Raw genomic sequence first — 72,089 nt, 5'->3', positions numbered from 1 at the left:
TATAGAGAAAAAAAATAGAAAATGCCAAAATTGGATAAAGCAATATTATGAGTATCAACACTGCATACAAATATAATAAGAAAACACCAATTTTGGCATATTTATGCATCATACAAGACAATAATTAATGATCATATTTGCCACAACCACATGTCTATGAATAACCACCTAGCGAGAATCGAGCAAATTGACAAATTTACAATATCTACCTATTCATTATGGAGTAATAGTTGGTTTTTGTTCTTCAGATTGGGGATATATGACAATAAAATAAACCATGGTTGAGATGCAGTTTGGGCAAATGAGATGAAGTCTTCCTACAATGGTTTATCGGTTGAGTTTGAAAATCCCACCAGAAAGTTAAAAAATGAAGTGGTAAAGAAACAAAGTAAAGGTTCACCACAATCTATCTGAGAAAGTAAGCTGACAACTCAACTTCTTACTACGGAATTTCGAGGGAAGGAAATTCCCCCCTATTTGCAGTACAATATGAAAACAGCAAATGCAAAAGATATGCATTGCAAAGAATAGATGTTGATGTAAGAAGTAAAATCCATTGAGAACTTGTGCTTTACCTTGGCGCTCAGTTCCCGCCTATTATCCTGCTTAACCATTTCCATTAATGCTGTTTCAAGCTCATCTGCTCTGATAAAGAGGAAGAAATTTAAAGGCGTAAATGCTACATGCAAAAAGTGGGGGGGAAAACCTACGGTAATTTGAGTAAAAAAGGACAACAAGTATCAAAGACCAATGGACACTCTTGATTATAAAGGAGAATACATCAACCACATTAATCTTATTATGGATATACAGCATGATTGGTTAAGTGTGACCATTCACTGGACTTTCAAAAACAAATTCCTTAAAGAAACAAGACTACTACACCAATATTAGCCATGCCCAAGCTCTTCGAATGTAAAAAAACACAGAATTTGTATTACTAAAATTACAGATTTTAAATTCTCCCCTGACCATTAGATCAAAATTTGTGTTACATCAGTTAAGAGCAAAAGAGTCTGAGATTTGTCCATTCACCATTCTTTAGTCTGGAACCTCTCAGTTATGTTGTTTATTTTTAGGAATAAAAAGGAAAGAATAAGGCGATTATGGGATAGTTATTGAGTGGTTGGAGGAGGAGGAGAACAAGATCTCGAATTCTTGGAAGGGAGAGACCAAGACTCTCCAATTTCTTGAATAGGTATTACCTTGTAACAATAAACTATCTCTTTCCTTAGTTTACGTGTGAACTCTGCATTCTCTAGTGTGTATAATTTTGTTTCCGTCGGAAACATATTCAACTATCAAGAAAAGTCAGTTTCTACAATTAGATTGATTTTTGGTAACAGTTTCCATCGATGCACTGTATTTGGAGCTTGCTACTAGTTGTTCCCCTCTTAATAGTCATTTAAAAAAATCAATTTTTACCGAAGAGCCAATATCATCTTTAAATACCTGAGAATAGCTGATCTTTTCTCCTCTAATAATCTGCAAAGTTCAACTTTCAGCCATGCAATCTGCATAGTGAGAAACATAAGATCAATACTATAGCGTGGTTAGTTGCTTTCTTTTCTTTAGATTGATGATTGAGAAGGTTGGAATTCTGGTCAAGGCAATAAGAAAAATTTAATCAAGTGGGCATAGCTTTGACACCATGATCATTTTTACCAAAGATACAAATAAAACAAGGTAGAGAGTCGTTTATGGATTTTTGGAAGTATAATTGCATTGAGTGACTAATGCATTCAGTGTAATTTGTCCCCACTTATATACATATGTTCTCTTAACAGAGGTTAACATTTTTAAGATAAAAGCAATCATTGGTAATTTTCTGTCTTAGTAATTTGAGAATGTCATTAATTAACAACATGAGGAGAGTGGGAGAGAAGAAATGACTGAAGTAACCTGCTCTGGAAGATCTGGAGCTGAATCTATCTCACCCTCTCCAGTCAGACTGATCAAAATTTCATCTGCATTAGTAGAACCAGATTCTGAACGGGATAAATTCCCAAGTACTTGCACAGTCTTCGATTGCTCAAATAGCTTTGATGCCAGACCCTTAGCATCCCTCAAGGCTTTAAGCCCTTTTGATCTTTCTTCAATTGCAGCTATTACAGCTGGCCTATGTTTATTCCTCAGCTGCTGCAATCGAACTTCATTTATATTTTGGTAGCCCATGCAAGCTGTCAAGACAAGCTGACTGCTATCAAACGTGGAGCCTGCTAATGACTGAAGTAAAGTTACTGCATCTCCAGCATCCTTTGTCGTTACCAATGCTGGACCTACAGGACAAATTACAATTAAGTCTCATGAAGATATAGATAACTTAAGCCTCTAGTTTACTTTTTCCGATATACAACAAACATTTTCAGCCAGTACCATATAGCTCCATTAAAGCAACTGCAGTTCTAAATAGCATGACTCGGTTTCCTTCAAAAAGAAGCACATCCCACACTCGAAGAACTGAAGCACAAATAGTTTAAAATAAATCAGGAGGAAGCTTAGGATTTAGAATACATATGTCTCATATGAAATAAGTCTAAGCTACAACATTCAATAGATAAAACATAAAACCTGACCACTTTCCCAAGGAAGCATGTTCACAAAAATGGAAAGAAACCATGGTCCAGTAACCCATGCAACCTGCACTCCTAGATAATCCAGATGATTGGCTGCAAAGGAAGCACACGCAAGAATTAACAATTAAGGATGGTACTCTAGGAACAAACTTCACTTGGTGAGTTCAAAGACATGAAAATGACTAAGAACGTTATACACACCCAATTTGGGAAACCTCTCCCGCACCAACTCTTCAAAAACAAGTTGATCCACCTGATAAAATGAATATGTATTTGAATATACCAAAAATTCAAACAGTAGTTATTTGAGCATTACTTAATTTACTCAAATATCTTTACAAGAATAAATACCTGAGACTCTATCATATCCTCTGAAAAATAGCCATCAAAATAATCATCTAAAATGCCCATTAAGGTCCTGACAAAAAATTATAGTTAGCGATAAAACGCAAAATTAGTTCAAATTTGCAATATTGAAAAGATGATGCGTAAGTTTGGTGCCATTCTGATAGCTTCTTATTATGGGCAGTTATGGGTTATGTGTGTTTCTGTTAAAGAATAAATAGAGAAAGGAAAAAAAACAGATTATGGGATAGTTTTTGAATGATTTTGGGAGGGAGAGACCAAGCCTTCGAATTTCCTGGATAGGAATTGCTATATATTTATTCGATCATTGTCTCTCTAAATTATCCCTAATGTACTAGTGTGTTAATTCTATATTAATAATATAAACTGCTGTTTAAGACAAATTCTGCAGAGAATTGTTCTATCATTTCTATTTTCTTTTCTTTAATTTACTCCCTATAAATACCAGGTTTCTATCACATTCCTTCATGACAGCAAAGCTCAACAAATACAGGAACATTTAATATTATGAAGCTAAATTGAAGTGCAAATACTGAGTATATACTCTAGAAATCTAAGGAAGCTTTATCAAGACCTACCAAAAGGCATTTTCTTCAGGCATCAAAAGCAGCAATAAGCCAGCAAAAAAATTCATTGCCTGCAATTTGAATTATCCCAACATGTTAAGTCAGCGGATTATAGAATCGTGAACACATATTACAGTCCATGTGATAAGATATACAATAAATTCTGGCTTAAACTATTTCATTATCCATGTTGTGGTACAGATCATTAATATTCATGAATCAAAGATATGAAAGGTGTCGTGAGGCCTTAATTATGGCCCTTTGCACCTTCAGTCAGACATGCAGGAGTAAGACAGCATCTTAAGACACTGTAGCAATAAGAGAACATTTTAAGAAGATGCGGGAGTAAGACTGTATCTTAAATATATGAATCATTCCTATCATGCTTTGTACACATTTCAAGCTCAGCGGTCTCTCATATGAGAAGGTTGATATAGATTTTATAAACTATAAACAATTTATGTATAATGCCACAGTGGTACAGATCGTCTTCAACTAATTATAATACTACCTCAACAAAGATCGAAAATTTATTTTGTGCCCGTCAAATGATAAATGGTTAATGTTTACTTCACAAATAGAAAATTCAAGTCTGGAAGGCTTTTAAAACTCTTTTTATCAATGGTTTTTGGATTCCTTGGCCTATAATGTGAAGATAACAATATTTTGGCCCCCAATTTTTTAAAGAAAAAAATACTAAAACAAAGTAATGAGTGAACAAATTTTATGAGTGATCGGCTCACTTATATGTACATTTTTTAATCCAGACACCTTATTAAATTGTTTGACAGAAAGATCTTTCAAGCAAAATACATCAGAACCATATTGAAAAATACTAGGAAAACTTCTTTTATGAAATTATGAAATTATTTTCAGAATGAATGACCTGGCAGTAACCAACAGAGGGATTGTGTCGAGCATATGCAGTAAGTAATCGTCTCAAAGCATTTCTACCATCCTCATCCAAAGCAGGATGACCAGGAAATGTCCGCGGCAGATCCTGCACAAACAAGCAACAATTTGGCACATTAGACAAAATTTTATTCTATAGCATCGTAAAGATAATATCACAGCATCATAAGTAAGGAGGTGAAGTGTCAAAGGTAAGGACCTTCTCAATCTGTCCTTTCCATTTTTCTGGTACATGTATGAGTTCTGCATTTATTTTACCATCATTGTCATCTAATTGCAAGTTTTGATGATTACTTTTAATTTCAGAATCACCATTGGAGGCTAGTAGATTCTGATAATACTTGTCTACTCGTCTTGCTTTGACACCCACAAAAGCTTGCCAGAGCTGAAGCACAAGAACAAACAAGGGTAGCTCACCAAAAATAAAAACACTTCACAAGAAAGTGGATGGGATGTCTCGTGTATATATAGGTTACCTCTCCCCTAAGTGCCATTGGCACTCCCCCACGAACAAGAACTTCCAACTCTTCTATCCAAGGACACGGAACCTGCAGTGGTGCAGCATCAGCAGCAATCCCATTTGCAGAGGTACTCAAGCCATCAACACGAGGAGAATCTGGACTAGGATCGGACCTTTCAACATCATAGAACTCGTCCTCAGAGTCTTCCTCAAATGCTCCTTTTGGTGATTTAGCATCATCAGAATGAGATAGTGATTTCTCAGTTTCAGCGATCTTCTCGTCTTTTGAAACGCCATTCTTGTTTCTTTCATCTTTTACTGATGCAGTTTTCTTCTTTACACGGGCGCTCATCATATCCTCAATAATATGAAGAGATGACCTTATGGTTGACCATAACTGGACTCTATGAATCTTAGTCACTTCAGATGCTGGTAACTCCTCCTTTTGACTTCCATTTTCAATTGTACTATCTTCACTGCCAGGGACGTGGCCGCTTGTTTGATGTCCATCAACACCCTTCTCTAAACTCGCATCAACTTCTTCCCCGACAACCACGTCCCCAGAAACTTTCTCATCTTCTCCCACAGCTGAGGCCAATTCAGAAGACTCCGTCTCTGCCTGCCTATCTAAAAATGACTTCCACTTCTCTGACCTTTCCTCCTCTTCCTCCTGAAATCAAAATTGAGTAAGTTTTAAGCTCAAAACAACCGCCAGATTGAAAAAACCAACATTGCGTGAAATTTCCTTCCCATTATTCTCCTATACTTTCCTCTAAAACAAAAGAAAAATAAACCAAAAGCACTACAAGACCTTGTATATATTCGCATATTCACGGTATCTTTGCAGGTGCTGAGGTCTCACCGTAAACCCATAGGCATCCCTGTTCACACCAAAATACAAATCAATTTCCAAAAATAAAAGTTAAACCTCAACAAACAATTACCAAATGCAGATTAACACAGGAAAATCCATAACTAAATCAATTAAATCCATCAAAACAAAAACTAAAAACACTAAAACACACACACGGACTCATTCACTCAGCATTGACTCATTCTCAATAATTTGATTATCCAAACACTAAACCAAAAATGGAAAGTTGAATATCACATAGATTCAATAGCACAGATAAACTAAATCATCAACCCTAAAAAACCGATGTAGAATTAGAACTAGAATTGAACGGATCTAGTAGAGAATGAAGTGATTATACCTCTTGTGATCGAAAGTAATAACAGGATTTGAAGTTTTGTTAGTTTTCATTTCGTAGATTTGATTTGAATCAGAAGAGAAGAAATAGGGTTGAAAATACGAAGATCTCGTTTTACTTGATTTTCTGCAACTGTATTTTGTAAGCAGCAGCTAGTAAGAAGAAGAGTGAGAAAGTTGAAGAGAGAGAAAGAGAGAGAGCACATGCATAGAGAGAGAAAGAGCGAAAATGGCGTCACGTTATTAAAAACATGTGCTGCGTGATAATAGCTTCACGGAAATCCAAAAGTTGGTTTCGTTTTCTCAATTTCAACTTTTTCCCCTTTCTTTACCACTTCAGCAACCGTCAACATGCCATCATTTTTTTTATGATTTTTCTTTTTCGATTTTAATATTAAATCAAGTGATTTGTCTTTACTCTTAATTTAGTTATTTCGTTAATTATTTCTTTATTATATGTTATTTTTATTAAATTTATAAATTAATCTCTTTAGTTAATAAAAAAATAAACAAATTATAGTGATGAGTTAAATTTATGTAATTATTTTTTTAGACAAAATAAATGCTTGTAGTACACTTTGTTTGTGCCTTTTAGTAACCCAAAAGTGCGGTTGATTCAGATTCATGTGGGCCAGCCAATTACATTGTTACAACACCGACACTAAGTTATTTGTGATAAATTCTGTATATATTTCTGATTCTTGTATAGTTCATGAAATTTATTGATGGAAGATTGCAAGTGGATTTGAATTTGAGTCTTGTCGGTTTGGAAAATTTTGCTACTCGATAATACTTTTTCCATTGCTATATTTAAGTTGGTGAATTTAATGTAAAATTACTCTCTCCCGTTTTTTATATAAGCAACAACGAAAATTTGTTAGTCTCAAATATAAGTAAAAATTAGTTATAATTGTTATAATTAAATCCATCATTCTAATTTTATCCTTAAATTAGATAGGTGTAGTTTTCCAATTATTTTTAGACTTCTACTATAATAATGCCACCTTTTACACTTTCTAAAGGAGCATTTACTCTTAGTGTAGAGTTGCATTTTTTTTTGCATTTGATATCAGTGTCATTTGAAAAGCCATATTCCTACTATAAATGTTCCATATCTTCATATTTTGCCTACCATTAGTTTTGTTGTTTCATGTTTTTGTTGAGATATAATATAATCTAAGTTGTGTGTCCCAAATTCAAAATTAATTAGGGTTTATGATTTATTATTTAGTATACAAATTAGTTGTATATAAATAGACATATTTTATAATTCATTTTGTACAATTATAATTTTAATAATATAATTTTTATTTACCTTCTCTCTTTCTCTTCTCACTAAAAGTGTCTCACGCAATAATAAATTGGTGATTGTGTTTTCAAGAATCACACATTGGTGATCGTGTTTCCGGAATTGTGGGTTGTTAATCAATCGCTGGAAAGATGAATGATACGAATGGCATTCTGAATTCTCTTCCGATTCTTGACGGCAATAATTGGATCCGATGGATAGAACATATGCAACTTTGTTTGGCTTTTGCACAATCTGAATCAAATCAAATGTTTTGCATCCATTTTGCACAAGCTTCTGCAGAATCAAATCAGATCTAATATTTCCTTAAAATGTCTCAAATAAGTTGGAAACGAAACAAGAGTTCGTAAAATAAATCTTCTTGGACAGTCAGATATGATAGTCGAATATTCAGATAATCTTCAGATATCTCATAATAAAATAAGTCTTCAAAGAAGTAAAACAAAACCGGTAAAGATGTTTGATCAACATGTCACGACATTTTGCTCAACCTCTTATTGTGATACATGTTTTAACAAAACTGTTGACAATCATAAAAGCATAAAACTAACAAGTTTGTAGAATCATAATTTCAATAATATCAATTCTTATTTTCATTTTCTCTCTCTTTCTCTCTTCACGAAAAATACCTCACGCACTAACACCATTTTTATTCTATAAATATGGAAAAACCACATCAATTAATTAATGAATTTCCATCTTTTGATTTTAGCATTGAAGATTCTAAGAATTTATTTAATCTCATGATTGAAGACTCTCTAGAAGAAGATGGGGATAATGACATTGTTAAAGATGATGAGGTCACATTCAATGGATTTGATGTTCAAACTTTAGAAAGAACATGCGAGCATCATTTGGATTTGAACAAAGTTCCTGAAGAAATTCCAACTCCAACAAATGAAAGTGCAGAAAATCTCACTCCAAAGAATGAAAGCACCATTGTTGAATTAGATGAAAGTGAATTTGATCTGAACAAATTACCAGCATTGGACTTCGGTGTCAAGAAAAAAGAGGTTAAAGACATGATAAAAATGTATTTAGATTATTTGAACTAGGTATTCGTATTTGTATTTTTTGTGAGTTTTAATATTTAATGTTGTTTTATCATTATGTTGCAATTTCTAATTACTTGCAATTTGTGTTGTATTACCGTTAAAGACTTGTGTTTCTAAGGCTATGTGACTTTCTTGATTTGCTTCTACAAAAATATTGTAGCTAACATTCATACAGTACTAAGCAAATTGCATGCATATGAGTACTTTTTAAACGAAACATAGTCCTGCTAAGCAACTTGCATGCATACTTCCATCAACTAAGTTGTCTAACACATAACATAACAAGACAACCAAGCAACTCATCATAAAAAGAAAAAATAAAGTTGATTGTAATTAACTTGCATGCTTTATATTTCCTTCTCCATGCAAATTCCATGATCTATAACCAATCTCCTGAAATGAATAAATCAAATTTGACAAATTAGCATACACTATTTTAATGAAAAATTTATAGAGAATATGATATTATAAATCAACGAGTATATACCTTAATTATCATTGTTTAAATATTTAAAAGTATTTTCAACTAACTCTCGGTCACATTTTAGTCTAATGGGTAGTATGTCTCGAGCAAGCATAGTATCTTTCTTCATATGGGGAATTCAGTAAATATTAGATCCTTTAACTTTCATGATTTCAATCATACGAGGTTGGAGTGTGAGAAATTTTTTGTCTGATTGTTTGCTAGAAAAATTATCATATGAATTTTGCACAACTTCAATAAACTCATCAATGTTAAATGTATTTCAAGTAAATTAAGTGTTGTAAGTGGTTAATACAGGGTGTAATCAGTTATAGCAAAAAAGTGAAGATTTTGTAGTTGTAACCGGTTAACTTATGTTGTTAACTGGTTACCACTGAATGGCATTTTATTTCAATGTCAGCTGTAATCGGTTAACCAAATTGTGTAACCGGTTACGAGCCCGAATTTTGTACTTTTCTATGACTTGTCCAAATCATCATTTGACTTTGTGCTTTGTGCTTTGACCTTGGCTTTGAAGGAAAACCCTAATCCCTAACCTTGGGTATGCTTTAATCTTATGGATCTACATCATGATACCTCATGCACACCCAAACCCTAGTTTGTCTGGCCTTGGTCCTTGATTGGCCCATTTTGACCCAAGAACCCGTAGTTATGAGTGCTTATCGTTGGTGGTTCATATGATCTTTTCTTGAGCCTTAAAACCCTAGCTTATGAGGTTTTACCTTGGGTATGCTTTAATCTTATGGATCTACACCATGATACCTCATGCACACCTAAACCCTAGTTGTGCCCCTACATTTCCATGCATTTACTTGTTGTTTGAAACCATACTTCATGGAAATTGTACTTGATATTTTCATTATGCATTTGCCATAAATCATCTGCCTAAGTTCCTTTGCTTAATTTGTTTGATCTTGGTACATACAAGTTTGCTTGTGATCCATAATTTGTGATGTATTTCATTGGTCAATTCTTGTTGCTTTGGTTCATATCATATTTTTATTAATCCATTGGTCCACTTACATCCATTCAAGTTAATTTTATTCATAACCATATCATTTATACAAGAAAGTGCAAAAGATCAATTTTGGCCCAAAGTTGACTTTAGTCAACAATTGAATTTTTGGTCAACTTTGACTAAAGTCAACACATCCTTCTAAAAAATCATATTTTCAAATCAATCTTCATTCATACACTCATATTCGCTTTAAGTTCATTCTTATTCATAATCATATCATAGAAAATACAAAAAAAAAACTTTGCAAAAGATTGACTTTGGTCAACATTCGACTTTGGTCAACATTTGACTTTGACCAATAATTGACTTTGGTTCACAGTTGACTTTTTTGTCAACTTTGACCAAAGTCAACACACCTTTTCAAAGACCTAAACTTCATCCATTTCATACAAATATGCCATTTCATAACAAGACCAAGTAAAAAATGATTGAAATTTTGATTCAATTTGAATTAAGGTCTTTTCTAACAAGCATGAGCCTAGATTCATAAGCATAATGGTTTACATAAGTTTTGCACCATGAATTAATCCTAAACTACTTAAAATTACACTATGTGCATCACTTCTGAACCAGAGTGAGCAAAAGGCAAGAGCTCTCATGGCAGTCCATGTTACATGCTCTATCCACATTCATCTCCTCATGTTCCATGCTTTCATCTTTTGATCCATGGCCATATCATGCCAAAACAGCATCACCTGCATCCTTCCATCCACAACCACTTACATCAATTCCTTGCATTAATCCCTTTCATCCAGATCTTGCATTAACCACTGCCTTGAGTCACATGCAACAGGTATGCATCAAGACGACATCAGTCCTGCAAATGGCCCATTAAAATAACAAAGTCTGCAGCAAAATAACAACAAACAACCAAGAAACTGCAACGACCATTCAAATCCTGCAACAACTTCTTGCATCATCCAAGAAATAATAATAACATACCAGCTCATAACCAACATCCTACATCATTGACACAACAACAATTCACAACATTGAGCCAGTAACAACAACCTACATCACATCATGACATTGCACAAAATCAAGCAACATAAGTCATGACCATAAGTGGAAATTTAACCTATAAGAAATAGCTTACCATTACATCAACCATAACACAATGGACACCAAGGTACACTTGCAACATGCCAAAACCACAAGAAAAACCATATAAGTCCAAACACAAAAAGCTTGCAATTCCATGCACCATCACAAGAAAACATCCAATCCTTTGCATCAAAATCAAGCTGCAACACAACCATAACATAACTTGTAATTCATACTTGCAGTAAAGTATCATCAACATCATTTCATGCCCCAATTCAATTGCATCACACCAAACAATCCAAACTTGCAAATCCAACACAACCATGACACCAAATATAAGCTGCAACAACTATCATGCCCTTCACCAACCTACACACCATCAAACCAAATCTGCAGCAGTCCATGCCATTCCAAGCCACTCGAGGCAATCATCCAACAAGCAACATCATGACAATGAGCAAACAATATCATTCCACCAAGAACACACCCTACAAAACATCAACTCAATATAAGTAAAAAAATAATAATGATAATGAAATTGTTTCAAAAAAATAATTTGTTAAAATGACTTAAAAGATGTTGTTATGTCAAAAAATCATATTATTTTTAATGATAATAGTTGTTGTTGGGGATAAATCATTTTACCAGCAATAATGTGATATTTGAAAAAGGAAAAAAAATCATTACAATTATTTATATTAGTTGTAACATGTTTATTAATAAGTTGTATTATTTTCGGCAACAATGATTATTGTTGTAATAATTCACTTTTTTCAACGATAATAAGACTTTTCAGAAAAAATAACTTATTATAATAAATTAAATTAGTCTTGTTGTATGCATGTTGTCAACAAATTGAATGTCGCTTCAAAAAAGTCATTGCCAAATATCTTATATCTTATAGTGATTATTTATTTCCCAACCAATCATATATGCACGTGAGTCTAAATTATGTCGGACTATTATTTTAAACTAATCATGGGGTATTTTTCAGAAGCTGTGTACTATGGCACAAATCTACACGTTGGACTCGCATCCTACTTTGGGGGACCTAGGATGTTCAGGTAATACCTAAGTTATCAAACATTCCCAATGTCCATAGTCCTAGCATTTGATCACTCAAACTCTATATAATTTCCCGTTTTCCCCATAACCGAAATTTTTCATGATTTTTTTTGCACAGTCCTAGCTTGGAAAAAGCTATGAAAAAATGATCTTCTAAAACAAATAATACGAAAATAGATAAAGAACAAGAAAGCAAACATGAACATAAATATGCAAAAAAATAAAAACGAAAGAAAATTAAAGAAGTACCCCCCCCTCCCCCAAAAAACTTGAACCAAACATTTTCCTCAATGTTTTAGTGCAATCAAGGGGGAGTAGACTCACAAGAACCTCACTCGGGAGGTGAGACCGCAACATGAGTTGTTGCATCATCGCTTAGATATCATCCAAGACCACTATTTGCCTAGTTTGCTCAACCTTTATCCCATGAATTTCGGATTAAACCCACTCACATCTATCTTTATTTGCACTCGAAGCCCTAACTTTGTTTTAGGTAGAAAGTGTGGGTGGAGGAACAATGTCTTCTTCCATTGTGGTACATGTATGATGGTTAGTAATATCGGGCTCGCTCTCTTCCTCAGATGAGTTATCCAAAAAAGGGATGTCCACTTAGTAGAGCCAATTATTTAGAACATTAATTCTTACCTTTCTAGGATATGCATGTCGAGAATGGCCTTGTCACAGATTATCACTGTATATGTGTTACCGTTCATGCAAATCATACCTTAATGCGCTAGGTAATCCATATCAACCTTAATCCTCCCCTCAACAATACGATCTTCGGCCAAATTAAACTCAAAATCAAGGTACTCGGCAATTTAGATAATAATACCCCCCCACCGAAATGCCTCTAGTGGCCGCACGAGCAACCTTATCCAAATAGTTTCTCGCAAATGTGGGTTTAGAAGAGGGGACTCAATTATAAAGAGAACCGAATATTGAGTTAGTACCACATGCATATACATAAAGTCGTATAGTCGAGTTGCATTGCATAATGAGTTATATGCATAATTGTTGAGTTGTGATTGATTGATGAGTTTGGGTGTGAGATTTGTAATAAGATATACTGTGAATGAAATTGTATATATGATGTTGTGTTATTATACTACCTTGCAGTATATGCCTGTTATTTTTTTTTTGTGATTTCCCATCCCTTATGTTTGAATGTTGCCTTTACATGAGCATCATGCATTTACTCAAGAGTAGAGACGCTGCTGCGAGTGGAAGCTAGCTCCTGGAGCTATTTCCTTTTGTTTCGTTATTTTAATTTTGGTTATGCTATGATATGTAACACTGATGAACAATTTTCTTTGTTTTATGTTGATATTTTCTAAGAGACAATGTATGCTCTCTTATGTTTATGTTTTAGTGTGATGAGCATTTAGAGAAGACTTATGAGTCAATGCTTTTAATTATAATATGAAGTATTATTATGGGGTTTAAATTGGTGTGTGTTATTTATGACTCCGCTGCCATGATATTAGATGAGTTGGATATCGTGTAAACATCCCAAGTATATATCAGATGAATTGATGTCGTATACATATCCTAAGTGCAATTGTGTGCATTACAATATTGTGTTGCATGTTTATTTAAATTAAGTGTTACATGATCAACAAGCGTATGTGTGTGTTTTGAGAGGTGTAACATCATATGTGAAAATATTGTGAAAAATCTATGATTTAATTATAATCATGCGTTGGGGGATTAATGTGTTACATTAATGGTATCAGATTCGGTCGGTCGGTTCGACCAAGTTGTTATAATGTGTTTGTTCCCTTGTATGCGACATGTGTGTAAAAACAGTACAAGGTTGAACTTCAGTAAGGTTATTCAATATATGAAAATGTGCTTGAAGAACTACTTCTCGGGGAAATGTCTTAACATTTAAACCTTGAACACCTTTACCATCATAAAATTCATCATGACGAGACTTATGAATTCATATAAAGCAAGCTTATGACAAATAGTTTGTACAAAACTCAATAGCTTCTTCTGCGATGTACCTTTATACAATCGAAGCTTCCGGATGGTGATGATTCTTTATACACCCTTTAAAAATCTTCATGTAACGCTCTACCGGATACATCCACCATAAATAAACTAGACCATAAATTCTAATCTCCCTTAATAGATGAACAATTAAGTGAACCATAATGTCAAAGAATGGTGGAGGGAAAAACATCTCTAATTGGCACAAGATAACTGCAGCTTCGTGTTCCAAGTCATCTAAATTTCTAGGATCAATAACTTTACTATATATAGCATTGAAAAATAAATACAATATGGTTATAATTACCTTTACATTTCTTGATAAAATACCACAGATAGCCACTGATAGAAGTTGTTGCATCAAGACATGACAATCACGAGATTTCAAGCCAACTAATTTGTGATTGTTCTCTGTCACAAGTTTCTTCATATTTGATGAGTATCATTGGGAACTTTGATACCATGCAAACAATCGCAAAAACTTTTTTTCTTTTTTAGAAAGAGTGTGACATGCTAGGGGCAAATATGTTATATTTTCTAGTTCTTTTGGGGATAACACTTGTCGTATACCCATCGCAACCATATCTTCTCAGGATTTTTTAGTATCTTTTGTCTTGCCTTTAATATTGAGAAGTGTTCCAATCAGACTATCGCATACGTTTTTCTCCACATGCATCACATCAAGACAATGACTTACATCAAGACTATACTAATATGGAAGATCAAAGAATACCAACCTCTTTTTCCAAATATTTTTCTCCACAAACTTTTTTGTTTCTTTCTAAAGACAACCCTAACATGTTGTTATTTTCTATAAACTTCCATCCTATTTAATGGCTTTGGAGCAATATCAAACTCATGCTTTCCATTAAAAGCCTCCTGCAATCTACAATATGGATGCTTAGGTCTTAGAAAATTTTGATGCCCAAGATAAAATGTCCTTTTTACATTTTGTAATTGGTGGTGACATGTATCAACTTCACATGTATGACATTCTTTATGTCCCTTGACGTTGTATCCAGATAAATTACGTATGCAGAAAAGTCGTTGATTGTGCAAAACAACATGACATACAACTTAAAGTTATCACCTGTATACGCATCATCAACATCAACACCTTCCTCCCACAAAAATCTTAAATATTTAATTAATGACGTTAAATAAACATCAATGTCGTTCCCTGGTTGTTTTGGACCCGAAATCATCATCGATAACATCATATACTCGCGCTTCAAGCACAACCATAAAGATAAGTTGTAAAGTATGAGAATAACAAGCCATGATATGTGGTTAATACTCAAATTACCAAAAGGGTTCATTCCGCTGGTGACAAGTTGAAGCTTAAGGTTCCTCGGTTCAAGGGCAAAATCTGGATATAAGGAATCAATTTTCTTTCTTTGCAATGAATCAGCTACATGACAAATTTTTCCATCACACACTCTTTCATCTGCATGCCATCTAGTATTCTGTGTATCACTAACATTAGTAAATAATCACTTGAACCTTTGAATTATCGGTAGGTACCACATCATCTTGGCAGGAACATCCTTTCTAGTTACACCATCATTGTCATCAACATCATTGTCTTTCTTATTGTAGCGTGACTCTTCACACCTCAGGCACTCCTTTAAGTTTTCAAAATCTTTCATATATAATATGCAATAATTACGAAATGAATGTATTTTGACATAGTCCAAACCTATTGGACACAATATCTTATTGCCATCATAAGTACGATTCGGCAGCGTGTTACCATCGGGAAGTATTTCTTTTAACAATTGAAGCAATTCAGTGAAACTTTTATCCATTCACCCACTTCTTGCCTTAAGATTAAATAGTCTTAACACAACTGACAATCTTGTAAATTTTTTACATCCGGATACAACAAATCTTCCATGTCTCTTTGCAAAGTATCTACCATATTAGCATTTTTGAAAGCATCAACTCTAATATCACGAATGATGTCTTCTAGAGTATCATTCATAACTTCATCATCTTTAACTGTACGTGAGAAATGTCTTTTTTTGTCGTTTCACCATGCCATACCTATTTCGTGTAATTTTGAATAATTCCATCATAGCCACAATGATTAAATATAACATCCCATGATATTTTTTCGTATTAAAGCAGTTTTTACGAGGATAAAAATCTCATTATTGTCAGGAAGGTTTTTTCCTGTGAAATCAAGAAATTGTTTCACTCCATTTTCACACTCTTTACTTAATCTATTGGTTTTCATCCAACTACGATCAATAATCACATAAAGCCCTTGGGAAAAAAATAGTACACAACCAACAAAAATAAAGCTTCTCAACAACAAGAACAAGAACAATAGTAATGGAGAATAATAAGAACAACAATAATGGACCAAAGCAACAACAAGAACAACAATAACAATAATAACATACTAGAGAATAATGGTGAAAGAGTTTTTTCGTTTTCTATGGCTCCTTAGAGAATAAGTGTTCTTTCATTGGCTGAAGAAGACGTGTTCTTTCGCTAGGGCTCGAGAAGTGAATAAGGTAGACACTGAGGGAATAAAAAATATAAAGAGAATAAAAAGAACAACAATAATAGAGAATAACAAGAACAACACTAATGAACCAAAGCAACAATAAGAGCAACAACAATAATAACATACCAAAGAATAATGGTGAGATAGTTTTTTGGTTTGTTAGGGCTCATTGTAGAATAAGTGTTCTTTCGTTGGCTAGAGAAGAAGTGTTAGTTTGCTAGGGCTCGAGAAGTGAATGAGGTAGACACTAAGTGAATAAAAATATAAAGAGTATTTATCGCGGTTATACTGAAAACCGAGGTAACATATCCAATGTAAAATCTATAGAAAATAAAGGCGCATTTTTGGTTTCAAAAAGAATAAAAATTAAAGAGTATTTATCTCAGTTTTAATGAAAACTGAGGTAACATATCCGACGTAAAGTCTATAAAAATTAAAGGCGCCTTTTTGGTTCCATATAAAACATAAAACTATAGGAGTTGGAAATCAAATCTCAAACCCTGAGCATATACTTATGTCGGTTTTTCATAAAACCGAGGTAACAAATTGATTTTTTTAAAATAAAATAAGGCGCTCCCGTTACATACACCTTCAATTTTATATTATTCTTGGTGAAAGCTTCGTCATAAAAAGAGTTATTTGTTGTAGTGATAATATGAATTTTTATTATGGGATTTAAATTGGTGTGTGTTATTTATGATTCTGCTACCATGATATCAGATAAGTTGGATGCGTGTAAACATTCTAAGTACAAATCAAATGAATTGATATCGTGTAAACATCCTAAGTACAATTGTATGCATTAAAATATTATGTTGCATATTTATTTAAATTAAGTGTTACATGGTCAACATGTGTGTGTGTGTTTTGAAAGGTGTAACATCCTATGTGAAAATATTATGAAAAATCTCTGATATAATTATAATTATGCTTTGGGGAATTATGGTGTTACACCTATCTCCATCAGAAAATATTACAGAGAAAAGGTATTTTGTGATGTTTTGGATATGGATGTTTGTCATATTTTACTTAGTAGGCCTTGGATGTTTGATAATGATATCACTTATCGAGGGCGGGATAACGTGATGATGTATACATGGGGCACATATAAAATTGCTATGACTTCTATTTTGCACTTCGATAAGAATCCAGGAAGAAATAAGTCTAGTTTCTTAATGATGAAGCATAGTGAAAAGGAGTTTGACAAGTTTGTTAAAGAAACTGATCTTTTTTTTTCCAGTGGTGATTAAAGGGCCGATGAGTGATGTAAATGAGGAAACAACAATTTCAAAAGAAATGTTAGGGATCTTAAATGATTTCATGGAGTTGAGCACAAATGAACTACCAAACGATTTTCTTCCTATACAAGATAAATGTAGAAAAGTTAAAGTTTTCAATATGGGAGACCATGTGATGGTGTTTCTGCGTAAGGAGAGGTTTGCAGTTAGTACTTATAGCAAGCTGTAACCACAGAAGTATGAACCGTTCAAAATGACTCGAAACATCACTGATAATGCTTATATGGTAGGTCTCCCGAAATCCATGAATATATCCAATACTTTCAATGTTGTTGACATCCATGAGTATTAAGCAGATAAAACTCTTTATCAAGAAGAGGATCGAGGTTGAGTTCTTCAAAGAGGGGGGAGACTGATGCAGGAAAGCTAGTTGCGCGTATCGAAGAAGAAGTCGCGCATCAGAAAGGTTCAGCAAGAATGGTGCAAGTTTGACGTTCGATATCAGAATGACTATTATTATACATTGCATGCACGAATACAACATTTTAATATTTCCCCAATTTTCTATTTTATTTATGTGTTAGATTAAAAACCATTAGGATTTCTTTTTCAGCTTTATTTCTACCATGGATTAAAAGCTTATTAAGGTTTCCTTTTATTCATTTAAACACCTTAGAATGTGATCGACAAAGTTATCTTTGATCATAATAAAATTCAAGTATTCTTTTAGTGAATTTCAAAACTTTATCTGTCAGGTTTGTTGCTTGCAAACTTGTGTTTTTGTTCTAGGCTTAACACTTGTTAATTCTTCATGATTCTGACAACGTAAAAAACTTGCAATGTCCAGAACAAAATTTATCATAAGAGTTAAGAATATGTTGCATAGAACTAGTGTTAACGAGGATACTAATGATATTTTGTAACCAACTCCAAAGTTGCTAAGAAAAATGACACAATAAAAAAAGATGTAAAAATGATTTTATGCTAGTACCACAAAAATCACATGTAAAAACAATGATGCAATTTCTAGAGCATAAATTGCTATCAATTAATTTATGTATTAGTCTCAGAATAGTTATTGACTTAGATGGTAAAATATTCTTCTTATTTTTTTTAAAAAAAGAATAAAAAACAAAAATTACATCGATAAACAAAATTATAAAAAAAAGACTGATTTAAACATTTTATAAAAAATAATTTTCTAAAAAAAATAAGTTTACAGACATCTCTTTATTTCAAAAAAAGTTGTAGGATAAAAAAGTTATTTACCTTTAAAGCCCGTTGAAAGTTTTTGATAGAAAACAAGGGGAGAGATGAAATATTTTAAATAAAATAGTCTTTGGTTAAATTTTTAGAAGAGGAAGAAAGAGAAGTGAATCAGAATTTTTCAAAAAGTGATATTTATTCTCTTGAATTAGAGTTTTTTTTAGGAAGAGAAATAAATATTAAAATATAATTTATTATATTAACTAAATTAATTTTTATTTAAAAAATAATAATTTATCTCTAACAGAATGTAAAATTTTAGATTTTATATCCTATTGCTTTTCTTCTTTTCATGCGACAAAAATATTTGATTCTACGTGAAGTCTCTACCTCATATGATACGATCAATAATTACTTTTTTTTAAATCGATCACTTTTATTCTTAAATTCACACAATAATATTTTTATTATTATAACTATACTTTCTTTTGTTTATGTATTTTATTTTATTTTATTCCTATTGTTTTATTTTCTTAATTTTTGTATTATGATTCATTTTTTCATGTTTTTTAATTTGTTTTAATAATAAATATTTTATTTTTGATTATTTATATTATTTATATTTGATATTTTGTTTTCTCTTTGATAAAATGTGTTATATCAATATAAAATAATTTTATACTATTATCAATATAATTTTAATATTTAATTATATCATATTAATATTTAAAAATAAAAATGTAATATGGTAGAATATATATTTAGGGATGATTGACATAGTATATATTCCCTTTTCTCTTCATAAAATATACTCAAAACTATTATTACATATAATTACTCCTATTTAATAAAAAGATAAATTAATTTCAAAACCAAAGATATATATATATATATATATATATATATATATATATATATATATATATATATATATATATATATATATATATATATATATATATATATATATATATATATATATATATATATATTAACCAAACACATTTAAATTAATTACCTCTCTTTCCTTCGCGTCCCTTCCCCTTCCCTTGACTTCTGTTGAACCAAACATAGTATTCGAGAATAAGTGGTTGCTAAATTTCCATTTTCTTGTAGTTTCCGTGATAAAAAAATTGCAGAGAATTTAGAATAAACAATATGGTTTAATTGGTCTGATTTTTGTTATTAGTGATCGATGATGTCGGCTCTTAAACTCACCGCAACCGCTTCTATCTACGTCCGTTCACCATCAACCGCCGCCACCGCCGCCGTCAAACCCCTCTTCCTCTCATTCTCAAACTCCTTCACCTCCAGAAACTTCCACCAACACAAACGCTTCAGATACACCTCCTCCGCAACTAAATTCCCAATTTCCAATAAACCCCCCTCTTTCTCCGCCAATTTGGGGATTTCTGGAAAAACCCTAGTTTCTACCGTTCCACCACAGCCAGAACCAGAACAGGAACAAGAACAACCACAATCTTCCAAATTGCTCACTCTACCCACCATTCTCACTCTTGGCCGTGTCGCCGCCGTGCCGCTTCTTGTTGCCAGTAAGTGTTTCCCCTATTCCGCTCACTGCAACATTTTCATTTTCAATTTTATCTATTTTTGTACATAATTGTGTTCTGTGTAGCTTTCTATTTGGACGGTTGGCAAGGAACAGTAGCTACTACCACAATCTTCATTGCTGCTTCTGTTACAGATTGGCTTGATGGTTACATTGCTCGCAAGGTTATTCAGTTCATTTCAAACACCACTAACTAACCCTATATTTTTCTTGTGTCACTTTTTTCTTTTGCTAAATTTGTTTTTTTGCAATGCAGATGAATTTAAAATCTTCATTTGGTGCATTCTTAGATCCTGTAGCTGATAAGGTATTTCCTCCAATTCTTAACTTTTGATGCAATTGCAATTGCATACCGAAAGGCGCATGTTAAGGAATCTAAAAGTAGAAAATTTAATCTAAAAGTAGAAAATTTGTATTGAAACTAATCATGTTTAAACATGCATGTGTTCTACTCAATGCAGCTTATGGTTGCTGCCACATTGGTTTTATTATGTACTAGACCTTTGGATGTTGGTTTGTTTGCACAAGCACCCTGGTTACTACCGATACCTGCCATTGCCATCATTGGTAGAGAGGTAATGAATGCTTATCTGACTTCTAATGCATGCTTTACTAATAAGCTCTTCTTTACATCACTGGGAACTGTGTGAGGGTCCTTCTTCATGTATCACTAAATTCATGCATCTTAATTGTTTTGTATTATTATATTTCTATATTTTGTTCCATTTTTCATATTTTGTTCTTTGATGTTTTGTTTGTAATGTGTTTATGTGTACTAATGAATGAACTCTTACTACACCAACTTACCTTTACAATTAAACTGGTGTTCACTGTAACAGTCAAAGAATAAGAATTACTAATGATGTTATTTTTCACACTACTGAATGAACTGGGCCAAAGCCAAGGTGGGTTAGATAATCAGTTTGTGTGTGGGAATGGAGATTTTTCAAGCATTTGATGATCTATTGTTTTAATCTATGGTGCTCTGGGAGCGAAATCTCTGATAGTTTAATTAGGGGTGACATTTTGTTTCCATCTTGTGTATATACCTGTAATTGTATTTTGCTTTGGCATGTTGATGATGCATAATTAGTATATAATTACCCAAAAGTTTAATTCTCTGACTCACTGAGATCCATATTTATATGGTAAATTAGCCATACTCGTGTATTTTCCTTATGCTTTTGAGACATCATACTTTGCCCTGATTTACTGGTTTTGCATTAGTGACCAAATCAGATACCTTATAATTTTTTTTTCATGTTATAGATTACCATGTCTGCTGTCAGGGAATGGGCCGCTTCCCAGGATAGTAAGCTTTTAGAGGTTTGTTTCATCTTCTGTACACTTGAAATTGAATTAACTAGCTGGTATTAGCACAAAGTTATGAGCTTATATCATGAAACTTGGTATAATAGGCAGTTGCTGTTAATAACTTGGGGAAGTGGAAAACAGCCACACAGATGACTGCGTTAGCCATCCTCCTCGCCACCCGGGACTCGAGGTATAAGTTTAATTTGTATTAGATTAGAGATTCTATGAAAAGAAAAATTATGTGAAAAAACTCATTCCTCAAACACACGAGCTTATACTTCAGTTATCTTTTAGCTAATAACTTGCTCTAAACTACAAGTGCGTAATGCTTAGTCTTGTTTTCAGCTGTCATCGACTGATGGGATTTTCTGTATTTTCTCGATTTTTTTCCAGTCATGGAGGAACTGTCTTTGTAGTGGGATCTGGTGTTGCTTTGCTTTATACTTCAGCAGGGCTTGCTTTATGGTCATTGGTTGTATATATGAGGAAAATTTGGAAGGTGTTGTTGAGGTAGCATACTTCATGCTCCATGTATTTCACATATATATATCCAATTTTTTGCGGCTCCAATTCTCTTGTAGGTTACCATACTACCGATGTCTCGAAAGGGAGCTCCATTTTTGGGGGCATGTAAATGTAATATTTATTCTGTGCAATGTCTAACTAGACAGCACCATTTCTCCTATTCCTGAAAATCATCCGCACACATTTTTTGTCCTGTTATTCTAGTTCGTAAAATGAAAGAAAGAAAGAAGACAGCTGGATTTTGGAGTCTCTTAAACTTTGCACCTGAGAAAATTCAAAACAGGAATTATTATACGACCCTAGTTTACTTTTCAATTACCTTTCTTCTGTTATGTTATTTTTATTCATTATATACAAGTATAAGCACACTATCAGTTAATTTCAATGCATTTATGGTTAATATGTATGTCTGTTTTAGACGCGCTCTTGCAGCTACAGTGTGCATAGAGAAGTGTTGATCGATTGGGTAGATAAGTTTTATTTGAACAAACTATAACTCGAACACTTTCCGACATCAAGTATACTAGATAGTATGGATATCAGGAAGTTGAAGTTGTTTCTTTTCGGTTAGACTATATGTTTGGATAATCAGTTTGATCAAGTATTTACAACGTAAACACTTAAACACTTCTCACAAGTGTGTATGTGATAGAACTAGCAGAAAAAATATATGAAACAATTTAAAGGAGTGGTGAAATGGATTGTCTTTTTGTATAGAAGGAAAGGTAAATAGCTAAAGTGTATAACCAGAGCAAAGCTCGAGCTCCTCCAGAGAATACAATCTCCTAATACAAATGATAGTAATAATCATGCGTACTCTAACAAACACCACCCTCTCCCATATATCTCCCACTACTAACAACCTTTCTAAGAATCAGGGATTTCCTTTGTCACGTCACTAACATAATTGTTCCCCACTTTCTTACCCCTGCGAACATAGACTCTTCATATAGCAGGATTGGACCTTTCATTAGTAACATGCCCAATAGTAGTTGTTCTATCATTACCTTCCCCAGGAACAACAGCCTTATCCTCAAGGCTGAGAGAAGGGAATTGACTTTTTAAAACTGACTCATCCTCCCAAGTTGTGTCTTCTACAGCTCTTCCCTTCCAACGCACCAACCATTGTCGCACCCGCTGTCCATTTTTTGTAATTGGTCTTGAAGCCAACAATTCTTCCGGTTCTTCTAAGTGTTTTGGCTCTATCTCGAGCCCTTCCAGTAGTTGAGGTTCAGCAACATACTCCCCAATAGCCTTCTTAAGTTAAGATATATGAAACACCGCATGTACTCATCTTCCTTCAGGCAATTTCAACTTATATGACACTGCTCATATTTTTTTCTGGATAGGAAAAGGTCCGAAATACCGTGGAGCAAGTTTCTGATTAATCCTTCGAGAGATTGTTTGTTGCCTATGGGGTCGGAGCTTCAAGAATACCCATTCACCCACCTCAAATGAATAAGCCTTTCTTTTCTTGTCCGCGTATCTCTTCATCTGCTCTTGAGCCTGAGTCAAATGATACTTCAATTGACGTAGAACCTCATCCCAATCAACCAACTCAGCTGCCACTGCCTCTACCTTAGTTTCTCTCTGTAGAAATCTCACCACAGTAGGTGGTTTTCTTCCATACACCGCTTCAAATGGCGTCGTACCCGTAGACACATGGAATGTGGTATTATACCACAATTTGGCCCACGGAATCCATTGTGACAACTCCTTCGGTTGTTCTGATGCAAAACAACAAAAATATGCTTCTAGGCACCGATTTACAACCTCTGTTTGCCCATCCGTCTCCGGGTGATATGAAGAACTCATACTCAACATAGCCCCCTGCAAACGGAATAACTCTTTCCAGAATAAGCTAACAAATAAGGGGTCACGATCACTAACAATAGATTGTGGAACACCATGGAGACGCACCACCTCCATGGTAAAAATCTCAGCCACTTTTCTTGTTGTGTATGGATGCTTTAAGGGAATAAAATGTCCATACTTAGATAGTCTATCCACTACTACAAAAATAGCCTCATACCCCTGTGATTTCGGAAGACCAGTTATGAAATCCATTGAGATGTCCTCCCAAACTCTCTCCGGAATTGGCAGTGGCTGCAACAAACCCATGGGTGACGATGCTGAATACTTTTGACGTTGGCACACGTCACAACTCTGCACAAATGTTTGAACTGACTTCCTCATTCCTACATAATAGAGGTTACCAACTAATCTCCGATATGTACGCAAAAACCCCGAGTGCATTCTTGAAAGGGCATCAACAACTTTATTTTCTGGGAATGACGATGCTCCTGCATACATACTGGGAATGACATTATTCCTTTTAGTTCCACTTCTTCATGCATTCTTGAAAGGGCATCAACAACTTTATTTTCTGGCCCGGGTTTGTACACTACCTCAAAATGATAACCCAATAAATAAGGAATAAAAGGACGCCAATGTTGAACGGCCAGAAAATAAGGACGCCAATGTTGAACGGCCAACACCAATGCCATCAACTCCTTCTCATACGCCGACTTACTCCAATTATTCTTAGATAAGGCTTTGCTGAAGTAAGCCATGGGTTTCTTTTTCTGCATCAGTACCGCGCCTATTCCTCTCCCGGATGCATCACACTCAATCTCGAAGGGTTGTGCAAAATCCAGAAGGGTTAAAACTGGAGCTTGAATCATAACCCTTTTTAGATTCTCAAATGCCTTCAACTCTTCTGGTCCCCAATGAAACCCTTCCTTCTTGGTTAACTCCGTTAACGGTTTAGCTATCTTACCATAACCCACAATGAATTTCCGGTAATACCCTGTCAGCCCCAAAAAAAACCCTCACCCCTTTGACATTATGAGGAACTGGCCATTCCAAAATGCTATTAATTTTTGCTGGATCCACTGCCACCACTGTTTAGATATTACATGACCTAAATATTCAACCTTCCTGCTAGCAAAATTGCACTTCTTTTGGTTAACTACAAAACAATGGTGTTGCAAAATCTCTAATACTTGGGACAAGTGTGCTAAATGTTCCTTCCACCCCTTACTGTAGACTAGAATATCATCAAAGAAAACTAAGACAAACTTGCGAAGATATGGCTTAAAAATCTGATTCATGGTGGATTGGAAGGTAGCTGGAGCGTTTGTTAATCCAAAGGGGATTACTAGAAACTCATAGTGTCCTTCATGAGTCCGCAATGCCGTTTTTGCACGTCTTCTTCCTTCACTCTGATTTGGTGATAACCGGATTTCAAGTCAAGTTTGGAGAAATACTCGGTTCCATGCAACTCATCTAATAATTCATCCACCACCGGTATCGGGTAGCGATCTGTAACTGTAACTTTATTCAACTCCCTATAATCAATACACATCCTCCATGAGCTATCTTTTTTTATTACTAGAATGACAGGGCTTGAAAATGCGCTTGAACTGTTTCGAATGATACCTTGACTTAACATACTCCAAACTTATTTTTCGATCTCCTCTTTGTGGTGATGAGGGTAACGATACGGTCTTACGCTTACTGGTCCAACATCCTTTTGTAACTCAATGGCATGATTAATTTCTCGTTTAGGTGATAGCCCTATATTTTCTTCAAAAACTCCCTTGAATTTTCTCAATAATTCATTAAGCTCCTGCTTTTGCACCTCTGACAGTTCCTGTACTTCATTTGTTGGTACCACTTCTTCTTCTAACAAACTGTGCAAGGAGTTCATCGATGCATGAGATATGTTGTTGGTTGACACCTCTTTGGTAATGAAGAATTGACCATGTAATTCCACCCTTTTTCCTTCCCATAGAAAACTAATGGTCATCTTCTCCCAGTCAAAAGTTACTTTTCCAAACCGTTGCAACCAAGCCACCCCCAATATCATATCTAGGTCACCCAATTTGAGGACATAAGCATCAACACTGGTGGTAAAGTCATTCAAACACACCTCCAATTTTCTACATCTTCCTCTTGTCGATACTCTGTGACCATCACCCAACTTCACTCCCATTGATCTTCCTTGCTCAACATTTAGCCCTAAAGCAGCGGCCACATGAGGTGAGACAAAATTGTGACTGACACCGCTGTCAATTAAAATCATAATTGAGACCCCCTTCAAGCTTCCTTGGAGGCGCAAAGTGGTAGGAGGGGTATTGTTCGACTTAATGTTTGTTTCAGTAATACCAAATAACCCTATAGAGTTGCAATCTAGCACCTCTTCCTCATCTTCCTTAACTTCGATGGCTATCACCTCACCTTCCTCATTAATAGTTTCATCATCTTCCAAAATCACCAACCTGAGTTGTTTCTCAGCACACTGATGAAGAGGATGATACTTTTCTCCACATCGGAAACACAACCCTTGTGCTCTTCGCTCCATCATCTCAGAATACGGCAAGTGCTTGAGGCCACGGTTGCGTTCTCCTCCATATCTCCTTCCTTCGTCACCTCTAGATCTGTCTGTGCTGGTGTTTGCATTCGTATTCCCATTTGGGTTAAATGGTGAAGAACCCGTTTTACTTTGCACTGATCCAGCAGAATAATTAGTAGACCCATTTCCCACTCGGGTCGAACCTGGGTTATGTTGAGACCCAAAACCTGTTTTCCAACTAAGCCCATATCCTCCTGACCCACTTCCCTTCCAATTACGGGGCCCACCAGCACTTACTCTTGACAACAACGACCCACGCATCTCCGTCTCCACATCACAAGCGATCTTCATCGCCTGAACCCGTGAACGTGGATTCATTGTTCGAACCCTCAGAAGAATATCCGTTTTGAGTCCTCCCATGAAATACCCCAAGTACTGCTCCTCCGATAACCTCCCTACCTGCGACGATACATATTCAAAGGTGGTGATGTATTCGTCAACCGTTCCAGTCTGTTGTAAATCCTTCATTTCCTCAAAAGGGTTATCGCTTTGTCTTCCCCCATATCTCTCAATTAAAGCCTGTTTTAGCTTCAACCACGTCAAATCGTCCTCCGTCTCCCTTAACAAATTGAACCAGTGGATTGTTGCTCCTTCCATGCTTAGTTTTGCCAATCGGACCTTCACCTCCTCCGATGTACCCTGAACTTCGAAATACGTCTCAACACGTGTGACCCAACCCACAGGATCGTCACCATCAAACGATGGTAACTCCACCTTCTTCACCGCCATCTTATACTCTGTCACAGACTCCTCCGAAAACGTAGGTCGTTCCACCGACTGTCGTCGCTCCCACAGTTTCGTAAACTCACTCATCATGGTATCACAAAACTCTTGCATCATCATCTCACGAAAATCTCTCAACTCCGAGAGCCTTTCTTCTACTGTTTCCATTCGATCTGACAACTTAGGTGGCATGTACTGGACAAGAATTCACTGGTACCTCTCGAAAATCCGGTAGGTCGGACCAATGATAGAACTAGCAGAAAAAATATACGAAACAATTTAAAGGAATGGTGAAATGAATTGTCTTTTTGTATTACTTGATGGAAAGGTAAATAGCTAAAGTGTATAACCAGAGCAGAGCTCCTCCTGAGAATACAATCTCCTAATACAAATGACAGCAATAATCGTGCGTACCCTAACAAACACCACCCTCTCCCATATATCTCCCACTACTAACAACCTTCCTAAGAATCAGGGATTTCCTTTGCCACGTCACTAACAGAATTGTTCCCCACTTTCTTACCCCTGGGAACATAGACTCTCCATACAACAGGATTGGGCCTTTCATTAGTAACAGGCCCAATAGTAGTTGTTCTATCAGTATGCTAGTAGATCAACTCAAATAATTCAGACAAACTTTCATTATTCAGTGAAATTTACTACTACAAATGTCCTAACAATCTTGATTTTCTGATCTTCTAAACAATCTTGAAATTTACTATCACTTAGACACTGTTTTTCTGATCAATCTTGATACTCTTGACTCGTACTATGATGCCAAACATTGTATTCATGTATTGACCTGCAGATAAGAATGGATCAAGGATCACAACAATTGAGTGGCATTGTTAATTCAAACAATGTACTCCATTTAGTCAAGTAAAGTTCAGCCTTATGATACCTGGAAGCGCTTCTTGTAGCTTTCTACAAGCTCTCTGGGATCAGAACGGGTTATTTTGTAGCCTTCAATGTTGTTTATTCCCTGTAGTAAGAACACAATTGAATTCTTGAGTATAGCTCAGGATACAAGTTTATTGGTAAACTTCTATAATTGTTATATTTCAACCTTGAGTTAGGAAGTTCTTTCACATATATATATATATATATATACTCTTTCAAAGTGTTTTCGTTCTATGAGATGTCCATCAAATATTTTACATGCACACATAAATAAGTAGGATTTTACTTTGCTCTACCTCGATCCATGCTGCCAGTTTAGGTCTGCCCAATGTAATGTCATAATTTTTCACATCCATTAGAAAAGGTTGAAATCTTTCAATAAAAGGAGCATATGCTATATCTACCTGAAATAACACAAACTCTTGAAAACTTCAATTCAATCTAAAAATATACTAGCAATATACACTATGCATTGCCATTGCCATTACCACAAATCAAGATAAGTATACTCACCAAACTGAATTGGCCAAGGAAGAAAGGTCCATGATCATACTTGGATAGAACATTCTCAAGGTAATCAAAAGCAGTGCCTAAAACAAGATTTCACATTCATTTTATTATTTTTCTCTCTTTATATGTAACAAAAACAACATTGAAGAAAGAAAGTGTCATTTTACCAGCCTCAGTTACATCTCCTTTAAAAGAAGAAACAACTGTCTTGGAAAAGGTATCTGTGTAAGATATCATTTCGTCAGCAAATTCCTTATCAGGAGAACCCTATATATTTATATCAGAGACACAATAAACCTTTTTAGTTTACACTTTAAACCTGAAAATAAACATCAAAAGTGAAGATGAAAATGATGTATCTTAATTACATTAGGAAAAAGGGAAGGTCCTTCAAAGTGAGTGTCAATATATTTGATCAGATCAAGACTCTCTCCTCTAACTTCATTGTTATGTTCAAGAGATGGAACCTAAACTTGGAAGTACATTAAAAAAAACACTCTTTAGAATGAAGCAATATTTGACTTTTCAAAACAAATATATAAGAAAGAAGGATAAATATTGTATGGACCTTGTTTGGTGGGTAGAGTTTGTCCTTATACCAGGAAGGTCTGTCTTGTAAATCAATGGGAACTAACTGTATCTTTTCCTGTAATCCCTGCATCCAAGATATAGAGATCTTGTTACTGTTACCATCATATCACAAGTGTCGGTGTCGACATTGATGCAGACACACCTTTTTTCAGAGGAGAACTAACCTTAGTGTTACGTGTGATCCATACACGCTGTGCGTAGGGACATTTGTAGGAGATATACAATCTTGAGCCACAAGAATGAATAAGGAATTAGTTCAAAACATGAGTTTCATTTGTAAGGTGAAAAAGAGGATAAGAAAGAAACCTGGTAGTTCCATCGAATAAAGAAGGTGAAGGTGAAGTTGAAGTAAGGGGTGGTGGAAGATCTTGTTGAACCCTAAACCATAATAAACATATAAAACAAAGCTAGATATAACAAGAACAAGGACAAAACATGTTTGTTTAGGAAAGAGTATATAAAGAAACATATACCATTCAGTTGTTGTTGGCAGTGGAACCACACACAATTTTGTAACAGAACTAAACCGTTGCCGAAGGTGAAGCTTATTGACACGTGAATGATTGTGGAAATGGATGATAGTTGCTGTGGAAATGAAAGGAAGAGAAGAAGAAGAAGAAGGAACAAGAAAGTATGGTCTTGCTGATACTGAGAAAATGGTTTTATTATTTGTTGGCAAAGATGATGATATAGTGGCCATTTCTAGATGATGATGATGATGAATGTTGATTATTCTCACTCTTTCGCCAAGTTTTTCCTTACTCTATTACTGGTTTCACTCTCTCTTTTTTTTTTCTTTTTCTTATGAACGTGTGGCCATGGCACTATCTCTAGATTTTTTTTAGTGAGTGAGGTGATTTTGTATGGTGAGATATTTTATTTTTTGACATTTATATTTTTTAAAACTATTTATTTATAAATATCAATCACTTGTTTTGTTTATCCACATTCATCCTATTATACAATTTAATTTTGAGTTAAATTATTTTTCTACTTTACAAATAGTCTGTTTCGTGTAACATTTTGTCTTCAATTGATAGTAAAATCAACCTATCTAAGTACTCTTCACATCCCTTCTTGAAAAACTCTAGGAAAGAAAAACCATTCTTATAAGTCTTTAAAAGTAAATTTAAATATCAAACCTTCTTTTACATAAGAGGACTTAAATATTTATTATCTACATGCGTGGGTTTTAAATTAATCAATTGTATAATACATATTTTAAATAAATATTATTATTATACACATTTTAAACAAATATTATTATTATTTAATTGTTACGTTAAATAATCTAAAGAATTTTTTTCAAAGAATTAACTCATTAAAACAAAATAAATAGGTATAAAAAAATTAAAGCCCGGTAGTGTTGGTGGCCTACCCTGATAATAATAAAATGATAAAATAGTTGATTTTTTTTAAAAATAATTAATTTTTCAAAAAAATTCTTAAATAACCATATTTTTAAATATATTAAACTAATTATTTTTCAAACAAAAGAAATTCGTCCCCAGAACACCATTGTATGTGACAAATATTTATATGTAATGCTAGTAAAGCGTTCTCTTAAAATACAATATAGAAACCACAAACTAGGGGTGTTCAAAACCAAACCAACCCAATAGAAAACCGCAAACCAAGCCAAATCAAACCGAAACCGCAAAAAACCGTATTTGGTTCGGATTCGTTTGGATCATTTTTTAATAAAACCGCACGGTTTGGTTTGGTTTGCGGTTTGTATTTTGCAAACCGAACTAAACCAAACCAAACCGCATTATGTTACAACCCAAAGTTCACTTATCCCACATCCAACCCAAACCTCAAACCTAGTATGCCTTAACCTTACAATTACAAACGATTTTCTCTTAATCACACTTAGGTTTTAATTTCAACCTTCTTAAATCTCTCATAGGAGTATCACACATTCTTATCATCTTCTTTTCCATGTAGGTCTCTCCTATTCTATTCTAATAAGTCCTCTATTATTTTCTTTCTTTTTTATCTTTTATGTTACTATTTTCTCTTCCAATTACGTTTTTATTGCACTTTTCTTCTCAATCTCGCATCTCTTATGTTCTTTTTTTCATCTTCCTAATCTCTCATCTCATATGTTTTTTTATGTTTTATTATAATGTCTTTGATATTATTTTATGATACTATTTATATTTCTCTTTTATTTCACTTTTGTCTAATCTGGTTTTTTGTATATTGAACGAAACGTTTTTGTCTAAATATGATGATTTTTGATGTTATTTAGTAATGTATGAATGACTAAACACAAAGTTATGTCGTTATTTATAGGAGTATATATGGCTCAATAAAAATATTATAAAAAACCGAGCCAACCGAACCAACCCAAACCGCATTGATTTGGTTTGGTTTGATTTGGTTTTATTTCTAAAAGTCAACCGAACCAAACCGAACCGCATGCTTTTTTCTCTTGCGGTTCGGGTGACTTTTATTGCAAAAACCGCCCAAACCGCACCGCGAACACCCTTACCACAAACAATGATGTACTATGCTTTTAAAGTTTATATGCATGTGCCATTGTCATAGACATTACACATATCAATGAAGTCCAAAGCAAAAATTTAAGTGCATGGTGGCGCATCCTCTAAAAGAAAAACTATATTTTTAAAAGTGATTATTTTGATATATATTTTAAAAATATAATTATTGAGAATTTTATTTTTAAAAAGTGGTTATTTAAAAAAATAAATTAAAATCAGTTCAATTTAATTTCTTATCACATACACTTTGATATGGTATTATTAAAGTGAAATTAAATCGAGAGGAAAAATCAAAATTCTACTGATCGAAAGATAGAATTTATATTGTGATCTGTAATGATGGAGTAACATTTATTATATATATCTCATCATTAGCTACTCCCTCCGTCTTACAATGAGTGATCTAGTTGACCATTTCACACAGATGAAGAAAAATGAATAAATGGAAGAGAGGTAATGATATTTTTATTAAAATGTCATTGTCAAGTATTGAGAATGGTAAAAGTGATATTAATTAGAGAGTAAAATTGTAAAAAGTATATTGGAAATTGAAATGGATCATTCATTTTGGGACACTATTTTATTCCAAATGGATCACTCATTGTGGGACGAAGGGAGTAATTCTGTTATGACACATGCTAAACATTTTGTTAGAACAGGTGGCAACATCTACCTAAACATGAGTATGTTAGGATAGTTACACTAGCTGACAAAAACTAGCAATAGTTAACACTAATTCTAGTACATGTCTAAATTACAAGCTAGTAATGTATAGTATACTATAAACTGACTTATCTAACACCCTCTTAAGATCATGGTAGACTTCCTTGAAAACCACCTTGAACTTGAAGCAAAAAGAATAGGAATTTGTCAATGGAAAAAGGTTTAGTTAGGACATCCCTAATCTTATAACAACTATGAATGTGACAACACTTAAGTTGTTTAGATAAGACATTTTCTCAAATAAAAAAAGAAGTTTATCTCCGTATCCTAAGTCCAAACACACAAAATTAGTTTGTGAGCCATAACAATAATACTTTGATTGCCATAATGAATGATAGATGAAGAAATAGGTATATGAAGTTCTTGCAAGATAGTTTAAACCCACAGAACTTCCAGAATGATGAGTGTGAGGCTTCAACCTCCACACTTAATCTTGCAACAACTATCCGCTTATAAGACCACCAATGTATTATATTAGGGCTAAAGTATAGAGCTCACCCTGAACCAAATTTACGATCATTTGATTATGAAGTTCAATCTGAAGGAGAATTGCGATCCAAAACGCAGCGGAAATTAAAATTTTCTCCTATAGAGATCCTTACGAATGGTCATGATCAGTGATAGAATATTTACCTCTGGTGACGATGGAAACCTTTGGTGCAGATCTCTTGTGACGATCAAATCTTTGATGCAGATCTACGGAGTGATCACAAACGTTGAACGATGACAACGTCTCTACTCAGTCCACACGAACGGATTCCTTCAATCTCAGTGCTAGTTGGTATGAATGAAGGCTTTGAGTGTGTGTGTGTGTGTGTGTGTGTGTGTGTGTGTGTGTGTGAGAGAGAGAGAGAGAGAACGAAAATAATGCAACCGCAATGAATGCTTCTGCACAAATAGAACCACTTGTGTGGGCTTCAAGCTAAAAGCCTACTTAAGTGTATTTTGGCCCATATCTTATAATATGCCCAAAATCACTTAAGCGTGTGGTACCTTACCATATTTCGTATTCTTCTTAAGTACACTGTACCTTACGATGTTCTACAATTCACTTAAGGGCACCGTACCTTACGGTGTTCCTTAGTTACTCTATCTCTCATCAATCCGTCCTTTGTGTGTGACCCTGTAGGTTTTCGCGACATTGGCAATTATATTAAATCACGCATTTAACATAATAAACAATGAGCGGTATCTAGCAACACATCACTGTTACCCAAGACACGAAAATGTCATGTGATCTGACAAAACCTTCTGTGATAATACTTATGTGCATAATTACCCTTTTGCCCTTATGTCTATATTGAACACAAGGCATAGACCGTGTCATCCTTGTCCAGTTCAATATTGGGCCCATAGACATTTATCCTGTTATGCAGGATGGGCAAATTCCATCTAGGTCACTCATGTCCCTCAGCATGCTTCGTGGAGTACCCATCAACTGTCTTTATGGTTATCCAGTTACGGACAACGTTGGATCAGCAATAAAGCACTCGACTCTACATCTAGGGTCCATAGTGGTTTCAGGTCGAAGAGTGGTATACACCATTATCACCATGAGAATAACTTATGACACTTTGCATAACATTCTATATAGTATTCTCATAGCGGGTCAATCCAGTATAAATATTACTCTTAATATTCATACCTATGTTTAAGACTTGATAACTCCTTATCCATGATCTATGAGATGTGATCATCAGTCTATATACATAATAGTCTTAATGCTTTAATGTTATCCCACTTCACAATAAAGCTCGACTACGGATATTTTAAGAATAGTGTCCTTATGTTTAATGTGATCTCATGACCAAGTCACACTTGATACATTAAACGGGCTAGCTATTCTAGGGACTTTATTAAACAAACGTAATAAAGAAAAAGCCTTTTATTATTAATAAATAATTCGATACAAGTACCAAAAGTATTGGCCTCTAGGACTTACACCAACAATCTCCCACTAGCACTAGAGCCAATCAGGCATACCCCTGATGCCCATAGATCTAGTATGACCATCATGCTTCTGCTGCGCAAGAGGCTTTGTCAGTGGGTCAGCAATATTGTTAAGTGTAGGTACTTTGCATATTTTCACATCTCCTCTATCTATTATCTCTCGAATGAGATGATAACGCCTAAGTATGTGTTTGGATCGTTGGTGAGATCTAGGTTCCCTAGCTTGTGCGATAGCACCATTGTTATCATAATAGAGACCAATGGGATCCACAATGCTAGGAACCATACCAAGTTCACTAATGAACTTCTTAATCCAAACAGCTTCCTTTGCTGCGCTTGAGGCAGCAATATACTCGGCCTCAGTTGTAGAATCAGCAACTGTATCTTGCTTTGAACTTTTCCAGCTCACAACGCCACCGTTTAAGCAAAACACATAACCATTGGAATCATGCATATTAAAGCGTCTCAGCACTTTGTCTATGTACGTACTCTGACTTAGGCCAAGCAGTTTTGTGATCTATCTCTATAGATTCTGATTCCTAATATATAGGCTGCTTCACCTAGGTCCTTCATAGAAAAGCATTTCCCCAACCAAGACTTTACTTGTCGCAGGGCAGGGACATCGTTTCCAATGAGTAATATGTCACATAATACCAGGAAAACGATCATGCTCCCACTAACCTTCTTGTAGACACAAGGCTCATCTTCGTTCTTGATCCATGAGTAATACATCACCTTGATCAGTTATGAGATATCCATATCTCTCAGGTAAGTGACGTATCCTGCCTGACCTACGCAGGTCTTGTTCTACTTGAGCAGGTTGCTCTTACAGGTTGTTCTACTTGAGCAGGTTGATCATTTAATAGGCCATTACAAGTCAAAATTATGATTTTTCATGAAAAATAAGTCTATGGATCGATACATCAAGTTTATGGGTTGATACATAGTGAAGGAATCAATTTTTTTAATGAAATATAAGTATATGGATCGATACATCAAGTATATGGGTCGATACATACTGAATGAGTTTTAAAAATAAAGATTATGCCTGAAAAGTATCGATACATAGGTGGTGTGGGTCGATACATAATACATATGAGTCAACTCATCCATGTTTGGAATCAACTCCAACTGAAAGGTTTTTTTTTAAATTAACAATTTCATCTTCAATGTATCGATATATATGTGGTGTAGATCGATACATACTGCATATGAGTTGACTCATCCGTGTTTGGAGTCGACTCCTACTGAAGATTTTTGTAAGCAAATGTTTCTGCATTAAAGGTATCAACTCCTAGAGTCTATGCATCGACTCTCAGGCTTATGTATTGGCTCATACTTGTTTGGAGTCAATACATTCTGTTTTGTTATTTTTGGCTAATAATATATTTTGTCTGTTATTTTTCTACACACACACATACATATAAATATGCATTCATGCATCATTTCTAAAACCTTGAAACCAAGAACATACAAATAATTCTTTCATCATCTTCAACCTTTTCTCTTCATACATTTAACAATGACACATAATCATTTTTGTTAAGTGTCATATAGATTAGATTGATAAGGTCCAATTTAGGATTGTTTTAATCAAATTGGGTTGAGTATTCTTTGGAGGTTTCATTGATAAAATAGATTAGGGTTTTTTCTCCAAGATCAAGGATTGATTTGGGGGCGTTTTGTACAAGATTTCGCAATGAGAATTCAACCGAGTGAAATCTTTGAAGAACGAGGGTTCTGTCAAAGAAGTGGCAATAACTGAAGGATCGACTTGGAAGTCTTGGGTCATTTGATATTGCTTAAGATCAAGGGGAGAGAATAATTTATGATCAATATCAAACATAGGGTTTGGGGGTTTGGATTTCTACTTTTTTCTTGTATACAACTCTTGCAAAAGTTAATTACATATCTTAATTCTATTTGAAATTGGGGGAAATACGTACCCATATTGAGGTCAATTGAGGAACTGCCTAAACAAATCTTGGTGTTCTCTCTCTCTCTCTCTCTCTCTCTCTCTCTCTCTCTCTCTCTCTCTATATATATATATATATATATATATATATATATATATATATATATATATATATATATATATATATATATATATATATATATACATTGATAATTTACTAAGCGTGCAACTTGATACACTGATAAGTTTGTTTGTGTTAAACTAATTCAAATTGTTTTGTAAAGATAACTGCAATCTAAACAATTGCAATTGGTTTTTCATATCTTCAACACAAAGGAAAATTAGCTTGATATTTATTGCACACCAAGTGTTTGATAACTTATTTGTGTTAATTTTTGTTTCCTAATTCATTGGAAATTGATTACAAAGTGTGACATTGTTCATACGATTATTTTGTAAAACATATTGATTTACTTTCTCATCATTAGTATATGTTTCGTTAGAGTTTAAATGCATATCTTATTCTTCTGATAATGATTCAGGATAGACGAGTGTCGATTCAGAACTGTTTTCGTTTGTCATAGTATATATTTTCAAAACAAAATTATAATTGAAGAAAATTTTATTTGTGATCTATTCACCCCCCCCCCCCTCTAGATCGTTGCACTCGTCTAACAGTATGAGACCTGACTTCAATGCCAAAAAATAATCCAAATCACCTAGTTATTTGAGAGAAAATTGAACTTTTTAGCTACTGAGTAATATATTTAAGAATTATATCATCCACGTAGACTAAAAAGAAAGCAACTGTAGAATTGAGTGAGTAGGTAATTAGGATGAGTCATATTTGATTTTTTGAATCCAAGTTGAATCAGTGTACTTTTCAACCGTTCAAACCATTTCCTAAGGACTTGTTTAAGGTCATATAAAGTTGTGTGTCATCGACATACTTGAGAGGGATAAGAGGAAATAAAACCAATGGGATGCTCCATGTAGACTTCTTCATATATAATCCCATTTAAGAAAGCATCAGGGACATTAAGTAGCTTGATGGGCCACTTGTTAGTGATAACCAAAGTTAAAATTAAGAAAATGGTAACATGTTTTATAATAGGAGAAAGTGTTTCATGAAAGTCAAAACCATGTAATTGGTGAAATCTTTTAGCAATTAACTTGGCATTGTACTTATTTATGGTACCGTCAACAATTTCTTTTAGCCTAAATATCCATTTATAACATATGGCTTTCCTATGAGGCATGAGAGGGATAAGAGGCTACATATAATGTTTTAAGTAAAACTTGGTATCCATCATACATAGATGAGAGCCAATTATGACCTTTAAGGGCTTGTCTAGTTGTTATATGTTCATATATAGTGAGAAAATTGAAGGGGACATGCAGGGTAAATGAATATCAGATTTTGACCTTGTTTACATAGGGTGAATGTTTTGTGTTGGAGGTGGTGGGATAGGGGTTGAGTTCGGATAATCAGGTTGGGAAGGAACTGTAGTAGTTGATAATGGTGAGTTGATGGTAGATGGTGAAGGTAGGGGCATGGGAGATAATTGGTACAATATGGGAATGGTTAAACATATTGGATTGTATAGGAGAGACATATGGGGGAGGGATTGCGATTGTGTTAAGGAGGAGACACATTGGAAAATACTAATGGAATGATACTTATGGTCACTAACTTGGGGGAAATATTAGAGGTCTGGGTTTTGCTTGAAAATAGATCATTATAGGGAAACCTAAATTCATTGAAAATAACATCTTTGGATATGAAAAGACAGACACTGGGAGAGATACATTTATAACCCTTGTTCTTGGTGGAATATCCAAAAAGAGGTATTTCATGGCACCTAAAATAAAACTTATGGGAATGATATAGTCTTAATAGAGGAAAGAAAGCAAGCCCAAAAACTTTAAGAAATTGATAATCAAGGTGTTGGCCAAATAGACAAAAATAGGAAGTATTGTAATTAGTGTATGCAGAGGAAAGTATGTTTATTAAGTAGACAATTGTGAGGAAATCATGATCCCAATGTTTTAGAGGTAGATAGGCATGACTCTACAAGGTTTGGACAAGGTCAACAATGTGTATATGGTTGCGTTTATCCACACCATTTTATTGATGTGTATGTAGGAAAATTATCTATTAATAATAATGCATAGTTAAGACGAAACATTGCTAAATGGTATAAGCTCACCTCCCCAGTCTATTTAAGTTACTTTATTAGGAGACCAAATTGAAGCTCAACCATAGCTTTAAACTGTTTTTAAAATAAGGAAAGAATCAAATTTATTCTTTATAAGACAAATCCATGTGAACCTAGTGGATTCATGTAATATAGGTGGTTTATGGAGGATGAAACAGGGACAAGACCCCATAGGTCACTATAACAAGTCCCAAAGATGTAGTGTAATGAGTGAGAGATGGTGGAGCATATAAATGATATACCTTACACATATAACAAGAAACACAAAATTCAGAAATATATTTATTGATAATGGGAATATTACAATGATATAATACAAAATACAAAGTATTGGGATTGAGACGCCCCAACCTTAAATTCCATGTAAATTGGGAATTGGGGGACAACGAGTGAGGAACGAATTCAACAGAATGTAATGGATTACAACTAGAAGAACTAGACACTAAGCAAGGGGAAAGCTTGGGTTAACAACTTGAGTGGTAGTCTCGAAAAGGCATAGAATCCATCGTTGAACCTTCTAGCAAGATTTGATTACTGTCTTAAGATTTTACAAAACATTTGTTAGTGTGAAACTCAAAATAAATAGAATTATCTTTGGAAATTTTGGTAACACTTATGTGAATTTTTGTAATTGATGGCACAACCAAAAGTTTATCAAGAATAAAAGATTTATTGGGATTATAAGGAAAAGGAAATGTAGAGGAACTGAAAGAGAGAATAAGCATATCTAGACTATTTCCTATGAAAACATGGTCATGACTTTCAAAAGGAGCACAATGTTGGATATTTTGAGAGTTATCAGTGACATGGTAAGATGCTCTAGAGTCTGGGAACTGAGAGTTTTAAGAGGTAGGAGTAACACCAGTAAGCGTAAAATTAGGTTGTAGATAGGGTGATGGAGAGATATGTGAATATGTGGAGGGTATGGTGATATTATATAAGGTGGTCTAAGTTGCGTATTAGGTATATATTGTGTATTAGGTCTAGGTGATCCATAGGGAAAATCATTGGAAACATATGGGTTAATTTAGGCATTTTAAAAGTTGAATATCCCATGAAATCATGAGGAACAAGTGCATGAAAATGTTGATTAAATCCATGATAACAGTTGGTGGCAGTATGTCCAAATTTGAAGCACACTTGAAATTATGTATTACCATGGAGACCACAACCACCACAATATCCATTACGAACACCTCTTCCAAATCCATAACTACAAAGAGTGGACATTTGTAAAGAATCATAAGAAGGCATTTGTGTAGATTGATAACACGAAATTATATCACATTTTAAGACTTAATTTAATTAGATTATATTATCATTTACTTTAATTTATCCCATTTTATCAGATATTATGCAGTATTTCTTTTCTATTTTACATCAGGTACCCATTTTGAAGCAAAAGTGAAAAAGGGGAGAAAAGAGGTGTAAAAAGCAATAAAAAGGAAACAAATGACCAAATGCCAAAGCCCAGCCCAAAGCGCACAAGTCATCAACGCTGTGCCTGTGACGGACGTCACAGGGTGCGTGACGAGCGTCACGCAAAACAGACTTGTGACGGACGTCACACATAGCGTGACGAGCGTCACGCAACTCCACTACCTTTTTGGCGCAAGTATCGCCCTCAGAAAGACTTGAAGAATAACGTTAAGGAGTTGGTCTCCTATATGCACGCCGTGGATATAGCCACGCTGAAGAATGGGAGAAACGGAATCAGTTACCAAGGCTATTATAAATAGCCATCTCACAAACCAAAAGAACACACAGTTTTTGCACGCTCAGTCTTGCGGAAGCTCTGCCAAATTTATTTTTTCACGCCTTTGCCTATTTTTCTTCCTTTCCAGCATCGTTCACTTTATTTATTTTATTTTGCAAGCTTTGTTTTCTTTTTCCCTTGCAATTTATTTTCCCCGTTCTTAGCTTTTAGATATTTTTCGCGTAGTAGTTTCTACACCGGAAACTACTGGGCAACTTTATACCGGATTTAACCTTACGTTATATTCGAGTCTTTTTTATTTCCTTGATTTAATTTACTGTTTAATTGAAGAATCGAAGAACAAATCCTACCGGCTTGTGGTGGAGTGTTCAAGACCATTGTATTACGCATTCAGGTTCTTTAATTGTTATTTAATTTTTATGCTTTATTCTATTGTTTATTTGCATTGCCTGCCTGAAATGAGTCTGTGTATGCATGATAATAATTATTATTTAGTAAGCATGTCTGGCTAATTTGCCTAGGTATCGGTATGTAAAGTAAGTAGAAAGAGGGATCAAAACTAAGTCGGTCTATTCAAACTTAAAATTAGAATCAATCTTTTTATGGTCTTAACTTACAGGTTTAATAACAAGATTTTTTACAAAAGTAAAAGACATAAAGAAGTTGAAACCAACAGAGCGAGAGTTTGAGGTTTTAACTGGACAGTGTAAGTTAGTCATTAAATCTATCTCAGGGCGAGAGCAAGTTTTAGAATTAATTAAATTCTGACCTTTTTCCAAAAAGTATTTTTAAAGATTGAATGTGAGGACGAGAGTTAAGCATTTAGATTTAATTGTATAACCTAAGTCAACAGAGCGAAAGTTTGAGATAAGGGTGTTTAAAACGGTCAGTATTTTCTTAAAAAGAGTTTCTGCAACTTTATTGTTTTCAAAATATGATTTTTGACTTAATTATAAGTGACAGCAACATTAACATAAGATCATGGTTTCTTCAACAGAGCGAGAGTTTGAGATAAAACCTTTAACCAATAAAGTTAGTCGAAACGATTTATTTTAAAACCGAGAGACCGACAAGGAATTGATTCCCTAGTTTTGACGAACTACATACCGATATCCGTTTTATTGATATTTAATCTAGATATTAGTTTAGCTCTTAGCTCCCTTCCCCAAACAATCAAACATTTTCACCTTAGATTTACGTAGTAACCTTAGATAACGGTACATCGATTCATAAGTCCCTGTGGGATCGATATCTTTTAAAACTACGCGATAGAACTGTGCACTTGCAGTTTGTATCCCATTCTCGACTCACACAGTCGAGCGATTAAGTTTTTGGCGCCGTTGCCGGGGACTTTTATTCAATCGATATCGTAACTCTTCCGTTACGCTGTAGAGACTAAGGTTTCTTTTTCCTTCTATTCTTTCTTTCGTTGATTTGTATGCCACGCACTCGCTCTCAAGGCGAACCGCTCTATTTACGAATCAACGATATCGAACTATATCTCCGAGTCTTACGACGAATTCGGGAATATCGTGCTGAAAACAATCTCCCTCCTATAAACCTTCCTGATATCAAAAACATTTTTCCTTCTTTAACCGAGATGGCAGAACCAGCTCGTGCTCTTAGAGATTACGCCGCTCCATCGCAAGATGAACCGCATTCAAGTATTGCTCCGCCCGCAATCGAAGCAAACAACTTTGAACTTAAACCTTCACTGTTGCAGGCTGTGCAACAGAACCAATTCTCTGGAAATCTTACCGAAGATCCAAACCTTCATTTATCCGTATTTGTTCAATATGCTGATACTGTTAAAGCTAATGGTGTCACTTCAGAGGCAATTCGACTTCGTCTTTTTCCTTTCTCATTAAGAGATAGCGCTAGAAGATGGCTTCAATCTCTTCCTTCCAACTCAGTCACCACATGGAACGAGTTGAAGAAAGTTTTTCTTGCCCGATATTTTCCGCCAAGCAAAACAGCTATGTTAAGAGCCCAGATAAACGGATTTAAACAAAAAGACAACGAGTCTCTTTTCGAAGCATGGGAAAGATACAAAGACATGATGAGACTTTGCCCACACCATGGTTTGGAAGACTGGTTAGTAATTCACACATTTTATAATGGTCTCTTATACAATACAAGGTTAACAATAGACGCCGCTGCAGGTGGTGCACTAATGAACAAACCTTATGCTGATGCTTACCAGCTTATCGAGAGCATGGCCCAAAACCACTATCAGTGGGGAACCGAACGAACAACAGTGGAAAAACCTCAACCGAAAACTGGCATGTACGAGATAAGTAACCTTGATCACGTCAATGCAAAAGTGGATGCTTTGGTCCAGAAAATTGAAAGTTTAAACGTATCACCACCAACCGCCGTGGTTGCTATAACTCAGAATTGCGAGGTCTGTGGAATCCAAGGCCACACTCCTGCGGAATGTCAACTCTTGACTGGAATCCAAACAGAGCAAGTAAACTATGCTCAAGGAAGCCCCTATTCGAATACCTATAACCCAAATTGGAAGAATCATCCAAACTTTTCATATAAGAGTAATAATGCTTTATACGCATCTGGACAGTCTCCGAATCAAACCCCATCTATACCTCCGGGATATCAGAAACCAAATCCTAACAATAATACCCCTAGAAAATCCAACTTGGAAATCATGATGGAAAACTTTATATCTTCCCAACAACAAACCAATAAAGATTTCTTAAACCAGAACATACACACTGGCGAACAACTTAAACAACTAGCAAGCAAAGTAGATGCCTTGGCTACCCATAACAAAATGTTAGAAACCCAAATATCTCAAGTAGCTCAACAACAAGCACCTACTGCTGCACCAACTGGTACATTCCCTGGACAGCCCCAACCTAATCCGAGAAGCCAAGCTCATGCAATTATATTAAGAAGTGGAACGGAAGTGGAAGGACCGTCTGATCCAAGGATAGAAAACCAAAACCCTAAGAAATCTACTGAGGAAAGTGAACCTAAGGAAAAGGAAGAGAGTAATAAGGAAACCCTAGAAAAGAAGGAACCTTATGTACCTCCACCACCTTACAAACCACCTATACCTTACCCTCAAAGGCTTGTTAAAACCAAAGATGTAGGCCAATTCAGAAAATTTGTTGATCTCCTTAAGCAATTAAACGTTACAATTCCATTTACCGAAGCTATTACGCAGATGCCCTCATATGCTAAATTCTTAAAAGAAATTCTTTCTAATAAAAGGAAACTTGAGGATAGTGAAACCGTTACACTCCCTGCCGAATGTAGCGCTATAATCCAAAACATGCCCCCTAAACTCAAGGATCCAGGTAGTTTCTCTATACCCTGTCACATAGGAAAATTTGTCATCGACAAAGCCTTATGCGATTTAGGAGCCGGAATTAGCGTTATGCCTTTATCCATATGTAAGAGACTGGAAATGGGAGAATTAAGACCGACCAAGATGTCTGTACAACTAGCAGATCGTTCCATCAAATATCCTGTAGGAATCCTTGAAAACGTTCCCGTACGCATAGGTCAGTTTTACATTCCCACTGACTTCACAATTATGGACATTAGAGAAGATGATACTACACCTATTATACTAGGAAGACCATTCTTAGCAACTGCCGGTGCAATCATAGACGTAAAACGAGGAAGACTCACCTTCGAAGTAGGTGAAGAGAAAATTGAATTCATTCTTTCCAAATTCTTGAAAGCACCTGCAATAGAAGATACATGTTACTTCATGGATATCATCGATGAATGCATAAAAGAAGCAGAGTCAGGAGAAGACAAATCATCAGACTATCTTTTAGAAGACAAATCTAAACAATGCTTAGCAATAACACCAGATCCTACGCAGTGTCTTAACAAACCAACCCCTGATTTGAAAACACTTCCCAAAAATCTGAGATATGAATTCCTAGACTTAGAACTTGAACGACCTGTGATAGTCAATGCAGATCTAGGAAGACTCGAAACAGAAAAACTCCTACATATCTTAAGAAAATATCCAACCGCACTAGGATATCACATAACCGATCTTAAAGGAATAAGCCCTTCTATTTGTATGCATCGCATCATGTTAGAAGAAGACGGTAAAACCTCTAGGGAACACCAGAGAAGACTAAATCCGATCCTAAGTGAGGTAGTGAAAAAAGAAATAACCAAGTTATTAGAAGCAGGTATTATATATCCTATATCTGATAGCAAATGGGTCAGTCCTGTACACGTTGTACCAAAGAAAGGAGGCATAACCGTTATTGAAAACGAAAAAGGAGAAACTATAACTAAACGAATCGAATCGGGATGGAGAATGTGCATTGATTATAGGAAACTAAACAAAGCAACCCGAAAAGATCATTTCCCTTTACCATTCATTGACCAAATGTTAGAACGATTAGCTAAACATTCACATTTCTGTTATTTAGACGGTTATTCAGGCTTCTTTCAAATACCAATTCACCCTGATGACCAAGAAAAGACAACATTCACATGCCCTTTTGGTACCTTCGCGTATAGACGAATGCCGTTTGGTCTGTGTAATGCCCCTGCAACTTTTCAAAGATGCATGATGGCAATTTTCGCCGACTTTCTCGAAAACATCATGGAAGTATTCATGGATGACTTTTCTGTGTACGGACAAAGTTTCGAAGAATGCCTTGAAAACCTGGAAAGAGTTCTTGAACGATGTGTAAAAGTAAACTTAGTACTTAATTGGGAAAAGTGCCACTTTATGGTACAAGAAGGAATTGTTTTAGGACACATCATCTCGAACAGAGGAATTGAAGTAGACAAAGCCAAAATAGAGTACATACTCGTGGCGGTTGACTACGTATCAAAGTGGATCGAAGCTATAGCTTCTCCAACTAATGACACCCGAGTAGTAACTAGACTCTTTAAAAATATAATTTTTCCGAGATTTGGCATCCCAAGGATAGTAGTCAGTGATGGTGGATCGCACTTTATATCCAAGGTACTCGAAAAACTACTACTTAAATATGGAGTGAGACATAGGATAGCAACACCTTACCACCCTCAAACCAGTGGACAAGTGGAAGTATCTAATAGAGAAATCAAGCAAATACTAGAAAAAACGGTCGCCACTTCAAGGAAAGATTGGTCATTGAAATTACCAGAAGCTTTATGGGCATACCGAACTGCTTATAAAACTCCCATAGGGACGACCCCATTTAAGCTCATTTATGGAAAATCCTGTCACCTCCCGGTAGAATTAGAACACAAAGCCTATTGGGCTATTAGAAATTTAAATTTGAATTATAAAGCCGCCGGTGAAAAGAGAATCCTTGACATAAACGAATTAGAGGAACTCAGAAGAGACGCCTATGAAAATGCCAAAATCTATAAAGAAAGAACAAAACAATGGCATGATAAGCGTATATCAAGGAAAATCTTCAAGCAAGGCGACGCAGTACTCTTATTTAACTCCAGACTAAAATTATTCCCGGGAAAACTACGATCCAGATGGTCAGGACCTTTCCATATCACTAAAATCTTTCCCAGTGGAGCGGTAGAAATTAAAGGACAATCTACAGAACCGTTCACCGTAAACGGGCAACGTCTGAAACATTATCACTATGCGGAAACCAACGAGGATTCGCAAATTCTACACTTAGACGAAACGCCCCCAGGACTCATAGACAATATTTAACAGTTTCTCTGTCGAGCTTGCGACATTTAAACAAAGCGCTTAGTGGGAGACAACCCACAAATTAATTTGTTATTTCATTATTTTATTATTATTATCATTTCTCTATTTTTCTCTTAATTATTCTTTTAATTTCTATTTAGTATTCATTATTGATTTATTCAAAAAGAAAAAAATATATCTATATATATTAATAATAATTCTATTCTTCTTTCGGCATTTGGCCAAATCCTGACTTAAACTCATGTTTTCTTTTCTCTAGTTAACACTAACCAGATGGGACATTTTGACCGTATGGGTATCAAGTTCAGAGGAATGGCTCAGAAACGAAGGTTTGAAGAACTAGCCACTAGAGAGATGCTACCTAGTTTATATGCTGATGATTGGGCTATGACTGCCCTTGGACTGAGACAGAGTGTCCTGTTTTTGCTGAATCAGATAGGATGGGAGACCTCCCCTATTCTGAGACCTTTCACCACCTACCGGAGACTCACATTAGAATTCCTTAGTTCATTAATCTATCTACCTAGCCATGGAAAAGGAATTACCAGAGGTTTTATCCAGTTCAGAATGTTCAATATGGAGTACCAATTTAATACTAGAGACTTCACCAACCTTTTGGGTTTTCCTACCTCCTTTGATACATTCACTATAAGCCAGGAAGAACTTCTTGAATATAGAGAGCTTGAACACTTTTGGGGTAAGCTGACTGGAAATGATGAGCCCGAAGAACATGAGTTTCTCTCTGGAAACATACATAACCCGGCTTTTCGCTATTTCCATAAGATCCTGACCCACACTTTATTTGGGAAAAAGCCAAATAGTACTTCAGTTTCACGTGATGAACTCTTCATCATATTTTGTGCTTCCCAGAACCGTCCAGTAAACGGTGCTACTTTTATGTTAGCTAATTTGGACCACCTTATCCAGGATGAGAGAGCACCCATTAGAATAGGCGGCCTGATAACTATGATAGGTAATGCTATTGGACTACGTCAGCCTATGCTTGACCTGAACCCTTTTTGTGGCATTACCACTATGAGTATACCTTTCCTCTTCAACACTATGTTTATAGCAAACATAGGGTCTGATGAGTTTGAGCTCGTTATTGATAACCAGGTTCTCTGCCTATTCACCCTGCCCGATCCTAGGACTAGTGTTCATAACCAAAGGAACTGGCTCTATAACCTGAATGAAACCCCAACTCCTGCTGGATCCACTGAATCCATCCAGGATTATGAGATTTGTGATGACTATGAGCATTATGTTGACCATATCTCTCTTGCTGAATCTGACCCTCAGACTCCATCCGGCTACCATGATATTGATCCTCCTCCTCAGCCTGTCCTGACCGAAGAATCAGCCATGCCTGATCTCCGACATCATATGCCAGGAACAGATATTAAAACCGTCATTGAAGCCTTGATGTCAGAACAAAACGCCCTCAGGGAAGACTTCCACAGCTTGAGACTTGCAGTCCTAGAACACATGAGCAGCACGGCAAGTCAGTTACGTATGTTACGGCATCATGTTAACTCTTTTGATCCTCCGGCCAGAGATCCGAAGATAGATGGAATTTAGTTATTTTTCTTTCTAAGTTATTTAGTTTTAGGCTAGATTTTTTCATCAATGTTATTTGAATTCATGTTTATTTCTATTTCATTTTATTATTTGCCCTTCCTGTAATACATTATGATCAATTTTTATTTGAATCTGTTTAGTTAATTTATTTTGCAATGCCTATTATGCTCTACTGTTATTACTTATTATTATTATTATACAAAGCAATTAAGCATGCATACTAAATTAAGCTACAGACTAAAACGTTCATAAGCAGAATAAAATATTAAATTACGCTACCAAGTGATTCTGTGAAGCGCTACTAAGCCTTTCCAAAAAGGAAGTGTGACGAGCGTCACACCACCCATGACGGGCGGCACACTTAGTACTTGTTACGAGCGTCACAGCTTTGTGACGAGCGTAACGCCTCTCAGATATGTGAACGTTAGGGAGCCGTTGGAGACGAACGTTACACCCCCCACCTTTTTACATTCCCCATTCATTTTTCATTTACCACAATTAATTACTTTTCAACCACTCTTTCTTTTCACCTCCCACATTTTACCTATAAATACCCTCCAAACTTCCTTCTTTCACCACAAACAACTCTCTCATATCAAATATACAATTCTTTTCTCTTCCAAATCACTCATTCAAAAATTCATCACAATGGCGGGAAATCAAAACTTCGGAAATATCATCTTCCGATCCGGAGATGACAACTATCAGCAAGAGCAATTCGAGCGCTTCCAACAGCGAGGCGTCGCTCCCACCAGGTACCCCGATTTAACTTGTTTACAACAATTGGGCTTACACCAAGGTATCGAGTGGATGCTCCGTAGAGCCGATTTAACCTTCCTTTGCACCCATAACCAACCCACCTATCCTTCCCTAACCTTAGAATTCCTAAGTTCTTACGACTACACCACTCCCGCCGGTGAAGGTGAATTTCTAACCGGTACAGCAACCTTCCGTATGTTTAACACCGAGTACTCTCTAACCCAACGCCAATTGAGTGCCATGCTGCAATTTCCCACAGAAGGTCTGCTCCATGCCAGAATTCCCCCAACCTCAAACTGGAACACAGTTCTAGTTTTCGACCTATTTAAGAAAATTTCCGGTATCAATACCTACAACTGGGAAGAACTCCTTCTCTCCCACATCCATAACCCCACCATCCGCTATTTTCTCCGTATCCTGCAAAACACACTCTTTGGAAGACCAAACAACAGTAAGGTCAACTCAAAAGAACTCTTTTTCCTCCAGTGCGTTTTCGAATCGGATACTACGGTAAACGCCGCCTCCTTTCTCCTTCATCATATCCGCACCTTATGTGCTAGAGGCCGGCAACCATTCATAATTGGTGGATTAATAACCTCCATAGCACTTGGCCTGAACCTAGGGGATAAACTCCAAACTTTAGAATCCCTACCACCCCTGTCTATGGATATCAGCTATTGTCGCTCCAGCCGCCTGATCAAAAACAGAGTAGGCGGAGGCTATTATCTGATGGTGAACAACCAAGCTGTCCCAAGTGTTGTGCTACCCAATACCACCCTAACCGATGTCACAAACCCGAACCGCCACCTCTACGATCTTAGCGCTCCTGAAACCACCGACCCTTCACAAACAAACCAGCAAACAGATGAGTTTGAAGAAATGGAACAAGGTGATCATCCGCCAACACAACCGTCAGTCCCGCTCAACCCTTCCAGTAATGCAGCCGGCCCATCCTCCCAACGTCGTCGACGACGAAGGCCTGCGACCAACGATGACATTATGGATGCTATCGATGGAATGCAGGCACAGAATACAGAGATGATGCAGATGATGCGTCAAATGCAACAGCAACAGGATGCTCGGAATGCCATAACCGACCAGCGGTTTACTGAGTTGTTTAGCAGATTCGACAGCTTAGACATGCGTCAAAGATCACCAGGACCAAGAACCAGAGGTGGAAGGCAGCCTTAGTTGTATTTTTCTTTTTCCTTTCCATTTTGTATTCCTTTCCCTTCAAACATCGAGGACAATGTTTAGTTCAAGTATGGGGGGGAAATTATTCTTTCCATTCCCATCTTTGTTTCAAGTTTGTACTCTCCCTTTTCATTGTTATTTCCTTATAAAAACAAAATATTTTTTTTTTTTTTAAGTTAAGTCCTGAATGTGAAAAAGTTTCTATTATCTATTTCCCTCAACTTTCTTGAGCCATAACAAAAATTTTAACACACCCAATAAGTATAAAGGTCGCCTACTTTATAAAATTTGAGTGAAATCAAAACAAAATCATTACCATAACAACGCTCTGAGAACCTCAATATGTTAGATCAGGATAAGTACCTATTATACCGATTCCTTGAACTTTTAGTTCTATGGCAACCCCAAGTAGTTTATACAGAAGTCAGCACCATCTTAATAGCAAACTACGTGGAGAGCCGATGAATATAAGTGAATGATCCCCAAAGTAACCTAAGAAAATTAAACTAGGTGATCCTTACCAGATCATTTAACCTAAAGGTTGCAGATCATGCAAAAGCACAATACGAAAGATCCATTATGAATTGGTTCAGTAGGAATCTGGTACTGAACTTGGTAGGGCGGACTACGGTTCGATCCCCCGCAATTTGCAATGGACTGAATAATGAAGTTATCCGACTTATGTACCAGAACTTCTAGCTAAAAGCGGATCATAGTCACTAACCGGTTACTCCACTATGTGCGCGAAAGGATAAAGGGCTTAATGTGATTTCGCTAGAATGAAAACGGGCAAAATAAGACTAAAGGAACCAGGATAGCTATCATAGGGTACTTGAACCGATCGGCATAAGGTAGGGTTATCTAAGTTGTAACGGTAGTTGTTGATGTCAAGATTAAACTCAAGTCCTCCTAAACAAAAATCCATTGGCAACCTAGTACGAATTGATGTGTGCTTTAAAATTTCATCCGGCTAAAACTTTTAACAAGTTCTATACTGAATTTTGCTTGAGGACAAGCAAAGATTTAAGTATGGGGGAGTTTGATAACACGAAATTATATCACATTTTAAGACTTAATTTAATTAGATTATATTATCATTTACTTTAATTTATCCCATTTTATCAGATATTATGCAGTATTTCTTTTCTATTTTACATCAGGTACCCATTTTGAAGCAAAAGTGAAAAAGGGGAGAAAAGAGGTGTAAAAAGCAATAAAAAGGAAACAAATGACCAAATGCCAAAGCCCAGCCCAAAGCGCACAAGTCATCAACGCTGTGCCTGTGACGGACGTCACAGGGTGCGTGACGAGCGTCACGCAAAACAGACTTGTGACGGACGTCACACATAGCGTGACGAGCGTCACGCAACTCCACTACCTTTTTGGCGCAAGTATCGCCCTCAGAAAGACTTGAAGAATAACGTTAAGGAGTTGGTCTCCTATATGCACGCCGTGGATATAGCCACGCTGAAGAATGGGAGAAACGGAATCAGTTACCAAGGCTATTATAAATAGCCATCTCACAAACCAAAAGAACACACAGTTTTTGCACGCTCAGTCTTGCGGAAGCTCTGCCAAATTTATTTTTTCACGCCTTTGCCTATTTTTCTTCCTTTCCAGCATCGTTCACTTTATTTATTTTATTTTGCAAGCTTTGTTTTCTTTTTCCCTTGCAATTTATTTTCCCCGTTCTTAGCTTTTAGATATTTTTCGCGTAGTAGTTTCTACACCGGAAACTACTGGGCAACTTTATACCGGATTTAACCTTACGTTATATTCGAGTCTTTTTTATTTCCTTGATTTAATTTACTGTTTAATTGAAGAATCGAAGAACAAATCCTACCGGCTTGTGGTGGAGTGTTCAAGACCATTGTATTACGCATTCAGGTTCTTTAATTGTTATTTAATTTTTATGCTTTATTCTATTGTTTATTTGCATTGCCTGCCTGAAATGAGTCTGTGTATGCATGATAATAATTATTATTTAGTAAGCATGTCTGGCTAATTTGCCTAGGTATCGGTATGTAAAGTAAGTAGAAAGAGGGATCAAAACTAAGTCGGTCTATTCAAACTTAAAATTAGAATCAATCTTTTTATGGTCTTAACTTACAGGTTTAATAACAAGATTTTTTACAAAAGTAAAAGACATAAAGAAGTTGAAACCAACAAAGCGAGAGTTTGAGGTTTTAACTGGACAGTGTAAGTTAGTCATTAAATCTATCTCAGGGCGAGAGCAAGTTTTAGAATTAATTAAATTCTGACCTTTTTCCAAAAAGTATTTTTAAAGATTGAATGTGAGGACGAGAGTTAAGCATTTAGATTTAATTGTATAACCTAAGTCAACAGAGCGAAAGTTTGAGATAAGGGTGTTTAAAACGGTCAGTATTTTCTTAAAAAGAGTTTCTGCAACTTTATTGTTTTCAAAATATGATTTTTGACTTAATTATAAGTGACAGCAACATTAACATAAGATCATGGTTTCTTCAACAGAGCGAGAGTTTGAGATAAAACCTTTAACCAATAAAGTTAGTCGAAACGATTTATTTTAAAACCGAGAGACCGACAAGGAATTGATTCCCTAGTTTTGACGAACTACATACCGATATCCGTTTTATTGATATTTAATCTAGATATTAGTTTAGCTCTTAGCTCCCTTCCCCAAACAATCAAACATTTTCACCTTAGATTTACGTAGTAACCTTAGATAACGGTACATCGATTCATAAGTCCCTGTGGGATCGATATCTTTTAAAACTACGCGATAGAACTGTGCACTTGCAGTTTGTATCCCATTCTCGACTCACACAGTCGAGCGATCATAGATGCATTTGAATCATACATACTTGATGAAGATTCAAGGAGAGACTTTAACTGAGTGAGATTAATCGAAGCATTTTCAATGATGGAGGTCTTCTTGAAATTTTCAAAACGCTTTTTAAGCAAGAAGCAGAGCCTCAACTTATTCAAGTTAATGGACTCAAATTTGATTTCTACAACTGAAATTACTGGTCCAAACTCATGAGGAATGCCTTCAATCACAACATCAATATGTTTTAGCGAAGAAATAGGATCTCCTATATAAGCTAGAGAATCCACCAGCGACTTAATATGATGTAAATACTCTTCAACATGCAAATTACTAAGTATTGTAGCACAAAATTTACATCGTAATTGGCAAGCCTTCACACGCGTGGGACTTTAAAAATGAGCGTCAATCATCTCCCATAACTCAAAGGATTTGGTGCATCTAAGAACACGAGACATGAATGAACCAAATAAGGTCGATTGCAACTAGGATAGAAGTCATTGATCATGGCAAAGCCATGCACGATACTCATTATTTATAATGTGTACTATTGATAAGGCCTTAAATAAATTGAGAATGGATGATAGGAAAATAGATGAAATCTTTAAGATTGTGAGCATTGACGATTTGCTCTATTTGTTAGCGCCAAATTATGTCATTATCAACTAATTATGTTATGACATATACCACTCTCTAAGCATTCTGTTAGGACAATTATAGTAATTGGCAACAACTAGTTAAGTATTTTGTTAGGATAGTTACAACAATTGGCAATAGCTAGCAGTAAGAGGTACTAATTCTAACACATACCTAAATTACAATCTTGTAATGTAAACTATATATCTGACTTATCTAACATGTATTGATAGGTAGAGCTATCAAATGAATTGCTCGGGTTCGAGGGGTCGAATTACATAAAAAGGTCAGATCAATCTAACCTTTTTGTTATTGGGTTATACATTATTTAGGCTCAGTTCAACCGTTTTGTTTTTGGGAATTTCTTTTTTCACCTTTATACCTTCTCACAAATCCTTGGTGAAATTTCAAAAATGTCCATAAAGTTTGGATATTCATCTCAGGACGCATCCATTTCCCATAAAATTGAACGCAAACGAGTGAGTCACCCCTGCTATACTTAATTTTAGTTCAGAGTTGCATCTCCGAAAGTGTATTTGATATAATTCGGAGATACATATCCGAAAATGATCCTGATACTTCAAACTAGAAATAGAGTCGGTATGAGGAAGATCTAGAAACAAAAATAATTTAACATTAAATTAAAACACTCAACATTACATAAATAGTTCTTAACATAAATGTAACATTATATATCGTTATAAATGGGTAGTTCATGACGTTGCAACATATTGATAATATTTTTGACGGATCTTGCAATCTTCGCATCCACTTCAATTAGATCTTTTGATGCGTAACGATAAAATGTACTTCACATGACCTTTAAATCTTCACCCGTCTTCAGTTCAAAGTTGGTGAACTGTATCTTCCCTTCGCTGTCAAACGAGGATGAATGATTCTCGAGCTTAATAATTTTTGGATATCGCAGAAGAGTATTCAATTTGATTTTTAGATCGATGAGAAGTATGTCCTGGTAGATTCAAAATTGAAGTGGGGGATTTGTGTTATTAAGATACACAAATGCAAGATGGGAATAATTAGTCATTCTCTGATTGTTCTGTATTTTGTAGAAAGTATAGGATGCGAGACACCCTATTTATACAAGTTTTGGGTCAACTTTGACCTTAGAAACCTTTATCCTTCCATCAGAGAGCTTAATGGACATGCATCTCCGGATAAACTCTATTTTTTTTACGAAAAAAAGGGTGTTTACGGATATGCACATCCGTAAACTGCCTTGTTGTGTTTTTTTTAATTTAGTGTGGAATTTATCCGGATATGCATATTTGGAATCATCCTAAACCAGAATCACACCCGAAATTGTGTAAACAAAAACATAAAATATAAACCATAAAAATTGTAAACTGGAACATTCAACATTTACACTATCATTGTTGAATATGTATTACTTATGTACTAAATCGTATCAAGATTACATCGTTGACGATAATACATTCAAAAAAAGTGTATCGATTACAATCTAAAATATATCAAAAGATGCATCGTCGCATATCATCCAAAAGCTTCAAAAGTTGTTATATTTCGGATCTAAGACCTCTTATCTCCATGTTGTTTCTATAACGCGCATTATTTACCTGCTTTATATTTGAAAAACTTTAGGTATTTTCCGTTTCAAATCTGCAAGTCTATTTTTTGGTGCTACCCTAATTAAAGATATGTCCGAAACAATTTTCTTCTTCTCTAGTTTAAGGCGACATATGATGGGATGACTGATTAGCTTGGTTTGCAAAACATGATTATGTATACAAGAAATCAAGTTAAATTTTCATGTATCATTCACCTTACAATATCCACACAATTTAAACAGGCAGACACATTTTCTCAATCCAGTGTCATCATGTTTCAGCTTCCGAATCGGTGGAACATACATGTCATTTCTCTCACAACTCATGGTTGCAAATACTTGTCTTTGAAACATTGTAGGAATTACAATGTTAATCCCCAATTTCATGGCCTTCATGCGAACTCATTCAATCATATATTCACGAGCAGTAAACAGTTGTTCATTTCTAAAATATTGACCAACATCTATCTCAACAACAATCAGTTTAACTTCGTCCTTCACTTCATCTGATTTAACATCATTCTTCACTACATCCGGTTTTACATCATTACTTACAACAACTTTTAGAAACATATATGGGTGCACCATATCTAATACGAACCAAAATAGAAAAACAATTTTAAAAACTCACAGTAGTAGGAAAATCCAGATATACACATCCGAAACATGACGAGGTAAATTCGGATAAGCACAATCGGACTCAACGTTCATTTTTATGCTCAATGAGAAGATTAATGCAAGCAATGAGGGATGAAATGAGTGAACTTTACCTTAAATTGCAGCTTCTTTTGCTCCATTTGATGTGATAAAATACAAGAATGATGATTTGGAGTCGAAAAGTTGATTGAGATTTTTTTTAAAGAGTTTTGGGTTATTGAAGTGATATGGAAGATTCTTTTGCTCCATTTGATGTGATAAAACACAAGAATGATGATCTGGAGTCGAAAAGTTGATTGAGAATTTTTTTAAAGAATTTTGGGTTATGAAAGTGATATGGAGTGTGGGAGAGATGATCATGCAAGATGGTGTTCTATTCAGTTTTTCGCTTAACATTTTCGAAGATGCACTTTCAAAAATATCATTGAATGGTTAAATAAATTAGCCCAATGAAAATTTTGAGTAAATTGGGTTCAAGGTTGTTTTCGAATATTCATCAACGAATACACCCTAGAAAGTTTGACAGATGCATCTCCGAATAAATTTTAGTAAAAAATGGTTTTAAGGTGCGTCCGAAAATGTTTCTTCGGAAACACCCGAAGACAAATTTGAGTTTTCAGTGTTTTGAATGACACCGAAAAGAAATTCCGTTGTTTTTATTTTTGGGTATATTTGCTAAGATATAATATGATGCATATATACATTTGTTTTAGCATAAAATAATGTGTCAAATCAACAAAACATATGCCTATGATACTTGATTGTCAGAGTCTAGATAAACCTAATACTGAGGGATGAGTTTGTGTTGCAAACTATACTCATACATACTCAATTTTTCAGCAAGGAATACCACAATAAATGATATGAAACTCTAGCTAAAAATGTTTGAAGAGTCTAGTATGAAGTTAGAAAAACCATCTTACCAAACACTAGAGAAGTTGCGAAAGATTCTACCATAACTTGCCCAGAAAGATGTTCCTAAAGAAACTTCCATTAACATTTATGACAGTGCAGAAAAAATTAATGAGTTGCATTTGATGGGTCACTTTAACTAAATGATAGTGATATACTAGTCCAGTACAACAACTCATTGAAAAGTCTTAAATATCATAATAAAGAACAATAGTGATGTATATACTATATTTCTCAAATAAAACTTAGAAAAAAACTCATGTATCTGTTCTTCTGTGAGGCACAGTCTCAAGAGTAATAATAATATCTTCTATGGAATTAATAATGAATGGTAAAAATAATTCAAACACTGCATAAAATGCTTTGATGGAAAAGGAAAATAAAGAAAATAAGCCAAAGAGAGAAAGGGAGAGGGAATTTGTTCTTGAAAGTTAAAGCTATTATCCCTAACCCTGGGACTATGAGGAGAGAAAAATTTACATTTGGAATTCAAATTCAAGAGATGGTGAGGAACTTGAATTGATATATATTATGTAGAAAAACTCTCAATCTAGCCATTTACAATACCGGTACCAAAATCACCACCTCCTTTAATTGAAACGGTGGGAGCTCGCGAATTATGCGAATCAAGATACACAACTATGACCGTGATGTCGTCATGGAAATGTCTCCGTACACCACGGTCAATCTTTTTCAAGTCTGAGTATCTCATTTCTCTTTTCTTTGCAGCTTCACAAAGCGCTGATTTTATAAGTTTCTTTGCTACTCCCTGTATAAGAATACACAGCATGAGAAATCATATCCTTTGCTCAATTGTTGTTTATGGCTTTATGCAATACAGTTATAATTGAATATAGCAGATCAGAACTCAGAAGAGACTTTTCGGAGAAATGGAAGGAAAAAAAATCAACTAAGTTAGAATCATACATTGCGTGGACAGCTTTGGACAATGTCAACTGCTTCTTGATTGCTCATATGCTCCCATAATCCATCTGATGCAAATATAATAAATTGATCACTAGGTTCTAGTTTCTGTACTTGTATTGTTGGTTCAGCTTTAAGTATTGGCGTTTCAAAGGGTTCTGAGAGCCGGAATTTCGACAACAGTGGTGCTTGGTTAAACTCTTTCTTCTTTAGATAGGCGTCGCCAAGGGATCTTGAAATCTACAATATCAATAAAAAAAAATTGGTCGACACAACTCTATGATTTTCAGAACACATCCATGAACACAGACCTCAAACATGTGTATCAACTTAGAATTACGAATCATAATTTCTGAATACACTAACACAGGCATTGAATGTGTGTGTGCACGTATGTATCGTTACGTGAAAAGAGAAAATAAAACTTGAGATAAAGCATTTAAAAATGTTACCTGAATGAGACCCTTCACGCGCCAGACCGTGTGCTTCATCATTACGATCTGTGGATCATTGGGATGCAACGAGCGTAGCTCTTCTCTGACAGATTCCAGGCTAGCATTGTGCTCATAAGATAGTTGAACCGCTTTAACCTCTTTTGTAGCCTCATCCATTCTACCTAACACTGCTCGAGAATCTCCTGCATTTGCAGTATAGAGCTCTCCGTTATATATTACACCTACCAAACAGCAAGCTCCAACTGACGCTATCTGTGGCTTGTGTTGCCACTGCTTCTTCACCAGAGCAAGAAATTCTTCTTCTGTTGCCATAAATGCTTTCGTGATAACATCAGCCGACATTCCCTGGTTTTCTGCAGTGAACTCTGCATTTGGATCAGCAAGAATTCAGAAACTATATCAACCGAATAAAAAATAATCTGAAATTCATCAATCCTTTACGCCACTTTACCCGGACTTTATTTTGGGCAAGTTTAATAGATAAAAATAGTTGTGTTTTCAAATATCGGCCATGGCAGCATTATGGTGATTTTTCGACAACCGGCATTGCCGGAATTTTAAAAAGTGGCAGCACTATGGGGTTATATGGTGGCTTAAAATGGAGGATTTTTGGCTTTCCGTCATCGACGATTGAAAACAATGAGACAAATTTTATAACCAATGATCAAATTATTTGATAAAAAAATCAGTTCATCACCGATGAAACTAGTTATCACATCATCCATCTTCCATTTGATGCCAAAAACAATCATACACTGAAACAAATTGTGCTTTTAGAAACATGTGGACAAAGAGGGACAAAACCCCTCTATAGCTAAAGATCACAATCGTACCGCAAAATAACAAGAATGCAAAGGAAAAAATGGCAAGGAAAGCAAAATTATGTTGCAGGGTGAAGATAGAAGAAGAACGTACTCTTCATATGTTTAAATAGGCGATCATTGACAAACCGAGCAGTCTCTGGGCCTCCATGGCCATCATAAACACCAACAAAAGTACCATGAGGAGTTCCTTCAGTTAAGCTCATGGGTCCTGATTCAACCTGGCTATGATCCTCCAACAAATTGTTTGCTTGAACAACAGCCATTGAGAATTCACCATTTGCATGTCTTCCAGAATCCTTATACCACAACAAACCCTCGGAACGTCCACTTGCATCGCCATACCTACTAGAATCGCCCTCACTAGATGGCCTCCAACAGGGTGACACGATTCGCCTAATTGTAGCCGATACCATGCCTTACATAACCTCACCCACACCACAACTGAGCAACAAATATATCATCAAATAAAAGTCAATTACAATATTACAATACAAAAATAATTACCTAGTTTTTTTTTTCTATCTTATCTACACCATCTACGTTACTGATCCCAAGTCACTATCAAAAGCTCCAGAAATCAAATGCCTACTAATGAATACTGACACCATAATAACATGTAAAAGTGGAAACCATCAAACACCTTGTTGTTATTTCCAACAATGTCCAAAACCTGCACAAGGTTTCAGATCAAAATCAATACAAATACATACACATACACATACACCCCATCATTAACTATGAATCAAATCAATTCAAGAATGAGGGTTTCATTCACTTTAACAAATCAACAAACAGGTGGCATGCATCAACATTTATCAACAAAAACAATCATACTCAAATTCTTCAAACATGTAAAAACATAAACAACCCATGTATTATAGATTGAAAAAGATTGATTTTTTTCCATAGTACCTTAGATAGAAGATATGTTGGGAAATTGATTTAAGGTTTGGACATGAAAAGGAATTGAGAAAGATGAAAACTTGATTTGTAGATTTGAAAGGGTATGTTATGTGGTATATGTTTTTTTTTTCTCTTTCCTAATTGTTTGTCATAAAAAGGAATTAAACACAAGAAAAACAATAAAAATTGACTCGGTTTGGTTTGGTGGTAGGGGAATTTTCCAAGGGCTTTTGGCTTTTTGAGGTTGATTTGTTTTTTTTTCTATTTTTTTAATGCATTGGTGGGGTTTTGACTTTGACCTCTAACCAACCAATTTTTAAGGCTGTTTTTTCTCCTCTTTTTATTCTTTTCTTGAATTAGTAATATTGAAATTTTCTATTATTCATACAATGTAACTAACCTCATCTTTTTTTTTCTTTCAAAGATGTCATCACTTTTATATTGAGTTTCTATTTTTGAAGATAGGTTGGACCATATATCACTTCATGAGATTGTGTTTCTTGAGTCATAATCTTCTTGTGTGTATGTCAATTGACTCATGATTTTGTTTTTTTTGGGTGCAAATTGACCTAAGGATTTATTAGGGTAATATTAATGTTTGTCTTTTTTATACTTTATTTGATTGATGATGGAAGATGGAGAAAACAATATATATATATATATATATATATATATATATATATATATATATATATATATATATATAAAGAAAGAAGATAAAGTGATTATTTAATTTTCTTTATATTTATTATGAATATGTCATTAATGATTTTTTATTATTTTATTATTTAATATTTATTTTACTCATTACTTTTAATTATTTTCATGTGTCATTGATGAAAGGAAATTTCATAAAGTTATATACAATTTCTTTTTTTATATAAAATTAATTATATTATTTGAATAATATCAATTTGGCAAAACATTCTATAATTTATAATTTAGAAAAGAGAGAGTAGTTTAACACGAGAGAAATAAAAGAAAATAACGATAGAAAAAGAAATAGATGTATCTTTTTTGGTAGGTGAGGTAGTTTATTTCTGATAAGAATTAGGTGCTGAGGTAAATGAGTCTAAATTATTAATCTAGATTTAATATCAATGACAATATTATTTATATTTATGTTTAAATATAATTACATTATTGATATTTATAAAACAATAATTAAAAAAATATATATTTATGAAAATACCCTTAAATAAAAATTACGCATGATGATAGTATTTATTTATTGCAATCAAAGTAGAATTATAAAATAAATTATGCAATGGTCAAGCTTTTTTAAATTAATAAATTATAAATAACATAAATAATTGTTTTAGATTAATAAATTAATAAATAAGAAATAAAGTTTTAAAGTATTTGTAGACATTTACACACTATGACTAAATAATTACTGCTCTATTTTTCATTTTAAAAATATTTGTTAAGATTAAAGAAAAGACTTTAAAAATTACAATTTCTCTTTTTTTCATCTCTAAAATAATTTTGTTTATGGAGTGACTTGTCTCGGTTTATATTTCTCGACAAACAAAATTTGTTTTTATTTTTATCTTGAACTAAATTGAATTTCACAATTTTTAAAGGCTAAAATTGATTTTCATTGTAAAAATTAATTCTCTTAAATTGAAAAAATAAATATAATAACATAGGATAAACAATATTTTTTTTAGTAATTTCAATTTAATAATAGTTAATTAAATATGTAATATATGATTGATATTTATCTAATATATGAATGCTTATAATATATTACATTACATTTTTTAATTGATTTTTTTTTAACTTTTCGTTGATGGTAATTAATTACTTGTTTATTTATTTTTATCCATTTTTTATTAAAGAACTTATGTTATTTTTAAATTCGCATCTTTTTGAATTTTTTTATTTTTATTTTTTTCACTTACCAAACTATTAAGTTATGATGTTATTTTTATGGATGGTTCAAACTAGGAATGATAGGTTCAGGTTGTTATGCATGTTTGTTTTTCTCACACCATTTTGTATAACGGAAAAAAGTTTTAACCTCACCCCCTTAATATTATCATCCTACTTCGGCTTTTATAGGTTTTTCCGGGTGGAGGTATTAACAGAAAATATTGGAATTTTAGGTTTTAGAGGTGCAGTGCCCGCGAACCCACCTCATCCTGCCCTTTTTTGTGTGTGCGGGAAGAGTTAAGGTTTTAGGCTCATTCCCTCAATTATGCTTGCCCCACACTATTTTTGTTAAGGTTGTTTTTTCTCCTCTTTTCTATTATTTTATTGAATTGTAATATTGAAAATTGAAATTTTCTCTTATTCATACAATGTAACTAACCTTATCTTTTTTTTTTCTTTTTTCACACATGTCACTTTTATTTTGAGTTTCTGTAGTGTTATATTTGTAAAACACCTGGCGAGGGAGGGAGTTATGCCTCCCTCAGAAAGGGCGACGACCGTATGTCTCCCTCGGGAAGGTATCACCTCACTCTAGTGTTTTCCTCTTGTCCAGTCAGGGGAGCATGGAACAAGACGTTTCCTGGGAAGAGAGAAGTCATGGTTAGTGGTTGATTCATATATCTCTAGGAAATAGGGCTTCAACGGTCCACCATTGACTGAGTGGGCGATGAACCTTCCCAAGGAAACCCTAAGTCCAAGGCCTCTATAAATACCTCTCCCTTATGGGAGAACGACAAATCCTGATTCATACGCTTATACCTAAGCACCAAATTGACATACAGATTCTCTCACCTTACGTGAACAATTCCTCTAAAACCACCAAAAAACCATCGTACATGGCTTCTCGTCTCCACGAGAAAGCCCTAACCACCACGAATTGGTATAAACCTACTAAGGCCTCTGAGTATCCTTGTCCTTGCAGTGGTAACATGTATACCTATACTTTTTGACCAATACATTGGCATCCACCGAGGGCCTCGGAAAAACTAACTTGGGTCACACCTCTCTCATTTCCATTCCTTGCATCTTCCTCCAAAGATGGCCAACAAAACTCTACTCTTCAATACTAACACCATAAGCGGAGGGTTTCTCTAGTAGATGTAGCTCTAGCTTCTCCCGAAGGAAATACACAAGGAATGTGCTTGCTGTAAATGTAATATCTCATGGTTTCTCTAATGGTGCGTGAGGGGAAACATGGGTTAACATCACATTTTCCTTGGTCATCACTATGCAACATGACAATTAGGATATCGAGTGAGTCTTGATAGATCTTGGTAGCTTTGTTGACGTCCTGTTCTAGGACGCTTTCTATACACTGAAACTCAATCCTAATGACATCAAAGTGTTCAGTGTTCATTAATAGGATTATTAGGAAAACATGTACAAGTAAGGGGCCATGTGACCCTAAAGACTACATATGACGAGGATGCAAACACTAAGCCGATTGATGTAAGCTACCTCTTCATAGATGCTCTGCCACCATATAACATCAACATGGGGCAACTAGTGACCAATGTGCTAGAGGAGGTTATTTCCACCCTATACTTAGCCTTAAAGTGGTGAGACATCGCCTCGCCATCCACCCATCTGCCAAATTAGCGGTGCGGACGAAGTGGAACGTTAGCGATTTGAAAAGGGTTGCCATTAACGAGGAAGTAGTAAAAGTATATGATGTCAAGTTCATTACATAAACAAAATACCCTATCTGGCTAGACAATATGGTTTTACTATGAAAAACAAACAACAAATGACACATGTGTGTGGACCTCACCGACATGAACGCCTCCTGTCTTAAGGACTCGTATCCACTATCGAACATTGATCGCCTTAACAATGGATCCTTAGGATACCACATGTTGAGCTTCATGGATGCATACTCTAGGTATAACCAGATTCTAATGGATCCCCTTGACGCCTCCAAAATAGCTTTCATGTCGAATCATGGCAACTACTACTACAATGTCATGCCTTTAGGCCTCAAGAACGTTGACGCAACCTACCAGTGACTCATGGACATTGTGTTTTCCCATCTGATAGGGTGGAACCTATAGGTATACATTTATAACATGATGGTGAAAACTATATATGGGCACAATCATGCTGAAGATTTGGATGATGTCCTGGAGTCAGTCAAGAAATACGATATGCGCCTGAATCCTGCCAAATGCTCTTTCGAAATTTAGGAGAGAAAATTCATGGGGTTCATGCTGACGAAAAAGAGGCATTAAGGCCAATCCTAATAAATGGAAGACAGTCATTGCCATGACTAGCCCTACCAATATCAAGGAAGTGCAACGGTTTACAGCTAGCCTTGTCACCCTATCTCGCTTCCTCTAGTTTGCGGGCTACATAGCCTTCCTTTTCTTTGTCTCCCTAAAGAAGAAAGAGAGATTTGAATGGACCTTCGAATGTGTTAAGGCTTTATTGAAAGTAAAGGTTTTCCTGGCATCGCCTCCCATCCTCACTCACCAAAGGAAATAGTCGCCATAACTCCTTTATCTTTTGGTCGTAGATCATGCGATGAGGTCAGTCCTTGTCTATGAGATAGACAAGGAAAAAATACATATGTATTTCGTAAATAATGTGTTCATAGGCGCCAAAACACATTATCAAAAGATTGAGAAGCTATTGCTAGTTGTCATTGTCACTGTGAGAAAGATGAGACCTCACTTTCAAGGTTACAAGATCTTTGTTAAAATCAACTATCTTATTTGACAAATCTTGAAGAAGCCATGTTTAACAAGAAGGATGGTATCTTAGGCGGTGGAACTCTTAGAATACGATATCAAGTATGTCCCAAGGGGAAGCATCAAATCACAAGCTCCGGAAGATTTTGTGGCAGAATTTAGCTCGCTTGTAGACAAAGATACACCCCTAGAATGGGTGTTATCAATCGATGGTGCCTCGAACGTAAAAAGGGGCGGTGCTGGATAGTCTTGGAAGGACCTGGTGACATACTCATCAAGCAAACATTGAAGTTTGAATTCACTTCCAGCAACAATCATGCATAATACGGGGCTCTTATGGCTATCATGACTCTTACCTTAGAGATGGGAGCCTCCAGAATAAAAGCCAAGAGAGACTCCCAATTAGTCGCCAACCAATTCTTTGGGCAATACCAGACAAAAGAAGCCCAAATGCTAACATATCTAAAAAATTTAAGAAGTATATCATCTCACTTTACTTCCTTTGAAATAGAACATGTTCACCACAAACAAAACTTCATATCAGACATTATGTCCAAGCTTGCCACCTCAAAGACAATAAGGTTTAACAGAACAGTGATCCAAAAGACTCTTATTAACAGGATTTTTACCAAATTAATTAATTTGATTTTAGTAGTTTCGGTGTCATTTTAAGATCCTTTTATTTCAATAGTTGGCATTTTACTTTGAATTGCAGGCACTAAACGATCGACATCGATTGCGGAAAGAAACAGAGAAAAAGCAAAGAAAAATAAAGAAATGGAGTCTATGACGGGAACCATGACACCTGTCTTGCCTATAAGGAGCAAACCATCATGGCCCCCAATGTAAAAGAAGAAATTAGATTTGAAAACCATGACGGGTCAACCCTTCAGCCACGCTGACGCTCATCACAGGTCTAGAGCTCAAGATCTCAGATTCATACATCATGACAAGCAGTCTCTCATGCACCATGACACCCGTCATGATATCCAGTTCCAGATTTTTCTGCGTTTTCAGTTGCAGTTCATCCCTAATTCTCCATGTTTTGCCCATGATTCTACACAATTTTTGGAGTATTTTGAATTTCACTATAAATAGGCCTATACTTCATTGTAGAGCATTCCAAGTACGATTTCACTATATTTACTTTAAAATCCAGCATTAAAATTCCACACTTTGAGTTTTATACAATTTAAATTTCTCCAAGTTCTTGAGTTATTTTTTGTTATTTCTATTGTATATGTTTGGATCAAAGTCTCCCTTTGGAACATATTTAACTTCATAAGTGTCGCATCCTGCAAAAAATCAACCGGCGAGCCTCGAAAATAAAAACACACAGAGCCGCCACTAAACGTTATTTATCCCAAGATAGGGAAAGGAAACGCTCAGAGAAACCTGGAAAGGAACATGGTCTCGCGACCAAAGAGACAGGGTAAGGGAGTCGGTTACGCAAGGGGAAGGTATTAGCACCCCTCACGTCCGTCGTACTCGACGGGATCCACGTCCTAGAATAAAGAAAAGGTTGCTAAACATCACACACACACACGGGGAACGCAGGTGGGGTTAAGAGGAACGAGCTCGATAAGGTATCGCACCTTATGCCTACATATCTTGTCTGGAACAAGAATCAGAGCCACTGTAGTTCGGCTTACTCACGCCAAACAACACAAAACAACACAAACAGATGGCAAACATGGAGCCCGACAACCACTGGATGGAATTACGTCAGCATCCGAACCAAAACACACAAAACGGCAAACGAGGAGCCCGACTGCCAATCAATGGTCTTACGTCGGCATCCGAGCCCAAACATACAATAGCATACAACAAACAAACAAACAAAAAGGAAAAAGTTTGCCCGGAGAGGTCTCGCACGACCCCCTGCCTACATACCTCGTCTGGAACGAGGATCAGGGCGATGTAGTTCCCCTGAAAGGGAATGAATTGCTAACCAGAAACCGGGGAAAGACACACGACTAGGGAGCTGAGACTCGAGCCTAATGTTGTCATGCATCGTTCACCTAAGTTCGGTTTTCTATCCTACTTGCATAAGCAAACTATTCCTATCCAGGAAAGAAGCCAGCACATAAGCATACAGAATAATTCAAGCATACATCAAATGAGAACAAGCATCTCAAACAGATATCCACACAGCACGCACTATAACCAAACAAGTGGCTCACACAATAGGTTTGACTGCCGAAGCGAGTCGTCTGTACGGGCTGGATTTGCTCTTAACCTTGCCATTACGAGGCTAAGGTGAAGCAGATGAAAGGATGAAGTGAGGATCAGACCTCACAGCTCTTATCCCTAACCAGGGAGAGCATCTGACAAATGAGCATGGGTCCAGAATAGGGGAACCCTTCTATACTCAGTGACTCAGACTCGATTGTGCACTGCACAGATCTTGGGCTTTTGATCTCAATGCTACAACCATGTAATGGGAGCAAGGAGAAGACTCACAGAATAGTGGGGGGTAGACTGCATACCCCTACCTTCCACCAATTGCCTTATTTAAAGGACTTTCACCTGCTTAGGCACAAAATTAAACAAACACAATCATCGCCTCTTAAGGAGGACTTCAGACATTTATTTGCCCGGCCCGGTAACAGCCGGGTCTCCAGACTACATGAAGTCGAGAGGACTTACCTCAATGCAAGTTGCTTAAGAAAAGCAAAGCAAAAGTTCACAAGGAACTGAGCAACTAAAAGTACCTGGAAACAGTCAAACACAGTTAGTATTCAGACAGACAAAACTAAACAGCAAGTATCAACCAATTAATCTATACAGATCAATGCACAACAAAGCAAGCTCAAAGCTTAATCCCAAACTTCACAACCTACAAAACAATGTTATGTTAGTGTACAAACATCAAACAACATCAATTGCATTTAACTTGATTCATTCTCCATGTGCATTATGCTTTTGATCCTGAAAAATCAAGCAAACATTAGCAACAAGACCACTAGGCTAAGCCTAGGGTCCAAAGGCAATAAAAATTCCTAAACAGCAAGGTATCCACCAACCAAACTCAAATTAAAGTCAAACAAGAGCAAACATCATTGGTCTCACGTTTATATCATTCATCATGCTCATGTTATGCACAAAACAATCCACATTGGTTCAAGTGAAGCACCAAACATGCAAACAGAACTATTGCATTCAAATTCACATCAAAACACTTCCAAAAATTCTCAAATAAATTACACCTAAACAGGGGATATTCAAGGACTACCATGTCAAATTTGAGCTCAATTGGGCAAATGGAACCATGTCAATGAAAATCAACAAAAACAGACACAATTATAGGCTCCAAATCACAACATCAATATATACATCCACTTCAAAAATTCATAACTCAATGAAAACAAAAAAGAAATGGATGAGACCAAAACAGGGAGGTCCTAACATGTGTCTACTACAAGCATATCAAATTTCATGATTATACAGTACAATATGAGCATTTCTCAATCAATCTACCAACCTATGTCACACAAGCTTGCACAATTGGCCAACAGAAATGAAAAATAGCAATCAATTTGAAAATGCCACCTAAAATTCCACAAAAATTCACATAGCATCTTAACATGTTACTCAACCATCATGCAAAATTTCACATTAATCCAACAAGTATAGACCAATCAGAAAAATCCAGCAAATTGACATCAAGAGGTGTGACACAAATTGTCACACCTAAGTTCTAAAATTCATAACTCCATGGCCAGGTATCAAAAATGCATGAAATTTACATGGAAATAAACCTCAATGAGTCAACATTCATCACAAAAATTTTCAGACATTTATTTTATGATATGTGCATTTCACAATGGAATTAGTCAAAGGTAGCAAAAATGGACATGTATGAAATAACCCTAGGGCAAATACTATTTACACCAAGCACAACTTTGACCAATAGGTCAAAAAATTCTACACAAGTCAAGGAAGTCAACACAACAACTCTCACATTTTTAGGAATTTTCTACATTTTTCTATGATTTTTTAAAGGTGTTAGCAATTTTTTATGAATTAAAATGAAATTAATTAAATTAATTAAAATGCCAATGGCATTTTTGTAATTAAAGCTGGCGCGGGAGGGAAACACCGGATTTGAATTTTCAAACACATTTTTGGATCAAACAGCACAAACTTCATCGTTCCAAACCAACATTTTCCAGATTTTCAGAAAAACCTCAAGAACACGCATCCCTCAAATCCTAACCAAAACGGACAAATGGACATCCGTTGGAACCGTTACAACATGTGCAACACGAATATGAGCTCCAATTAACCTAACAGTTCTTCTATCATGCAAATCGACTCACTTAGGGTTTGTGTTCATAATTTCGAATCGCGATTTCTCTCCCTAGGTTCATCCATTTCTAAAAGCAAATACATCATGCTAATCTACGTTCATCACTCTTCAAAACGCATATGAATAATCAACAAATCATGAGGTTCGAATTTTTGCAAACCTGTAATGGCAGTGTTAATTCTTGTATCCTTTGCGTGTGAAAGTCCAAAACAGCTCGACTAGAAGCTCCAGGAAGTTGAAGGATGTGCTCAAGTTCAATTGATGTTGCTCCTATTGTCCACAATTCGGATTTGCCATGGAAGATGCTTCTTGGAACAGTCACGATGCAAAGCTTGATTGATGATGAAAAGCAAAAACAGTCCTAGCACATGATGATACAAGATCACAGCAAAAAGAAATTCGAGTTTTGGTTCAAGGATGATGAAGTTTGGTGAAATTGAAGTTCTTGAGTTCTTGATGAAAATTTGAGAGAATGAGAGGTTTCTAGATCTGAATTTGGTAATTGTGAAATTCTGTTATGTTTAGAGAGTGATTAGACTTATATATGTGACCTTAATCCATGCTTAATCCATCAATTAACCAAATTGGAGTGTTAAGTGAAAATGGTTAGTTTACAAGAGAGGGTAAAAATGGAATTTCACCATGCCAGCTCAATGACACCTGTTGACAGCTCATGCAAACTCTAAATAACATGTGTGATCCATTGCCACTGGTCCCATTCTCATTGGATGCTTATTTCTCAATTTCACTATGTGGTAGCAAAATGTCCAATTTTAACCATTGCACTTTTCAAGCCAAATTCCAAACTACATGCCTTAGCCATGAAATGATGCTTCCAACAAGTTTAAAATGCCAATTATGAGGTGTAGCAAAAAGTCCCATCTCAAAATTCCAATTATTTTGAGAGTTGGACAATTTTGCCCCTGGTCCAATTCAGCTGTCCAGTTGAAAAATGACTTTTTGCCTTGGCCATTTTTGGACAAATCCAATTATGCACCCTCAAAGTACATGTCAAATGGAGTTTGTGCATATAAAGAACTTGCACTTTGGACAAAGTATGTGGAAATTATGGCCTCCTGATTACAGGTCATTTTTGAATTTCACTGAGCCCTAATTTTCCAACCATACATTGGATTTTCAAGTTCTTGGACTTTTTGGAAAGGTGAGAACAAGATCTACAACTTTCATGTTGAACAAATTTTCATTTGAAGCTTCCTTGGACACGTGGTCTTGAGGTCCAAAACTTTCCATTTTTGGAAACTTCAGTTACAAGTCACTTTCTATTTTTGGCAGTTTTTGTCCTGACTTGATTTTCTTCAGTTTTAAGCTTTTCAATGTCATTCAACACTTGTTCCAACATGAATGAAGTGTATCCAACTCCTTTCCACCTCCAAATTCACCAGATCATGTACAGTTGACCACAGTTGACTTTTCATCTGACAGATGAATTTGGCAATGCATAGATCAAATCAAGCCCCAATCTCCAACTGAAATGGCTCAAGGGTGATACCCTAGCCTCAACAAACACAATACAATCACATTATGAACCCCACAACCATCATAGACCCCATCTCCTGACTAAGCCCTGCTTGGCCCAATGCAGCTGATTAGGGTTGACCAGTGGTCAAAACCCTAATCCCAAGGTATCTTCTTCAATCTTCTGATGACATCCAACCATGATGATGATGATGTATCATTGCAATCAAGATGAAGACCAACATCCATTGGAGAATCATGAAACCCTAATTCATAGCCCAATCCTCAGATGGCCAATGATCAGTCAATAAACCCTAGGCTTGCACTTTTGACTTCCTCATCTCCTGATCAAGACTTGGGAAGATAGCTTGCACAATGTAACCACATGATATGCAATATGCAATGCCTAATGCCCTAAAATGATATGCAAATATGTTAATGCTAGTCCCAAGAAAGGAGGGCAAATTTTGAGGTGTTACAGCTGCCCCTATTCAATCCACTGTGAACCTGTCGATACGAAATAGCCTCGGCTTTCGGATGATCAGGATGAAGAGTGATTGAATACCAAGAACAGACGAACAATTTGCACTCTGATGGGATGAATAATTAACAGCGCCTGTCAGCATCGGCGAAGAAACAAACTCTGAACAACGTCGACCTGGATACCAAAATAAATGGTAACACAGGGACAACCATGGTCTGATCACCACACATCCGCTCGGGATTATTATTCTTTCTTCTTTTTCTTTTGCTTTTCTTGAACCCCAAAATTTTCTCTGCCCTTTTTCATTTTCTTGAACCCCGAACGTTTCTCTGCTTCTTTTTCTTATTTTCTTGAACCCCGAACGTTTTTCCGCGCAAACGATCCTCGGACCTCTGCATTTGAACCCCGGAAAATGCCTCAGCACTCCTTCTTGCCAACATAATGAACCCCGATCTCCAGTTTGAACCCCAGTCGCCTGACGATAACTCTCGATCGCCAGAATGAACCCCGTTCTCCAGAAAATGTATCCATATTTCCTTTTCTCCATTTGAACCCCGTCTCCAGAAAATGTATCCACATTTCCTTTTCTCCATTTGAACCCCGTCTCCAGAAAATGTATCCACATTTCCTTTTCTCCATTTGAACCCCAGAAAATGCCTCAGCACCTCCTTTTCTCCAATCTCTCGTGATAATTCCGCTGGCAACGCCGGAAATAACACCAAACCACTCTGAGGGCGACATGTCAGAGGGCAAACCTTCATAAAGAAGGTAGCATGTGTATCTCTCCCTCAGAAGACACCTATGACGACCTCCATTGGCCTCAGCCAGAGTCTAAGGTGACACATGAACAGAAGATAATCCTGAGGACCTCATCCCGGATAAAATCTTCAACTCCATCTCCATTTGAACCCCAGAAAATACCTCAGTATCTCCTTTTCTCCATTTGAACCCCGGAACCGCGCTGATCGCGTAACGTCTTCTGATTTCATCTCCATCTCTGTCCGACGGAAACATTTCCTCCAATATCGCACTACTGGGGAACACTGCTGATCTGACGTCATGATGCTAGACTCCTTAGAGTAACACCTTCACCCTCAGGCGAAATAAGAACTCCAAGCGGTAACCACGGCTTGAATTGCGCTGAACGCCCAACATTTCCCATCTCAGCTCGACGGAAGAATTCTTCTCCAGTGTGGTGCCACTGGGACAATACCTTTGATCAAATCATGAGGCTATACTACTTGGAGTAACACCTTCACTTTCTGGCAAAACACCTCTCAAACGGTAACCACAGCTTGAGACCAACTTACGCTTGCAATGATGCATGATTGATTTTTTCTGCGTAATGCTCCATAATTATGGAAATGCTACGCGATTATTTATTTTTCTATGCAATATGCTATGCTTTATTTTACATGATGAATGCATAAAAAGGTATCCCCCTCAAGGGACTCTTCTGGGGAGCACGAGACACTCTGCTGAGGAACCCGTCAATCTCCGATTCCACCCTGCTGGGGAATAACACTGCTGCTGGGAAATAGGCAACCCTTGCTGGGGAAGAACCTCCTTTGCACCCCATCCGTTCGAGAAACTGCTGGGGATAAACACCACCAACACTCTGTGGGGATACAACAGTCTTGACTTGCTAGGGATATCCATCCCGACTCTGCTCCAGGAAACCCTCGCAGATACCTGAC

General features: G+C 35.7%; 5 protein-coding genes and 1 pseudogene across 8 annotated transcripts in view; 1 reads left to right on the top strand and 5 right to left on the bottom strand.

Annotated features, from left to right (window-relative positions):
- The window catches only part of LOC127093360 (uncharacterized), an 8,699-nt gene extending 2,322 nt beyond the window's left edge, over window positions 1-6,377 (bottom strand). Inside the window, exons 1-13 of the mRNA XM_051032280.1 lie at window positions 6,095-6,377; window positions 5,692-5,761; window positions 4,897-5,550; window positions 4,620-4,805; window positions 4,395-4,508; window positions 3,521-3,579; window positions 2,928-2,994; window positions 2,778-2,829; window positions 2,577-2,669; window positions 2,377-2,460; window positions 1,903-2,279; window positions 1,453-1,514; window positions 576-645 (exon numbers count right to left, since the gene is read on the bottom strand). Coding sequence (XP_050888237.1) covers window positions 576-645; window positions 1,453-1,514; window positions 1,903-2,279; window positions 2,377-2,460; window positions 2,577-2,669; window positions 2,778-2,829; window positions 2,928-2,994; window positions 3,521-3,579; window positions 4,395-4,508; window positions 4,620-4,805; window positions 4,897-5,550; window positions 5,692-5,761; window positions 6,095-6,144 — 1,938 coding nt within the window. The 5' untranslated portion in view covers window positions 6,145-6,377. The remainder of the gene's footprint in view (window positions 1-575; window positions 646-1,452; window positions 1,515-1,902; window positions 2,280-2,376; window positions 2,461-2,576; window positions 2,670-2,777; window positions 2,830-2,927; window positions 2,995-3,520; window positions 3,580-4,394; window positions 4,509-4,619; window positions 4,806-4,896; window positions 5,551-5,691; window positions 5,762-6,094) is intronic.
- Window positions 6,378-20,029: 13,652 nt separating this feature from the next.
- On the top strand, window positions 20,030-22,831 carry LOC127091861 (CDP-diacylglycerol--glycerol-3-phosphate 3-phosphatidyltransferase 2). The gene is made up of 7 exons (XM_051030576.1): window positions 20,030-20,569; window positions 20,653-20,750; window positions 20,843-20,893; window positions 21,048-21,161; window positions 21,856-21,912; window positions 22,005-22,090; window positions 22,294-22,831. Exons 1-7 carry the CDS (start codon window positions 20,212-20,214, stop codon window positions 22,412-22,414), a joined length of 885 nt encoding a protein of 294 aa, XP_050886533.1. The 5' UTR covers window positions 20,030-20,211; the 3' UTR covers window positions 22,415-22,831.
- A 3,057-nt stretch (window positions 22,832-25,888) lies between these two features.
- LOC127096509 (uncharacterized) lies at window positions 25,889-27,757 on the bottom strand. The gene has a single exon (XM_051035069.1). The coding sequence runs from the start codon at window positions 27,755-27,757 to the stop codon at window positions 25,889-25,891; it is 1,869 nt and encodes a 622-aa protein (XP_050891026.1).
- A 99-nt stretch (window positions 27,758-27,856) lies between these two features.
- On the bottom strand, window positions 27,857-30,426 carry LOC127091860 (glutathione S-transferase L3). Its single transcript, XM_051030575.1, has 10 exons — window positions 30,040-30,426; window positions 29,873-29,944; window positions 29,731-29,791; window positions 29,544-29,630; window positions 29,344-29,442; window positions 29,143-29,242; window positions 28,979-29,055; window positions 28,762-28,869; window positions 28,467-28,547; window positions 27,857-28,367 (listed from the first exon to the last, which is right to left on the bottom strand). The coding sequence occupies exons 1-10, from the start codon at window positions 30,264-30,266 to the stop codon at window positions 28,356-28,358; spliced, it is 924 nt and encodes a 307-aa protein (XP_050886532.1). The 5' UTR covers window positions 30,267-30,426; the 3' UTR covers window positions 27,857-28,355.
- A 12,156-nt stretch (window positions 30,427-42,582) lies between these two features.
- Window positions 42,583-42,682, bottom strand: LOC127099210 (uncharacterized; annotated as a pseudogene).
- A 13,902-nt stretch (window positions 42,683-56,584) lies between these two features.
- On the bottom strand, window positions 56,585-59,731 carry LOC127093274 (probable protein phosphatase 2C 38). 4 transcript variants are annotated; one of them, XM_051032186.1, is made up of 6 exons: window positions 59,505-59,731; window positions 59,097-59,262; window positions 58,684-59,007; window positions 57,766-58,133; window positions 57,317-57,553; window positions 56,585-57,158 (listed from the first exon to the last, which is right to left on the bottom strand). In XM_051032186.1, exons 3-6 carry the CDS (start codon window positions 59,003-59,005, stop codon window positions 56,940-56,942), a joined length of 1,146 nt encoding a protein of 381 aa, XP_050888143.1. In that variant the 5' UTR covers window positions 59,006-59,007; window positions 59,097-59,262; window positions 59,505-59,731; the 3' UTR covers window positions 56,585-56,939. The 4 variants fall into 4 exon arrangements, with proteins under 4 accessions (XP_050888143.1, XP_050888142.1, XP_050888145.1 ...); XM_051032185.1 differs by having other exon boundaries at window positions 58,684-59,033; window positions 59,505-59,730; XM_051032188.1 differs by having other exon boundaries at window positions 58,684-59,033; window positions 59,233-59,262; window positions 59,505-59,730.
- Window positions 59,732-72,089: the final 12,358 nt, after the last annotated feature.

This window comes from Lathyrus oleraceus, chromosome 6 (genome assembly GCF_024323335.1).
Source record: "Lathyrus oleraceus cultivar Zhongwan6 chromosome 6, CAAS_Psat_ZW6_1.0, whole genome shotgun sequence".
Lineage (NCBI taxonomy): Eukaryota > Viridiplantae > Streptophyta > Magnoliopsida > Fabales > Fabaceae > Lathyrus > Lathyrus oleraceus.
This window is presented reverse-complemented; position numbering and strand designations above follow the sequence as displayed.

What these genes read in the sequence shown, in the direction of transcription:
- LOC127096509 (XM_051035069.1), bottom strand. Translation starts at nt 27,757, where the DNA reads ATGCCACCTAAGTTGTCAGATCGAATGGAAACAGTAGAAGAAAGGCTC.
- LOC127093274 (XM_051032186.1), bottom strand. Translation starts at nt 59,005, where the DNA reads ATGGTATCGGCTACAATTAGGCGAATCGTGTCACCCTGTTGGAGGCCA. An exon ending in CCTATTTAAACATATGAAGA is followed by an intron (nt 58,134 to 58,683) that starts GTACGTTCTTCT and finishes ATCCAAATGCAG; the next exon opens with AGTTCACTGCAGAAAACCAG. An exon ending in TCCAAAGCTGTCCACGCAAT is followed by an intron (nt 57,159 to 57,316) that starts GTATGATTCTAA and finishes ATTCTTATACAG; the next exon opens with GGAGTAGCAAAGAAACTTAT.
- LOC127091860 (XM_051030575.1), bottom strand. Translation starts at nt 30,266, where the DNA reads ATGGCCACTATATCATCATCTTTGCCAACAAATAATAAAACCATTTTC. An exon ending in TTATTCGATGGAACTACCAG is followed by an intron (nt 29,792 to 29,872) that starts GTTTCTTTCTTA and finishes TTGTGGCTCAAG; the next exon opens with ATTGTATATCTCCTACAAAT. An exon ending in GGATCACACGTAACACTAAG is followed by an intron (nt 29,631 to 29,730) that starts GTTAGTTCTCCT and finishes TCTTGGATGCAG; the next exon opens with GGATTACAGGAAAAGATACA.
- LOC127091861 (XM_051030576.1), top strand. Translation starts at nt 20,212, where the DNA reads ATGATGTCGGCTCTTAAACTCACCGCAACCGCTTCTATCTACGTCCGT. An exon ending in ATGGTTACATTGCTCGCAAG is followed by an intron (nt 20,751 to 20,842) that starts GTTATTCAGTTC and finishes TTTGCAATGCAG; the next exon opens with ATGAATTTAAAATCTTCATT. An exon ending in TTGCCATCATTGGTAGAGAG is followed by an intron (nt 21,162 to 21,855) that starts GTAATGAATGCT and finishes TTCATGTTATAG; the next exon opens with ATTACCATGTCTGCTGTCAG.